The sequence below is a fragment of the Carassius carassius genome, chromosome 7 (assembly GCF_963082965.1).
Source record: "Carassius carassius chromosome 7, fCarCar2.1, whole genome shotgun sequence".
Taxonomy (NCBI): Eukaryota; Metazoa; Chordata; class Actinopteri; order Cypriniformes; family Cyprinidae; genus Carassius; species Carassius carassius.
Genome location: NC_081761.1, coordinates 40,299,128 through 40,362,880, shown reverse-complemented (window position 1 = coordinate 40,362,880; position 63,753 = coordinate 40,299,128). Strand labels below are relative to the sequence as shown.

Sequence of the window (63,753 nt, the reverse complement as noted above, 5' to 3'; positions counted from 1 at the left end):
GTGTGTGTGTGTGTGTGTGTGTGTGTGTGTGATGGTAATTTTAGTGACATTGTTCCACCATTAGATGACGACAAGAGACTGTTTATAAAGACTTTTATATTGAAGGAGACTGAAACAGGGTGTTAAAGAAGTTATTTTTAATTTTAATAACAGCTTGTAAGACATCATTAACAAATGCAGTGAGCTGAGCTGTCATCAGAAATAACTCTTAACAGATGAAAGGATAGTAGGATAAAGATATCACGTTCTTCAGTGGACATTCAGACTAATGTTTTATATATGAGATTGATCTGTAGAATGAATGCTGCATCAGACGCAGGTAATTACACTCTCAGTCCATCTCTCTCTCATAATACTCTGCTCCACATAATAAACAGCTTTTAATGAAGCATCTCAACGTTCCTTTGTTACTAGTTCTGAGGCTTGAGCTCAGCTGTTCTACTGTCAAACTGAGATTTGAATCTGTGGAGGAAGTAGTTCTGCACAACAGAGGGCTTTTAAAGACTCTCCGTTGTTATTTTCTTATGCATTTACAAACTGTTGATCAATGCAATATCACACTCTTAGTTTTAAGATACAACCATATATCATGGCAATAACTGTGATATTGCTCATATTGTGTGTGTATATATATGTGTGTGTGTGTGTGTGTGTGTGTGTGTGTGTGTGTGTGTGTGTGTGTGTGTGTGTGTGTGTGTGTGTGTGTGTACATAAAATTGTATGTACATGTGTGCTGTAGATGAAATAAGATGTAGGGATGGACTAAGACGGGTGTTAGCAAATAAATATAAGTGGTATTGCACATATGTTTTTATTGCACAATGGAGAGAGCATTAACTGTTCATGATGTAAATTGCCTGGGGAAAGAAACTGTTTATTGGTATTTACATTTATCCATTTAGCTGACGCTTTTTATCCAAAGCGACTTACAATTGCTATATATGTCAGAGGTTACACACCTCTGGAGCAACTAGGGGTTAAGTGTCAGGGACACATTGGTGTCTCACAGTGGATTCAAACCCAGGTCTCTCACACCAAAGACGTGTGTCTTATCCACTGCGCCAACACCAACCTCTAAAACACCGCAGGGTAGGGTAGATTTAGCAGGGTAGATTTCTTACAAACTTTAATTAAATGAAGCAGTAGGTAATATAATCAATATAATCAATTACAGGACATATTTTTTTGTAATATAATCAGACTACTTTTAGATTATCTGTAGATTTCTTTTGACAGTTTTTCAAATTAATTGAAATAGGATAATCCTATACCATATCGATATAAATATATGAAGAGTAAGAAAATATATTCCAATATAAGTGCATTAAGCATTATATTACATCAAAGTTTCCCAAACTGGGTTTGTGAAGGAGCTGCCGGGGGTTTAATGAAAAGCTAATAATGACTTTAATCATAAAAATTTTCAATCAAATCAAAATGTCAATGTCAATGTCACCTTTATTTATATAGCGCTTTAAACAAAATACATTGCGTCAAAGCAACTGAACAACATTCATTAGGAAAACAGTGTCAATAATGCAAAAAATGAGAGTTAAAGGCAGTTCATCATTGGATTCAGTTATGTCATCTCTGTTCAGTTAAATAGTGTCTGTGCATTTATTTGCAATCAAGTCAACGATATCGCTGTAGATGAAGTGTCCCCAACTAAGCAAGCCAGAGGCGACAGCGGCAAGGAACCGAAACTCCATCGGTGACAGAATGGAGAAAAAAACCTTGGGAGAAACCAGGCTCAGTTGGGGGGCCAGTTTTCCTCTGACCAGACGAAACCAGTAGTTCAATTCCAGACTGCAGCAAAGTCAGATTGTGCAGAAGAATCATCTGTTTCCTGTGGTCTTGTCCTGGTGCTCCTCTGAGACAAGGTCTTTACAGGGGATCTGTATCTGGGGCTCTAGTTGTCCTGGTCTCCGCTGTCTTTCAGGGATGTAGAGGTCCTTTCTAGGTGCTGATCCAGCATCTGGTCTGGATACGTACTGGATCCGGGTGACTGCAGTGACCCTCTGATCTGGACACAGACTGGATCTGGTGGCCACGGTGACCTCGGAACAAGAGAGAAACAGACAAATATTAGCGTAGATGCCATTCTTCTAATGATGTAGCAAGTACATAGGTTGTTATGGGAAGTGTTTCCGGTTCCGGTTTACCTAATTAATGCAGCCTAAAAATCCTTTAACGGATTTGGATAATAAAAGCATATTAGTATGTTATGTGTATGCCAGGTTAAAGAGATGGGTCTTTAATCTAGATTTAAACTGCAAGAGTGTGTTTGCCTCCCGAACAATGTTAGGTAGGTTATTCCAGAGTTTAGGCGCCAAATAGGAAAAGGATCTGCCGCCTGCAGTTGATTTTGATATTCTAGGTATTATCAAATTGCCTGAGTTTTGATAACGTAGCGGACGTAGAGGATTATAATGTAAAAGGAGCTCATTCAAATACTGAGGTGCTAAACCATTCAGGGCTTTATAAGTAATAAGCAATATTTTAAAATCTATGCGATGCTTGATAGGGAGCCAGTGCAGTGTTGACAGGACCGGGCTAATATGGTCATACTTCCTGGTTCTAGTAAGAACTCTTGCTGCTGCATTTTGGACTAGCTGTAGTTTGTTTACTAAGCGTGCAGAACAACCACCCAATAAAGCATTACAATAATCTAACCTTGAGGTCATAAATGCATGGATTAACATTTCCGCATTTGACATAGAGCATAGGCCCTAATTTAGATATATTTTTGAGATGGAAAAATGCAGTTTTACAAATGCTAGAAACGTGGCTTTCTAAGGAAAGATTGCGATCAAGTAGCACACCTAGGTTCCTAACTGATGATGAAGAATTGACAGAGCAACCATCAAGTCTTAGACAGTGTTCTAGGTTATTACAAGCAGATTTTTTAGGTCCTATAATTAACACCTCTGTTTTTTCAGAATTTAGCAGTAAGAAATTACTCGTCATCCAGTTTTTTATATCGACTATGCAATCCATTAGTTTTTCAAATTGGTGTGTTTCACCGGGCTGCGAAGAAATATAGAGCTGAGTATCATCAGCATAACAGTGAAAGCTAACACCATGTTTCCTGATGATACCTCCCAAGGGTAACATATAAAGCGTGAAGAGTAGCGGCCCTAGTACTGAGCCTTGAGGTACTCCATACTGCACTTGTGATCGATAGGATACATCTTCATTCAATGCTACGAACTGATGGCGGTCATATAAGTACGATTTAAACCATGCTAATGCACTTCCACTGATGCCAACAAAGTATTCAAGTCTATGCAAAAGAATGTTGTGGTCAATTGTGTCAAACGCAGCACTAAGATCCAATAAAACTAATAGAGAGATACACCCACGATCAGATGATAAGAGCAGATCATTTGTAACTCTGAATGTGAATCAAAATGAATCAAAATGAAACACTTACTGAAAAAACAGAATATTTTATTTGTTAACATGCATGCATGTGACCATAACCATCGTCAGTGAACTGTGAACATGCAGTTTGATGCTTTATTATTAAAATATTTATTTATAAATCAGAGGGGAACTTCATATAAAAATATGTTTGGTGAAAGAGGATCAGATAACAAGAAAGTTTGTGCATTTGTGCATTTTAATGTGTTTAATGAAGACAAACGCCTTCGAAAGAGTGTTAATTGAAATCAAAATGAATGTTCATTCTGTAAATCCAGAACCTGACTGAAGACTGATATCTGTCTGAATGTCCACAAAACTGATGTTTTTCTGACTGTATATAAGCGGTAGGCTATTTTAGAAAGGAAAATCAGGGAAATCAGGGAGAATAAATAAATTATGAATATTTTATTTGCTATTGTGTAAATAATATGCAATCACGTAATCCATGAAAAAAAAACCCTGTGGTCTGATTATGAATATATTAAAATGCAATTTATAGTTTTTTTTTATTGCTTAGACACAATTTTAAAAAGAAGGCTCATTTTGTCAAAAAACTAAACAAAATTAACACATCCACACACACAAGTATCATTCCAAACTTTACAATGATTTAACAAAACCCAATTTTGGTACCATATGGCACACACATGGTTTATATAGTCAGATTCTGTTTGAACCACTTAAGGCTGGTTCACAAGGCAGGATAATAAAGCCGATTTTAGCCCCGATTGACACCTTCCAACAATCTTAGGATGCTTACTATAGCAACGCTTTAAGTCAGTCTAGTAGATCATGCCTGAAAGAAACAGCCATAATCACTTGACCATCAAGATTAATATTGCTCTAACAGATGTATCATAAAGATACAAACAGCAATGAAACAAAACTTAAAGTACAAAAGTCAAGGGTCAGGAGCCCAACTAAAGCAAACACTGATCTCCACAATGGTGACGTCAAACGAAACAGTAACATTATCATCTAAATCTCTGTAATTCTCAATAAGATCTTTTGATCTCTGATCTGATAGAAATAAAGTCAGTCTGGTTAGTAATGAGTGAATCTGGTAAAGCTGTTTGTTGATTGTTTAAATCTTCTGTCTGAATTCACTCATTAGTGTTCATTCTCTCTGTCAGGTGGACTATATTAGTAAACTCATGTAGGGAATAGTGAATGAGGGAGTAGGGTGTGATTTGAAACACAGACGCTGAATGTCAACTTTGCATGAATATTACCCAGAATGCCAGAATTCAAAATGCTTATAAATCATACAGAATGAGTTTTTTTGAGAAAGTAAAACTGCACAGGGTTAGGTGTAGGGTTGGTGTAGGGCCAGAGAATATACAGTTTGTACAGTATAAAAGCCATTACACCTATGGGATGAACACACTTTACACAAAAACAAACGTGTGTGTGTGTGTGTGTGTGTGTGTGTGTGTGTGTGTGTGTGTGTGTGTGTGTGTGTGGGTGTGAAATGAGAAGCAGCTGGATTCACTGGCTGCACTGGTTCTGAATTAATGGATGAATGAGGTTCAGGACTGAACGTCAAAGTACATTATTCTTTATAACCACACAAAAGAGATTATGATGTTAATTACTATTGTTGCGGCTGCTTTAGTTCAAGAGTGTAGCTTTAGAGCATGACACTTAAGATAATCATAATCACATCTGAAGCACCATAACAAAGCCATGCATTGTTTATCTTTACTGTCACATGTGCACGATGTGTACAAACGGGTGAAGGAAAAGAAGGAAGAGATTCATGACTTTTTGTGAGATTTATGATTAAAACAAGAGGTGAAAAGCATGACAGATCTTGAGGCTGAGAAGTTTTTCTGATGTTATAAGGACGACTGCAGTAAATCATCTTTCTGTGTTAAGACACATATGATGGTTAAACCCGAGAAGCTCAGGCTCTGGGCGAAATCCTCAGCAGGACGAACCAGTTCCACCTCAGGCACATTGTTGGTGTTGAGTTCGGCTGATTGACGTTCAGGAATTGTCAGAATTCACCAACTAATGCATGCAGATGCATTGACAGATCATATAACGGCCTGATTGTTGTGTTCCTGTTTCTCTGGGTTTCATAACAGAAGCATTTGTCCAGCCCTTAGCGTGAGAATATGACAAGATTCAGTCGTCATAACATCACAATACAGCAGTCAAACTATAGAGAACAATATTAATGCTATGACAAATGAACAATTAAAACTTAGAAAACTCTGCTCCCACTTAAGCTTTTGCTATAAATGCATCAAGCTGATTTCTGCAACAGGAACAGATATCATAAAGGAAGCTTGGCATTCAGTATTCAGTATGTACAGTCCTAATCGTTCAATAATGACGACTGAAACTCAGGATGCAGATATACTTTTAATTATTAGTTAGTTTGAGACTTTTCTCAGGATTCTTTGATAAATAAAATTGAAAGAGAACAGCATTTATTTCAAATAGAAATATTTTCTAACAATATATTTACTATCACTCTTCATCCATTTAACGCATCCTTGTTTAGTATATTTATTTCAAAAAAGAAAGAAAAAAATACTGACCCCAAACCTTTGAACAGTAGTTTGTATTGCTCCAAAAGATTTCTATTTCTATATAAAAAAAGATAACTCCCTGTAGCTAAAACATAACTTAATTTATAACTGCTTAAATAATTTGCAGTTAAATATCTAGCATTAGCACACATGCATGTGCATAGTTTACATTTCAAATAAAGCAACAGCATGCAGCATAACTACTGTAACAGGAGAGAAACATTACAGGAACTGAACTGAAGAAACAGTGCAAAACATCTCAACATTTCCTCTCCTTACACAATTAGATGCAGAGCATGCTGGGAAACCTGCTGTAACTCATTCTGTTTGACTTCTGTGTGGAATAATCAGTTATTGCACTTACATGATGTTTTACTTTGTGCAACAAGCTTTCAGTTATACTGGAGTGACATAAAATACTTTAATCAATTTCACAGTCATGCAGTCCGGATTCTCAATAACATTAGCAAAACATGCGTGTGTGTGTGTGTGTGTGTGTGTGTGTGTGTGTGTGTGTGAGATGGGAACAGGGTGATTTCTGGATCATGATTTCATGTCATTTCACAGGTCATGATGTCAGCTTATCTCTTCTGGAAGGTAAAAATGTTTCTGGTAAAACATCAAGGCACCACCTAAAGATCCTGTAGACGCTCCAGAAATGAAGGGTGTGGATGTGTTTGCATTTGATATACTGGGTAATTCAGTTCTTTAGTTTATGTGATTCAGCTCTCAAACAGCTGTTAGAATCACAGAGACCAGAAGATCGACATTCCTGGAGAAACCCAACCAGAAACACACACACACACACACACACACAAACACAGTGAAGGTTTGTTTTAGATATACGTTCCAGGCCAGTGACACACGTGAGATACTATATAAAGATAACATCTCAAGGATTCCAGTATTATTATTATTATTATTATGATCAACTCAAAAAAGTACTTTCACTCCAATATCAAGGTTAGGATCTTTATTTGTCACATTTATATTACATTCATGTGATGTGATGAAATGTTCCTCGTTACACAGTGCAACTAGAAACAAATATGATCCTACAATTCCTGCCGACCCGAGACTCGAACTCACAACTTTTCGATTGCCAGTCCGACTCTCTAAGCATTAAGCCACGACTTCCCCTACACACATAATAATATATAAGCATAATAGAACTATGAATCATTTTACTAACACTATAGATCAGCTATAAACAAAATGCAAAAAATATCATAATGAAACAAAACACCCTACACTGTTAAAAATGATAAACTGTAAATAAAAGAGGAATTACTGGAGCATGCAGAGTTTCACATTCAGTTATATCTTAGTAACTGTTTGGGAAGAGCTGCAGCACATTGTTCAGTCTAATAATGAAGAGGACTCTGAGGAGACCAGTAATCTGCGCTCTTGTTAGGATTTGTTGGTCATTTCACAAACGTTTGGACTCATATTGGCTGAATGCTGTACATATGGAGACCTATGACTCTAGAAACATGAATAATGAATGCATCGTCTGTCCTGTCGATGTTAGGAGAAAGCTGCTGGTTCATGAGAATAATACTCAAACAGAGCGATTGGAACACACTTTACAATTTATTTTTCTTTAATGGTTTCGTAAGCTATCAAAAGATGAATCAGCTTTATTAGCGCAGCGTTTTAACATGTTATTCTCAAGCAGCTTTACAGAAACCATTACAGAATTACCGTACAGAGACAGCAAGGAAGTAGAATATAAAAGTATGTATAATATAAAACCTCCTTAGGACTTTAAATAGAACTGGAGAAACAAGACTATAAATTACATTGCTATTGTATTATATTACTGTGTATCTAAGAGTAACTGACAGCAGTTATGTGTTCACTAACAACATTTTAATGTCCAGAATGTTCCAGAAAACAAAAACAGAATCACACAGTTGGTTCAGCCCTGTGAAGATGATTGACAGGCACGATCGCTCTGTTTAGACAGATCAGAACCAGTCACATGATTCAACGAACTGTAAGAATCCTCATCTGAACTGTGAAGCTCGTCTGCAAAACTCTGATGAAGATATTCACGTTTCTGAGAATTTTTATCTCAAGGTTCTGGAGAATTGAAATTTGAATTGAATTGAAACCTGTCACATTTATCACATTCCCCACGATAATCTCACATATCAAACTATCAATCAGCAAATCACTTGTCTCTCTAAATCTTGCAAAACTCTTGATAACAGATTACACTGTAATATTCGGATTAAAAACATTGTGTGTGCATGTGTGTGTGTGTGTGTGTGTGTGTGTGTGTATGTCTATGTGTGTGTGTGTGTGTGTGTCTCCGTGTGTGTGCGTGTGTGTGTCTCTTTGTGTGTGTGTGTGTGTGTGTGTGTCTCTTTGTGTGTGTGTGTGTGTGTGTGTCTCCGTGTGTGCTGGGGGCATCAGAATGGTCTGAATTTGGGCGGCAGCTAGTTTATCATATAGTCTGCTCCACCCAGAGCTCTATCACACACACACACACACACACACACACACTTTCTGTCATTCACTTGACTGTCATTCATCTGAGCTGTCAAACAGGTAAGAAAATCGCTCTGCCATAAGATCTCAAAATGTAGATTTTCCTACAGTTCTGGTGGAATTCTATTTTGTATATGTAGTATAGTTTATAACATACAAATATATATATATATATATATAAATTTTTTTTGTATGTGTTCCCTGGGAATCGAACCCACAGCGCTGCTAACGCTCTACCACTGGACCACAGGAACTTTTATTATTATTTACAATTAACTTTACAAATAACTAAATTATTACAGTATTAACAAAGAATTATAATGAAGTTCTAAGTAAAATCTAATGACGTTATATGTCAAATATTTGGGAGTTAAAACAACATACTGTAATGCAGTCATGATTTCAAAGAGTAGGGTGCATTCAGGTTGATTGGACACTTTTCCGAGCAATTTCAATGACAAAAAGTGTCCCAATAAATTGATTTTGTAAACTATCCAATACACTCTTGTAAAAGAGATTTTTAATCTCAAGGAGTTTTTTATCCTGGTTAAATAAAGGTTTGAATGAATGAATGAAAAATACACACAATAATAAAATAGGCTCTGCATAGCTATAGGCTGTTATCCTAAACTGGATACGAAGGAGTCATAAGGTAAGTTGGGTTAAACTCACAGCTCATGAGGCATTTACTGTCAGAGAATGGAGACGTCAATCATCAGCTGCACACTGAAAAAAAAACAATTAGTAAATTTACTTAATTTTTATTTGGCAAGTTTTTGCACAAGCATATTTCAAGTAAATTTAACACATTTGGAAAATAAGTAAATCTACTTAACTAAGATAAGTAAAAATTAAAAAAGAATGAATAAGTACATGTAACTTGACCTGTTAAATTTTATTGAGTAAATTTAAATTAAATAATATTAAATTAATGCATTTAGCAGACACTTTTATCCAAAGCGTCTTACAGTGCACTCAGGCTGACAATTTTCACCTATCCTGTGTCCCCGGGGAATCAAACCCACAACCTTGTGTTTGCTAATGCAATGTTCTGCCACTGAGCTACAGGAACACTTCAAGATCTGGTAAACAATAAGAGAAAATTTCACTTACAAATCTGATATAATTAAGTAAAATCAGTTGTTCTTTTAAATATTTTGGAAAAGTAATTTGGAAAAGTTTTTACACTAATAAAAAACCCGAAACAGAGATTCTAGAAATTTCTAAAGGTATTTTTCTTTTTCAAAACAGTTTTATCAAATGAGGGTAAATAAGTCTCTTACTTCTGTCCCTTTAAACCGGTTTACAGCAAAGACAGCATGAAGGACTGGATGCACGTGATAAATATTCTGCAATTAAGAAAACAGACAAAAGAAATTGCACTGTAAAACCCGACAAGTAACTTAACTCAAACCGTTTGAGTAAACAGATTGCCTTGATTTAACCATGTAAGTTTTAAAACTTTGCATTCAAGTAATTAAGTGATTAACTAAGTGATAATTGTTAATTAGTGATGAACAGCTGCTGTTAACAAACAGAATCACTGAAGAAAAGAGAAACACAAGAACTACTACAACTGACTTCAGACACAGTCTTAGATGAAATCAACTGAAATAAAATACATGAAATCTCTCAAGATCTGATTAAACAACCCCACAAACAGCATCACCAGCTCCACTTATTAATAACCAGACTGACTTTATTTCTGTCAGACGTCTACAGAAGATCTTATTGAGAATGAACTAAGGTTTAGATGTTGATTTATTGTTTCATTTGAAGTAACCATGTTAGAGATCAGTGTTTGCTTTAGTTGTGCTCTTGACCCTTGACTTCTGTCTTAGTGTTTTCTCTGGCTGTTATAAACGTGTGTTTCTAAAACACATTTGTTGTAATTCAGAAGCCCAGAAGAAATATCATCAGATGTTAACCTGTACCTAGGTGTAGGTTGCTATGCATTATATTGGTGATGGTAATTATTGATCGGCTTGGAGTCTAATCTCTGATGAAGTAGGTGTAGTGTAATTTGTAGAAGTGGACCTAGTAAATTGACACTAACAGCGAGTGGTTCTGTGATAATCAGTTAATATAAAAATGACTTTCTAAACATTTTGTACACATACATTTTTCTTCTGCGCCAGTAGTTGGTCAAACACAGACATTAATAATCAGAATATGAACCTCTACAATGGTGACAAAAAAAACATGATGCAATGCATGCTGGGTACTATTGTATTACAAAACTCATCCATGGCTCCCAGCATGCTCTGCAGCATTTTTTTTATGGTCACCATTGTTGAGGTTCATATTCTGATTATTGATGTCTTTGTGTGAATGTTTTACGCCTAGAGAAAACCACACTATTTGATAAATCATTCAGATTAACTGATTATCACAGAACCACTTGCTCTTAAAATCACTTTTACTATAATCAATCAAACTACACAACACCTATTTCATCAGAGATTAGACTTCGTACAGTTCAATAATTGACGATTTCCATCACCGATATAAAGTATAACAACCTACACCTAGATACAGATCAAATTGTTACCACAAATGTGTTTTAGAAACACACGTTTATAACAGCCAGAGAAAACACTAAGACAGAAGTCAAGGGTCAAGAGCCCAACTAAAGCAAACACTGATCTCTAACATGGTTACTTCAAATGAAACAATAAATCAACATCTAAACCTTAGTTCATTCTCAATAAGATCTTCTGTAGACGTCTGACAGAAATAAAGTCAGTCTGGTTATTAATAAGTGGAGCTGGTGATGCTGTTTGTGGGGTTGTTTAATCAGATCTTGAGAGATTTCATGTATTTTATTTCAGTTGATTTCATCTAAGGCTGTGTCTGAAGTCAGTTGTAGTAGTTCTTGTGTTTCTCTTTTCTTCAGTGATTCTGTTTGTTAACAGCAGCTGTTCATCACTAATTCTCAATCAGCACTTAGTTAATCACTTAATTACTTGAATGCAAAGTTTACTCAAACGGTTTGAGTTAAGTTACTTGTCGGGTTTTACAGTGCAATTTCTTTTGTCTGTTTTCTTTATTGCAGAATATGTATCACGTGCATCCAGTCCTTCGTGCTGTCTTTGCTGTAAACCGGTTTAAAGGGACAGAAGTGAGAGACTTATTTTCCCTCATTTGATAAAACTGTTTTGAAAAAAATCATTTTACATTTACAAATTTCTAGAATCTCTGGTTTTTTATTAGTGTAAAAACTTTTCCAAAATAAAAAAGTAAGTAAGTGAAATTTTCTCTTATTGTTCACCAGATCTTGAAGTGTTCCTGTAGCTCAGTGGCAGAGCATTGCATTAGCAAACACAAGGTTGTGGGTTTGATTCCCCGGGGACACAGGATAGGTGAAAATTGTCAGCCTGAGTGCACTGTAAGACGCTTTGGATAAAAGTGTCTGCTAAATGCTTTCATTTAATATTATTTAATTTAAATTTACTCAATAAAATTTAACAGGTCAAGTTACATGTACTTATTAGTTTTTTTTATTATTTTTACTTAACTTAGTTAAGTAGATTTACTTATTTTCCAAATGTGTTAATGCTTGTGCATAAACTTGCCAAATAAAAATTAAGTAAATTTACTTATTGTTTTTTTTCAGTGCACGTGTGAACACTGCAATTTGCCTGAATCTTTCTTTTTTCACCAAATGATAAGCACACTACTACACAGCGATTTTATTTTCTATTTGATTAGTGTATATTAAAAAAGTGTGGGTGGGGGGGTGGGATGGTTTAGATTATATTATGACTGGTTATCATTGTAAAATACAGTAGATTGTATCTAAAGTGCAATAAAAACTTAATTCAGTTAGAAAAGGCTATGTGCTTTCCAGCTTTTTGTGACAGAGCATTTTTAACACCACTTACTAACAGAAATATAGCACAATACAGAAATAAAAATGTAATTTATTTATTTTGTAATTTTTTTTTATTCTTATTTAATTAACATTAATGACTGACTGGCATACTTCTTTACATTATAATTAGTCTTTCCTGAAGAGATTAAGAAAACAGCCTTGGGCAGGGCTGGCCCAGGAACTGCTGGTGCCCGAGGGTGAGATCTTAGATTTCCGACTCCTTCAGAAAAAATTCTGAAAATGCAGATTTTTCTGATTTTTCTAAACTTTACTATAACATAACATAACATAACATAACATCTCTATATTGATTTACCTCTTCTTTATGTCACTTCCTGCCTTGTGCCCCTGATAATTATCTTTTTCACAAGTTTTTTTTTATTAGCAGAGTGCCATTTTCACCCCTGGAATGTTTCATGCCTTAGCCCAGCCCACTTGGTTACGGTGTTTTTTGTTTTTGTTTGTTTTTTACACTGATCTTTTTAGTGCCACCTTTGAGCATTCTATTATCCATTTTCTTAGATCTTTTATTTTTTGTTTGCATATCTCCAACAACTGACATTTTTTGTTTTTGTTATTTTATTTATTTATTTATTTATTTATTTATTGAGCAGGGTGCCACTGTCAAGGGAGTCAAAAGAAAATTACGTCGTCATTAGGGTTGCCAATTAACTTAAGTTGTTTGCATTCACCCAAACTGATTTGGCCAATCAAAACGCAGATGGTAAGGGAATGGCTGCTAGCACGAGCCCACCACGAGTAGCCTGCAGAGGTCCGGTCCTGTTTAGAAATTATATTTTAAGAGACATAAATGGCAAAATTACTTTAACTGTGATGTTTGTTGAATGTGTATTTCAATAATTCACAGATTAACGTGATTATCAGTTTTACTGAACCTTCTTCTTGTCTTTTCCAACAGGTTATATCCTCAACACGTCTCGAGACAGAGAGTGCCATCAATAGGTAAAGAGTAATAACACAATTACCATACATTACATCTCCCCTCTTAAGAAATATATTCCTCAACATAACAATTTAAACAACACAACTTATATTGTTTATGTACATAATGCCTTATGTTAATTCAAACATTCTTCTATTACCACACAAAAATTGCTTTAGTCTATTATTTTTTATTTTTTTATTTCAAACTATAAATTAAATCAGTGTTGTGTTTCATAACCTAACTATAAACAACTCTGCACTTACACATCCACTACGCTTTCATGGAGAATAGAGTTTTGGTGGTCTAATCAGTCGACCACATCGTGACCTTTTGACCTGTTCTTCCTGGTCCACAGGTGGTGTTACAGGTCTTTTTACTGGTGACAGTGCTGGTGATTGCACTGGAGTATCACTATCTGCAGGCTCACTGTATACTGAAGAACACTCCTCCAGATCTAGAGAGTGTGGTTGTGAGAAAGTAATTCCTCTGGTTTCCGCCAGGTGTCGCCGGTTTCTCCTGAAGGTGTTTCCATCAGCTGTTTGAATCACATAGAATCTGGGTTGTTCATGATTCCTCAGCACAATAGCTGGCTGCCAGTTGTTTCTGACTTTTAGTCTCACGTTTTCTCCATCTGCTATAGGTGGTAACTGTTTTGCTTCACAATCAAAGTAACGGTTTTGTTTCAGCTGCCTTCCCCTGATGCTTTTATGCACATTTGTGTAATGTTGTGGTCTCAACAGCTGTGCTGATGTAGGCCGTTTTGTTTTTAGTCTTCGACCCATGAGCAGCTGTGCAGGTGATAGCTTCACACCATCCATAGGAGCAATTCTGTACTCCATTAGAGCAGTATAACGATCTCTTGACATCTCTATAAGGATCTCCCTGCATTCTTTAGCAGATTCTTTACTGTCTGGACTGTTCATTCACTTTGACCATTTGACTGCAGTAATCCAGGACTTGGAACAAATGGAACAAGTCTACTCCAACTTTCGCCCATGCTCTGTCTGGAATGTCATGCCAGATGAGTGGATTTTTGGTGTTACTTCGTCTGAATGTATTACAAATAGCACACTTCAACACAACATCCTTAATTTGCTTTGCCATGTTGGTCCAGAACATGACATCTCTTGCCCTCTCCTTACACTTAACAATACCTAGATGAGATTCATGAACTCTTGCTAGTATGTCTGATCTCAAGCTTTGTGGGACAACAATTCGCCAATTCTTGACGAGTAACCCGTTGGAACAGGTAAGTTCTTCTCTGAAAGTCCAGCACTTTCTTATGTCTGCTGGAACTTGTCTTATGTTAGCAGACCATCCTGACTGAACTACTTCCATGACCATTTACAACTCTTCATCTTCTGCTGTTGCACTTCTTAATGTATTCAGCTTCTCTTTTGAAATTGGCAAACAACTGACACAGAATTAACTTGTAACTCATCTTCCAGGAGGGGCTTGGATTGTTCTTTAAGGAATGCTCGGTGCAGCGTGTCAGCTATATGTACAACTCTTAGAGCTGCAATCTCATCAGCATTCTCTGAAGTCTTGGGGGAGCTTTTTGGAGAGACTTTTTAAACACTGTCTCCTGGGCTTATGATCTGTCTCCACTTGTACTGTCTTACCATAGACATACTGATGGAACTTCTCGCAGCCATAGACAATCGCCAAGAGCTCTTTTTCCATTTGAGCAAATATTTTCTGACACTCAGTAAAAGACCAAATCCAAATCCCACCAGATGTCCATCTTGCAGCAACACTGCTCCCAGACTTTCAGCACTTGCATCCACTGACAACATTATCTCTTTGTTGAAATCAAAATACTTCAACACTGGGGCGTTGCTTGGAACAAACTTAGCCAGATATTGAAGCAGTCCTAGGAACCTCATAAGTGCAGCTTTGTCCGCTGACTCTGGAATGTTCTGTATTGCTCTGACTTTTTCTTTGTCTGGCTTCAACCCCTCTGCAGACAGAATGTGTCCAACATAGCTGACTTCATTCATTATGATCATGCATTTGTTTTTGTTTAACTTTAACTAGATTAATGCTTCTAATTCTATCTAGCAGTTGTCATAATTCTATCTTAGTGTCTTGTCATGTTGTTCCATGTCTTCACCCCACATCAGAATGTCATCCATGTTCACGACTCCATCTAAGCCTTTTAGTGTTTCTACAATGCACACTTGAAACACGTCTGGAGCTGACACTATGCAAAATGGAAGTCTCAAAACCGGTATTTTCCAAAAGGAGGGTTGAAAGTACATAGTTTGGAGCTCTCTTCATCCAGGTGTATTTGCCAAAACACATTATTGGCATCAAGCACTGAAAATACTTTGGCATTCGGCATCTCAGCTACTATTTCTTCAACTGTACACAATGGGTAGTTGTCTTTCTTTATGGCTTCGTTAAGATCTTGTGGATCGATGCAGATCCTGACTCTGGCTTCACTAACGTTACCATATTATTATGTGTATTTTATAATGTGTATTTCAATAATTCACAGAGACCACAGATTAACGTGATTATCAGTTTTACTGAACCTTCTTCTTGTCTTTTCCAACAGGTTATATCCTCAACACATCTCTAGAGAGACAGCGCCATCAACAGGTAAAGAGTAATACCACAATTACCATAAATTACATTAAATGTTACATTACATTAACCATGCATAATTAATTCGTTATGGTGATGCAGTATAATTATGTCATGATGCAGAAAGTGTTTAGAAATTAGTCGAACATGGCATGTTATCAGATCTTAGGATTTTTCGTTTATGTCTATTTTATTTTATTCTAACACTATTTTAATCAGTTCGATGATCAGTCAGTACTAAAATTATGTTAACTTTGATCAATATATGGGCATAGGAGTGCACAATGGTCAGGGCCAGCCCTGATTTTGGGCAATTAAGAAGTCCTACCTGGACACAATTTTTCCCAGTAAAAGAGTACATATGGTCATCCATTGCATTCATGCTATAATGCTACTTGCTGGAAAATGTAGTTGCAGTATCTATACTACCTCTCATCTTCTCCCACATTCACTGATCCACCACACTAACATTAGTAAAGTTAATAGCTCTCTATATTTCTTGGATTCATTAATTTATTTTTCATTTTAAATGTTCAATTTATTAATTTAACTATCCCTTGGTTGACATGGCCTCACATTCTTTTGGCATTGATTGTTCTGGGTAGGTTTTGTAAAGCTTTTGGACTGGAAATTGCCAACTCAAGCCGGGAATTCACTGTGCGATTTTCATCAGATTTTGAGCCGAATTCTGACTTGTGCGACTCTTTTTTGGGTCAGGCAGATTTTCAGCATGGTCGTGCCTTGTCTGTAGTGCAATGTACAATGGGAAACGAGAGGCGATTAACCTCTCCTGACCGGCAATCGGTTGGTCGGATGAATTTCTGACATGTCAGAAATTTTGGTCACCTCTCGTGAGGTATCGCACTATTGAAGCAGGGCTATGAAACCATGGTGACACGGCGTGTAGTGTGGACTGGAGTGATAACTTGTGTGGAGTTATGGCAGCAACATGTCAGCCTTTTTGACGTGTCATCGTCAACTTACCATGACAGGAATGCCAGAGAGAAAAGATGGGAGGATATAGCTGCTGAGCTGCAGCTGCCTGCCTGCCTTTTTTTTTTTCTCGACGTTTCAGCACACAGAATTGCGCATATCACCAAAGCAGTGCGTTTATGCCCTTTATGGTTTATCAGTATCCCCTCCTCCACAGGGGGGAGTAAAATTTATTTCACGTGGAGTAACCCCTTTGGGCTATATTGCACATGGAAGTCTCTGGGATAGCTCAGAGGCTGCATATTTTTCAGAGACTGAAGAACAGGGGAAATACGGCCTTAGTAACTGTACCATGGAGAATACACACATGGGATCCCAAGGGTCATTCATATGAGCACCAGCCTCACACCAGTTTTCAAGAATTTATTGGATGAAGGCCTAGCAGGATGCTCCACCATGTACAGATGTCAAAGTCCTGGAGAGCTCAAAAGGGTTTGCCCAGTTAGGGAACTTTCTGGAGAAAAATAAGCGCCAAGACGTAGCTAGCAGACTCTGAACTAGGGCCTCTCAGTGCCACTACCCATTTGAGGCAAGAACACAGGAGGATAGTGGTTCAACACGAAGGCTATATAGAACCTAGCGAATGTGTTCGGAGTTGCCCAGCCCACACACATCTCTACAGATATCTGTCAGCGAGGCACCACGAGTCATCCCCCAGGATAATGCCACACTTCTGTGATGGCATCCACTAGCCAGCAGGCCACATGCTCTGCTTAGAGACTGCCTTTCCCTTCTGCTGGCCTTCATAACAGACAAAGAGCTTTGAGTGCTGAAATGCATCCATCAGATCGATTGCTGCAAACCAATCTTGGGGTGGACAAATTAGAAAATGTGTTTCTGTGTCAACATCTTGAACAGCAGGTTGTGAAGTGCACAGTTCAAAACTCGCAGGTTTGAGATCGGCCGTAACCGACTGAAAAGGGAAGCACAGTGTCAAAAGTCCTAAATACAAATTATTCTTAAATGATGTTCAGTTTATGTTTGCTCTGAATTTCTTTTGAGCACAATGTGCTAACTTCTGTATAGAATACGTTTATACAGCACTGTTATAAGCTTTAATACTGTAAAAATTAACGTGAAGGCACACCAAATGGGAACATATTTTAAATTAAGATGAATCAAGATGGCGCCGCACATGGCTGCTTCAGTGCTTGGCTCTCCAGTGTTTGTACTGTTTTTGTTCGTTTTTCCTGTTTTTTGTTTAACAAACACGATCAGTTTCACCAGGGATGAACTGCTGAACATTCGGCAGAACACACCACATGATATTTTTCCGGATTTCTATTATACAGACGTTTTACTGAACATTGTTATCGGAGGAGCAGAGGCGCTGATCAAGCGCTTCAAGACGCGCAGACGGGGAAAGCGAGCGGGAGCGCTCGTCAGACTCAGGAAGCGCGGATTTCGAACGCCGTTGCCTAGCATCCATCTCGCAAATCTCCGCTCTCTACCCAACAAAACGGACGAACTCCTTCTGCTCTCGCGGACAAATAAGGATTTCTCTCACTCTGCTGCTCTGTGTTTCACGGAAACCTGGCTGAATGACGCCATACCGGACAGCGCACTCCATCTGCCGGGCTTTCAGCTGTTTAGAGCGGATCGCGACGCAGAATCAACGGGGAAATCGCGCGGCGGCGGGACATGCTTTTACATCAATGAACGGTGGTGTACAGATGTAACTGTATTAAAGAAGATGTGCTGTCCTGATCTAGAAACGCAGTTTATCAACTGCAAGCCGTTCTATTCGCCGCGGGAGTTTCACTCGTTCATTCTGGTTAGTGTTTACATCCCTCCTCAAGCGCAAGTAAGTCTGGCTTTACAGAAACTCGCTGATCAGATCACAGACACAGAACAACAACACCCGGACTCTGTTTTAATCATTCTTGGGGACTTTAATAAAGCCAATCTCTCCCATGAACTGCCAAAATACAGACAGCATGTTACCTGTCCCACCAGAGACAGTAATATACTGGATCACTGTTACACCACAATAAAGGATGCATATCACTCTGTTCCACGAGCAGCTTTGGGACGTTCTGATCACTGTCTGGTTCATCTTATACCGACCTACAAGCAGAAACTTAAATCTGCTAAACCTGTAGTAAAGACTGTGAAGAGATGGACCAGCGAAACAGAGCAGGATTTACAATCTTGTTTTGACATCACAGACTGGAGCGTTTTTGAAGCTGCTACCACCGATCTGGACGAACTCACAGAGACCGTAACATCCTATATTAGTTTCTGTGAGGATATATGCATTCCTACCAGGACTTATTTAACATTCAACAATGATAAGCCATGGTTTACAGTAAAACTCAGACACCTTCGTCAGGCCAAAGAGGATGCCTAAAGAAATGGGGACAGGGTCTTGTACAATCAGGCCAGGAACACACTGAACAAAGAGATTAGAGCGGCTAAAAAGACCTACGCTAAAAAGTTGGAAGACCAGTTTACTTCCAACGACTCTACTTCAGTTTGGAGAGGACTGAGAGCCATCACAAACCACAAGACACCATCCCCTTGCACTGAGGCTAATCAACGACTTGCTAACGACCTGAATGAGTTTTATAGTAGATTTGAAACCCCCAACACCCACTCTGACCATCTCCCTGCACAACCATTAACACCTCCTGCAATCCCCCTCTCCATACCTCCTGCAATTCAAATCTGTGAAGATGATGTGCGCCAGGTCTTCAAGAAAAACAAAAGAAGAAAAGCACCAGGCCCAGATGGCGTTACACCAGCCTGTCTGAAAACCTGTGCTGACCAGCTGGCCCCCATCTTTTCACAGATCTTCAACAGATCTCTGGAGTTGTGTGAAGTGCCTTCCTGCTTCAAACGCTCAACCATAATCCCCATTCCAAAGAAACCCAAGATAACAGGACTTAACGACTACAGACCTGTGGCTCTAACGTCTGTCGTCATGAAGTCGTTTGAAAAACTGGTTCTGGCTTATCTGAAGGACATCACTGGACCCTTACTAGACCCCCTGCAGTTTGCGTACCGAGCAAACAGGTCCGTGGATGATGCAATCAACATGGCATTGCACTTCATCCTGCAACATCTGGACAAAACAGGGACTTATGTGAGGATCCTGTTTGTGGACTTTAGTTCGGCTTTCAACACCATCATCCCAACAACCCTCCAGACCAAACTGACCCAGCTCTCTGTTCCTAGCTCTATCTGTCAGTGGATCACCAGCTTTCTGACAGATAGGCAACAGTTAGTGAGACTGGGGAAATTCATGTCAAACAGCTGCTCCACCAACACTGGTGCCCCTCAGGGATGTGTTCTCTCCCCTCTGCTCTTCTCCCTGTACACCAACGACTGCACCTCTAAAGACCCCTCTGTCAAGCTCCTGAAGTTTGCAGACGACACTACAGTCATCGGCCTCATCCAGGACGGTGACGAGTCTGCTTACAGACAGGAGGTTGAGCAGCTGGCTGTCTGGTGCAGTCTTAACAACCTGGAGCTGAACACGCTCAAAACAGTGGAGATGACTGTGGACTTTAGGAGAAACCCCCCTGCACTTTCCCCACTCACCATCATGAACAGCACTGTGACTGCAGTGGAGTCATTCAGATTCCTGGGAACCACCATCTCTCAGGACCTGAAGTGGGACAATCACATTGGCTCCATTGTGAAAAAAGCCCAACAAAGGTTGTACTTCCTTCGCCAGCTGAGGAAGTTTAACCTGCCACAGGAGCTGCTGAAACAGTTCTACTCAGCCGTCATTGAGTCAGTCCTGTGTACTTCAATTACTGTCTGGTTTGGTTCAGCTACAAAGTCAGATATCAGAAGACTACAGAGAACTGTTCGGACTGCTGAAAGGATTATTGGTGCTCCCCTGCCCACCCTCCAAGAACTGTACACATCCAGAGTGAGGAAAAGGACTCAGAAAATCACTCTGGATCCCTCACATCCAAGTCACCCCATCTTTGAACTTTTGCCATCTGGCCGGCGCCTCAGAGCCGCAAATACAAGAACAGCAAGGCACAAGAATAGTTTCTTCCCCCAGGCAATCTACCTCATGAACAGTTAAATGTTTCCCACTTAAACTTATGCAAAAATGTGCAATATCCTTATATTTATTTGTTACCCCTCCATCCTAGAACATTCCTGCATCTCACTCAATCCTATTCCATTATCATTTATAGCACAATTGTTTATACACTTATTTATTTGCCAATTTGTAAATCTCCAGTAAATTTTTTTTTTTTTTTTTTTTTTTTTTTTTTTTTGTCTGTGTGTTGTTGTCTCTGTTTACTGGAAGCTTATGTCACTAAAACAAATTCCTTGTATGCGCAAGCATACTTGGCAATAAAGCTCTTTCTGATTCTGATTCTGATTCTGAAATTGATTTCACAGTGTATGTTGAATAATACATCTGTTTTCACCCTTGCAGCATAAAATATGAAATAAAAACAAGAAGAGACAAGACATCATGCATCGCAGACTAATACTGCTGTCTGCCCTCTGTATGGGTGAGACACACACACACACACACACACACACATACACACACACACACACACACACACACACACACACACACACATACACACACATTCTTGCATTTGTATTTTACAGGGACTCTCCATAGATGTAATGGTTTTTATACTATACTGTATTTTCTATCCCCTTCACTAACTCTACATCTAAATCTATCCCCTCACAAAAAACTACAGGCATTTTTTAAATGTCAAAAAACACTGTTTAGAATGTTTTTAAGCCTTTTAGTTTATGGGGACACAGGAAATGTAAACCTCATAAACCATGTTTATGATGTTTACTAACCCATGTCATTATACAAATTTGTGTGCTCATAAACCATATATACCAAAACAAATCAACATGCACATTCTTATCAAAGAAACATGATAAATAGACTCATCACATGACAACGCAACTTAACCAATAATGTTATCAACATGGTAATGTCCTTGGAAAGTCTGTTGTTCATGTCGGCTTTGCTTCAGTCCCTCCAGCTGAAGATGGCAGTCTGCTCATCTGGATCCTCTCCTCTATCATAATAATAACTACTTTTCTTACTACATCTGCAAGATCAACAATAACTCTTCTTACCACATCTGTAGTACCAAATACTCTCGATGCAAACACAACTTCCACAAACTACTAGTGAGACAACACCTGCAATGCTAACACATTTATTTACTATATCTTCTAAAACAAAGTTTAAACAACAACCACAACTACTTCTAATAAAACACTTTCAGCACAATCAAGCTTTCATCTTACTTCACCTGAAGTACTGAGCACTGTAGAACCGTCCACAGTCTTCGGTAAAACAGCGATGGGAGTGCAGACTATGGCTAGTTCAAAATCGAATATTTCAATAGTTTTATTTTCTACAGCAACTAGAGATTTTAGAACTGCTCTACCTAAAAGCTTAGAAGCATCAACAACTTCTGCAAGTACACAAACAATAATGTCTACTGCAACTGTAGCACAGCAAATAACTGTTTCTGTAACTCAAGAACCAACACCTACTGTTGCTACAAAATCTGCAGAACTAACAACTACTCAAAGTACAACCACATATATCGCTAAACATTAAAACCCATTTAAAAATAATCGTAATAATAAAATAGTATGTCATAGTAAGCCACCTGAATATATTAATACAGAATTAATGTTTTTAAAATGAAAGTGCTTCCTGTAAGTTCATAAGATGATTACACTGATTATATTCTCTTCTCGCCCTTCCACAGCAACATTTGCATCTCTGGGCGACGCACAGGTGAGTCAGGAGAAACCCCAAGAGGAAGTGATTTCCATATTGTGCTTCATGCTTGTCTTTACAAAATCAAAAGTGTTTACTTACAAATATGTGAAATCCAGATAACTTGATACTTAATTATTTCTTGTTCAAAGAGGCATTTAGTATCATAATGCAAAATACTAATTTGTATATTACCTGCTTTTCTTTCAGTGCAATGCAACACATTCAAATGGTGAGATTATTAAACATTAATGCAACATCTTGTGCATGCATGACAGTACTCAAAGACACAGGGCTAACAGAGTAAACTGCAATGTATGAAGTATGTATGAAAGAGATCTGTTATAGTACAGCACATATATGCAAAAGCATTTGCAATCTGCCCGAGGAGACCAATTATAATAAGGTGGCGCCCCTAGTGGATAGAATTAAACACATTAGGCCTGGTTGTCATACTTTCTTTACTTTTCAGTAGAGTCATCAAATGTTCTGTGCAAACTTTTATTTTCATTTTATTTTTTTTTTTTCTTTTATAGTTTTATTTATTTAATTCATTTTTTTTTTAACTCAGGTCGTCTTTATGATCTATTACACTATTTCTATTCACTGATGAATATTAAGGTCTGTTAGGGGGCGGAGCAACACGTGTAGCCCCGCCCTGCTCTGTTTGCCGCGGCCTTCCGCGTTTATAGTCTTTCCGCTGTACACTAGTCCTGTTTGGGGCGCTAACGCGTAGCTGTTCCGCGAAACCGACAAGACTGACTAGAAGAAGAGGAGGAAGAGGAACGCGCTCAATGGAGGAGAACGGTCTCTGAACGCTCAACCTGCATCTGCTGGTGTCGCTGTTGGACATTGTTGCTTTAGAAAAGAAGCGATTTAGCCTCTATTTGCTTAAAGGCTCTGTTAGATGGGCATACACGAAATCTATGAATGAGATTTTAAAAGAAATAAGAAATATAATAAGAAAAACAAGAAAAAAAAAGATTTTAAACGTATAAAAATAAACAAGGAAGGACAAGAATACCTAAATTACACACACACACACACACATATATATATATATATATATACAGTATATATATATATATATATATATATATATATATATATATATATATATATATATATATATATATATATATATATATATATTGAGTGATTTATAAACAAGCAAGCCACTTGTGTAAGAGTTGCAGCTGTGTAATGGCCTTTGTGGGAAGTCCAGTGAGGAGGCCATTTTTTTCTTACTATCTCCTGAAACATTTGTGAGCCGTCTCAGAAAGCCCTACAGGTACAGGTACCCAGTTTTCTGCCCTGTTGAGGATTTCTGACTGACCGTGTCAAAGGATGCAATGAGATTTCATCGGTATTTAAGTGAATATCTTTATGAGTGCCGTCTCTGTGCTGTGTGATGCAGTCAGAAACCAGAACAAACACTGTTCAAGTTCAAGAATATGATGCAAACTTTCTCAATAATCTTAGTATTGCAAACTAATCTGAGTACCTGCAAACTAATAAATAAATATCTATGTTTTTTCCTAGAAACCGGATCATGCAGTCTCACTACTGAGTGAGTACTTAATTAACATTAGTGCATAGCATCATAATAGTTAGCTTACAGATTTCAACCAAATATATTTTATTCCTACTGTTACAGTAGAGCCAGCAATCAAACTCTGGCCAGCTGTGATCTGAATAATTTGAAAAACTTCAGCTCTCTGGTGAGTGATTCCTCTCTGCTTTCTTTCTACATCTCCCTCTTATAAAACAATTCTCTGTTGTGATATTATTAATAAACTGACACAGCAGGCACCTACACACAGTTACTTAGAATCGGGCAGTAAGAATAAATTGCATGCTTTTTAAGAACAACAATAAATTGTATATGTGAATTAATATACAAATATATGGATTAAAGATTGAAGCATCTGCACATAGCAAACTTGATTATTCTGTGAATTTTACAGTTAAGGTGAAAAGTTCTGACACATGCTGGAACTACATATGTTTAGAGTTTACAACATTAGGATGTAGAATATAGGATACATATGGTGGACATCGGAGAGCTCAGATTTGTAAATAGCTATTGTTCTGAGACTAAAGCTGAAAACAGTTTTGCCGCCCAATATTAATCTAATATTTTATTTTTCAGGATTCACAGATGAATAGAAAGCTCAAAAGATCAGAATTTATTTTAAACATTATGCATGTCTTTACTGTCACCTTTGATTGATTTAATGCATCCTTGTTAAAAGCATTCATTTCTTTTAAAAATGAAATAAATAAATAAAAACACTGACCAATTTTTTAAAGAGCAGTGTACATTTAGCTGATAATTATAATAATCCAGTGAGATTTTTGTATGCCACAGCTATCAATAGAAAGTATGATCCACACATATATTTCACCATCATTAGGTTAGTCTGGGATAATAGGAAGAGAAAAAAAAATCATAATAAAAAATAAATTAAAAAAAAGCCTCAGAAAAAAAAGTCAGAACATGACAACATCTTTAAGAAACTTGAAATCTACCTAATACCTAATACTTACCATAGCTAGGTTAAAATCAGTTCTAAACGCAATGGGTGGTCATACCAAATAATTTGATTTAATTAATACAAGTTAACTGATAAGTGCCTAAAATTATTTTACATCACTGTAGATTTGTAGGTTGATTTCTCCAAACATCATAAAAATGCTGCCAAAGCTCTTATGATTTTAGTCTGTCTCAGTTTCTGTCTGTTTATGTAATCCCAGACTGTCTCGATGGTAAAATCAAATTTCTGTATGGATTATACATTTTCTTTGTCGGACTCATTGTGTAAAAATAAATAATTAAACAAAAACATTGCTCGCATGGCTGCAGTAGCTAAAGAAAGAAAGATTCTTAAATGTCCCCATCTAGTTGGCATTATAATACAAGCTTTTTTGTTCAAATTAATTATTCAGCTGTGGAACCGTTTTTTGTGTTTTCATATTTAGATTTTAAATGCAGTGGATGGCACTGTACACCATCTACAATGTATATCCAACAGCCCAGCAAGTTTGCCTCAAGAAAAACGTCACATGCTCCAAACTGAGCTTGGAAAGATCATTGCATCAACACTAAATGTTATGGTTCACCTTGTAAGAAAAATACATTTAAGACTATTTAACCTTTGCTGGAAAACATCAACTGCCTGCTTTGCTTTTTGCTTATTTTATTTTTATCTAACGATTTTTATCTCTGATTTTCTGAAATATTTGCCTTAATGATTGCAATCATATGAACCATCAAATTTTCATAATTTATTTCTTTCAATATCAGTGAACACTGTGAACTACATGCAATCAGCCTGGACGCTGTTAGTCAATTATCATATCATTGATGTCCATAATGACATTTATTTTTATTTTAGGGACTTTCTTCAATCGAGGATATTGCTGACAGTTTTGGTGCTTTACACACACTGACTGCAGAGAATGCGCAAAACATGGAGTTTGTTCAGTCATGGATCTGTGTCAGGCTTATTCCACTCCTCCCGTTCATTACCACAGAGTTTATATCCAACATGAGCAAGATAAACTTTTCGTGTGTCAGCTACCAAACAATGTATGAGTCAAAATTTTGAATACACTGTTGTTACAGAGAAACAAATTGAAATTATGGATAATCTTTAAACATTTTTTTGTGAATAGAGTCAAAACACTCAGTCAGCAGGTAAACCTGATCAATGAAACATCAAAGACCTCCATCTACACCCAATTCATTAAGCCAGTATTGTCCAGACAAATTTCAGGTGCAGTAAAATGTTTTTAAGTTGAAATGATCCAAACCTGTTACAGATCTCATGATACTTACATATGAAAAGTGGTTATAATAAAACCATTAAATATACAAACGTTCACAATTCAGGGGTGCTTTGATTAATTCCATCAGTTTTCTGTATTCAATACAGATCCTGCATGTCAGTCTAAAATTATGGGCAGTGCTGAATGGCTTAAGAAAAATTTGGGTGAATTTTCGTTCTATGCTACATTGAAGGATCTACAAACTCTGAATGGAAATTTTTCCAGTGTAAGTAAATTTTAAAATTACCCATGTTAATTGTTGTTATTGTATTTATATATGTTTTGTCTGGGGTTTGTTCACCTTAGCTGGCAGCTTTGGAATCCCTGTCACCTGACCAGAAAGCAGAGCTCCTGTTGGATCCGTCCACCGGTGCTCTTGAAAATGTGACCGTGGTGAAGGAGGTGTTGAGCAGCATCCTGAAAGCCCCAGATGAGACGCAGCTAGAGAAATTCTTTGAAACGTTCGTGGAGGTCAGCAAAGAGGTGAGTCTTTTTTAAATTTATCCCCCCTTTTTAATGCAATTTATCTATAATGGCTTAGACTAAGAATGTGCTGCTTGCGAGCAAGCAGGTTGTTCTAGAGGGTCCTATCGTGGTGCTGAATGTGTCTCTTCCCCCACCCTCCCCTCTCAGGAAAACATCACCTACATCACAAACGCAGACGTCCGGGACACAATACTGAACCTGACTTTGACGGCTCTGGCTCCCAAATTCCCTCTCTTCCAAACCAGTGACTATGAGCTGTGGTTCCAAATTAATCTGGTGGTCCTGCTGGCCAGCTTCCGTCCTTCAGTTTTGGTGGTGATCCCCGCCAACCTCACCTGCGACTCTTACGATGCAATGTAAACAATCCGGCTCCCTTGGTTTCTTGTCTTTATTCAGTGAGTAGAAGTAAATGTTGAGCTTTTCCATTTTTGCACGTCTCCACAGATTGAAAGGCCTGGAGAACGCTTTGGTGGTTCTCCCATCTGCAGTTGGAGCGGAGCTGAAGTCAAGCATAGACGAACTTCGACAGTCACCACCAGAAGGTATGGCCTGACCAGCTCTCTTCAAATACGTAAAGATCGCAGTGTTGTTCTTTGGTCAACCAAAAGAGTTCTTACCAAATGCAAGTGAATGTAAGCAATTTGCAAGTGGCCTCCCATTGACAGAAATCTTGTTTGTCTTGGTTTTCTCCTCAGGCTGCACGCCTCCTCGTCCTGTTGGTTTCGTAAGTACTTCATTATCGTACATGGTTTATGGGTACAGTTCAAGCCCATTACAAGCTGTACGTAATGGTTTTCTTATATTTTCTTGCCTTGTCTTCCTTCTCACCAGTGCAAAGAGACAATAGTGGATGGTGAGTCAGATCACAGGATGCTAGTTTGCGATTGATAGAATTTCATCAGTTTGTGATAAAATCATGAGATGGCTAGTAAAATCTAGACCTCATCTTTTGTTTTTTTTTATGTTCGTTTGCTTTGCAGAGGTGAAGCTGTGTGGAGGTGTCAACAGGTGAGTATCGGTTTGGTGCCTGCTGAGAACAGAGATAGGCTTTAAAGTGGTGACAATGGATAACATGGTCTTGTCCCTTGCAGTGGTCGACCCGGGAGCCAGCCTCCTTCCTCGGATCAGCTGTGCGACTTCACCATCTCTTATTATGCCTGCTCTTCGGTAAGTCTTCCATGAACGGTGCACCTGAAAGCCTGTCTTTGCAAAGAGTCCTGGTTCTCTGACTGCACAAATCTGTCCACTCTTTTAAAGGTCGCATCATCCCTGTCCTCTGATGCTCTCGTCACGCTGCTGACTTGCAAAGTGCCGAGCAGCATGAACAGCAGCGCAGAGACGTGGAAGCTTTTTTTCCAGAAAGTGGCGGGAGTTCTGGAGGTTGCTCTGTCAGCGTACTCCAACAATGTGAGTGACACCCCGGCTTGCTGGAACAGGAGATGAAGTGCTGTCTCTGGGCTCTACATTGAGATATGTCCGTTTGCTTTCACAGAACCTCAGTGGCCATCAGCCTGAGTCCAGTATTCTCGATGCCATCGGAGAGGTGAAAGTCAACAAATTCAGCGCCGCACAACTGTCAGATGTCAGCTTCATTACCGACTGGTTCCAGGGAAGGCTGAGACCATTCTTGCCAGCAGTCTCCAGGGACTTCCTGTCCTGCCTTAGCTCCAAGAACTTCAGTTGCGACACCTACCAAGTTGTGTAAGTATCTTCAGTGCTCTGTAAATCCCGAAGTGGTAGTCAGGGGAGTGGAGTTGTGCAATCCGTAACGGCCGACGATCTCTCCTGAATTAGGGTGCAGGCTTTCAGACGTCAAGCGTCCCTCATGGAGGTGGGGCAACAACGGGTCGTCTTCACTGAATTTGTCAATCCCTTCCTCTCGAGAGATGACCTATCAGGTACTTTAAGCCCTGTCAATGTCTTGAGTTGCCACCCGTCATGTTGTAGTTCCTTAGGCATCCTTCAGCGTCTCAGCTTGTCACGGGTGTTTCGCCAGTTAAGTGGTGTTCTAATTCCCCCAATGTTCAATCCAGATCCTTCCTGTCTTGCCAATATTACAAGCAGCGCTGACTGGCTGGAGAAGAACTTTGGCAACTTCTCCGTCTACGCTACCTTGGAGGATCTCCAAAGGCTGAATGAAAATTTCTCCAGCGTGAGTACCCTTTGGTTTGCTCCAGTTGACCTTGTGAATCGTCATTTTTTTATGACTGTATTTTTGATTTGAAGTAAACAGCCTGTGCTATACCATCTGCTGTCCATGTTGTGCTTCAGTTTGCATCGTTGGCGCTGCTGAGCCCCAGCCAAGTAGCTGAACTGACACTGAGCTCCGGAGCGTTGAACAACACCAATCAGATCGTCGCTGTGTTTGACCGCCTGGAGAATGGCAATGCTTTCAAGAACATGGAGGAGTTTCTGACGACTCTAACCGCATCTGCTGAGGCAAGTCAATGAGTCAAAGTGTCTGACAGAGGTCGCGTGGAAGCCACGAAGACTAGCCCAAAGAACGCTACTTTCACGCAGTGCCATTAACACTCCCGGTGTTTTATCCCTGCAGATTCCCGATATCGCCCCCGATGTGAGAGACGCGATGATGAACCGAACCTTCGTGATCATTGAACTGAAGTTCCCGGAATTTGTGGCTCATGACTGGGAAGTGTGGTTCACCGAGAAGCTCATCCCTGTCCTCCCCAGTTTCACCGCAGAAATGCTGCTTAAGGTCACAGCTGACATCAACTGCACCAACTACCATGTGATGTGAGTGCCAGAATGTAGAGAAAGGATGCTTGGCGATCTTCATCGACATGCCCACTTTAACACCCTTCTGTGCCTTTCCGTTGCAGCGTTGAGGGAATGGGAGATGTTTTCTACAAAATGACATTCACCAGGAGGCAGGAGATAACCGGGGTTCTGGTGGAGCACCTGAAGCAATTTGCCGTCCGATTCAACAGTCCAGGTAGACCTTCCAGGATGTGCTTTCCCGGCACCTCTATGTTGCCGGGTGGCGTGCGTTGCTGGTTTTGTTTAAGCTGACAGGTCAGGGTTTTTGTGTGTCGGCTTCATAGCAGTGCACCGACACAGGCTCATCTTCTTCCACCCATATTTTGAAAAACAGATTGCAGAAAGGACATCGGAAACGATGCTGAGTGGCTTGACATCAACTTGGGTCTATTCTCCACGGTGGCCAATTACACAGACCTCAAGGAGCTGAACATCAGTGGGGTAAATAACCTATTTTTATTACGTTTCTCCTTTCACACAGCTTTAAGGGAACCTTTGGCTGGAAGTGATTTTTGGTTGTTTCTCTTTTATTTTATTATATGTCTTGGGGAAGACCGCAAGTCATCAACAGTCATGCGTTATTTGCTTTGTGTCTGTGTTTTGTTCACCTTAGCTGGCAGCTTTGGAATCCCTGTCACCTGACCAGAAAGCAGAGCTTCTGTTGGATCCGTCCACCGGTGCTCTTGAAAATGTGACCGTGGTGAAGGAGGTGTTGAGCAGCATCCTGAAAGCCCCAGATGAGACGCAGCTAGAGAAATTCTTTAAAACGTTCGTGGAGGTCAGCAAGGAGGTGAGTCTTTTTTTCAATTTATCCCCCCTTTTTAATGCAATTTATCTATAATGGCTTAGACTAAGAATGTGCTGCTTGCGAGCAAGCAGGTTGTTCTAGAGGGTCCTATCGTGGTGCTGAATGTGTCTTTTCCCCCACCCTCCCCTCTCAGGAAAACATCACTTACATCACAAACGCAGACGTCCGGGACACAATACTGAACCTGACTTTAACGGCTCTGGCTCCCAAATTCCCTCTCTTCCAAACCAGTGACTATGAGCTGTGGTTCCAAATTAATCTGGTGGTCCTGCTGGCCAGCTTCCGTCCTTCAGTTTTGGTGGTGATCCCCGCCAACCTCACCTGCGACTCTTACGATGCAATGTAAACAATCCGGCTCCCTTGGTTTCTTGTCTTTATTCAGTGAGTAGAAGTAAATGTTGAGCTTTTCCATTTTTGCACGTCTCCACAGATTGAAAGGCCTGGAGAACGCTTTGGTGGTTCTCCCATCTGCAGTTGGAGCGGAGCTGAAGTCAAGCATAGACGAACTTCGACAGTCACCACCAGAAGGTATGGCCTGACCAGCTCTCTTCAAATACGTAAAGATCGCAGTGTTGTTCTTTGGTCAACCAAAAGAGTTCTTACCAAATGCAAGTGAATGTAAGCAATTTGCAAGTGGCCTTCCATTGACAGAAATCTTGTTTGTCTTGGTTTTCTCCTCAGGCTGCACGCCTCCTCGTCCTGTGGGTTTCGTAAGTACTTCATTATCGTACATGGGTTATGGGTACAGTTCAAGCCCATTACAAGCTGTATGTAATGGTTTTCTTATATTTTCTTGCCTTGTCTTCCTTCTCACCAGTGCAAAGAGACAATAGTGGATGGTGAGTCAGATCACAGGATGCTAGTTTGCGATTGATAGATTTTCATCAGTTTGTGATAAAATCATGAGATGGCTAGTAAAATCTAGACCTCATCTTTTGTTTTTTTATGTTTGTTTGCTTTGCAGAGGTGAAGCTGTGTGGAGGTGTCAACAGGTGAGTATCGGTTTGGTGCCTGCTGAGAACAGAGATAGGCTTTAAAGTGGTGACAATGGATAACATGGTCTTGTCCCTTGCAGTGGTCGACCCGGGAGCCAGCCTCCTTCCTCGGATCAGCTGTGCGACTTCACCATCTCTTATTATGCCTGCTCTTCGGTAAGTCTTCCATGAACGGTGCACCTGAAAGCCTGTCTTTGCAAAGAGTCCTGGTTCTCTGACTGCACAAATCTGTCCACTCTTTTAAAGGTCGCATCATCCCTGTCCTCTGATGCTCTCGTCACGCTGCTGACTTGCAAAGTGCCGAGCAGCATGAACAGCAGCGCAGAGACGTGGAAGCTTTTTTTCCAGAAAGTGGCGGGAGTTCTGGAGGTTGCTCTGTCAGCGTACTCCAACAATGTGAGTGACACCCCGGCTTGCTGGAACAGCAGATGAAGTGCTGTCTCTGGGCTCTACATTGAGATATGTCCCTTTGCTTTCACAGAACCTCAGTGGCCATCAGCCTGAGTCCAGTATTCTCGATGCCATCGGAGAGGTGAAAGTCAACAAATTCAGCGCCGCACAACTGACAGATGTCAGCTTCATTACCGACTGGTTCCAGGGAAGGCTGAGACCGTTCTTGCCAGCAGTCTCCATGGACTTCCTGTCCTGCCTTAGCTCCAAGAACTTCAGTTGCGACACCTACCAAGTTGTGTAAGTATCTTCAGTGCTCTGTAAATCCCGAAGTGGTAGTCAGGGGAGTGGAGTTGTGCAATCCGTAACGGCCGACGATCTCTCCCGAATTAGGGTGCAGGCTCTCAGTCGTCAAGCGTCCCTCATGGAGGTGGGGCAACAACGGGTCGTCTTCACTGAATTTGTCAATCCCTTCCTCTCGAGAGATGACCTATCAGGTACTTTAAGCCCTGTCAATGTCTTGAGTTGCCACCCGTCATGTTGTAGTTCCTTAGGCATCCTTCAGCGTCTCGGCTTGTCACGGGTGTTTCGCCAGTTAAGTGGTGTTCTAATTCCCCCAATGTTCAATCCAGATCCTTCCTGTCTTGCCAATACTACAAGCAGCGCTGACTGGCTGGAGAAGAACTTTGGCAACTTCTCCGTCTACGCTACCTTGGAGGATCTCCAAAGGCTGAATGAAAATTTCTCCAGCGTGAGTACCCTTTGGTTCGCTCCAGTTGACCTTGTGAATCGTCATGTTTTTATGACTGTATTTTTGATTTGAAGTAAACGGACTGTGCTATACCATCTGCTGTCCATGTTGTGCTTCAGTTTGCATCGTTGGCGCTGCTGAGCCCCAGCCAAGTAGCTGAACTGACTCTGAGCTCCGGAGCGTTGAACAACACCAATCAGATCGTCGCTGTGTTTGACCGCCTGGAGAATGGCAATGCTTTCAAGAACGTGGAGGAGTTTCTGACGACTCTAACCGCATCTGCTGAGGCAAGTCAATGAGTCAAAGTGTCTGACAGAGGTCGCGTGGAAGCCACGAAGACTAGCCCAAAGAACGCTACTTTCACGCAGTGCCATTAACACTCCCGGTGTTTTATCCCTGCAGATTCCCGATATCGCCCCCGATGTGAGAGACGTGATGATGAACCGAACCTTCGTGATCATTGAACTGAAGTTCCCGGAATTTGTGGCTCATGACTGGGAAGTGTGGTTCACCGAGAAGCTCATCCCTGTCCTCCCCAGTTTCACCGCAGAAATGCTGCTTAAGGTCACAGCTGACATCAACTGCACCAACTACCATGTGATGTGAGTGCCTGAATGTGGAGAAAGGATGCTTGTCGATCTTCATCGACATGCCCACCTTAACACCCTTCTGTGCCTTTCCGTTGCAGCGTTGAGGGAATAGGAGATGTTTTCTACAAAATGACATTCACCAGGAGGCAGGAGATAACCAGGGTTCTGGTGGAGCACCTGAAGCAATTTGCCGTCCGATTCAACAGTCCAGGTAGACCTTCCAGGACGTGCTTTCCCGGCACCTCTATGTTGCCGGGTGGCGTGCGTTGCTGGTTTTATTTAAGCTGACAGGTCAGGGTTTTTGTGTGTCGGCTTCATAGCAGTGCACCGACACAGGCTGATCTCCTTCCACCCCTATTTTGAAAAACAGATTGCAGAAAGGACATCGGAAACGATGCTGAGTGGCTTAACATCAATTTGGGTCTATTCTCCACGGTGGCCAATTACACAGACCTCAAGGAGCTGAACATCAGTGGGGTAAATAACCTATTTTTATTATGTTTCTCCTTTCAACCTTTGGCTGGAAGTGATTTTTGGTTGTTTCTCTTTTATTTGTATTTTTTTTATATGTCTTTGGGAAGACCGCAAGTCACCAACAGTCATGCGTTATTTGCTTTGTGTCTGGGTTTTGTTCACCTTAGCTGGCAGCTTTGGAATCCCTGTCACCTGACCAGAAAGCAGAGCTCCTGTTGGATCCGTCCACCGGTGCTCTTGAAAATGTGACCGTGGTGAAGGAGGTGTTGAGCAGCATCCTGAAAGCCGCAGATGAGACGCAGCTAGAGAAATTCTTTGAAACGTTCGTGGAGGTCAGCAAGGAGGTGAGTCTTTTTTCAATTTATCCCCCCTTTTTAATGCAATTTATCTATAATGGCTTAGACTAAGAATGTGCTGCTTGCGAGCAAGCAGGTTTTTCTAGAGGGTCCTATCGTGGTGCTGAATGTGTCTCTTCCCCCACCCTCCTCTCTCAGGAAAACATCACCTTCATCACAAACGCGGACGTCCGGGACACAATACTGAACCTGACTTTGACGGCTCTGGCTCCCAAATTCCCTCTCTTCCAAACCAGTGACTATGAGCTGTGGTTCCAAATTAATCTGGTGGTCCTGCTGGCCAGCTTCCATCCTTCAGTTTTGGTGGTGATCCCCGCCAACCTCACCTGCGACTCTTACGATGCAATGTAAACAATCCGGCTCCCTTGGTTTCTTGTCTTTATTCAGTGAGTAGAAGTAAATGTTGAGCTTTTCCATTTTTGCACGTCTCCACAGATTGAAAGGCCTGGAGAACGCTTTGGTGGTTCTCCCATCTGCAGTTGGAGCGAAGCTGAAGTCAAGCATAGACGAACTTCGACAGTCACCACCAGAAGGTATGGCCTGACCAACTCTCTTCAAATACGTAAAGATTGCAGTGTTGTTCTTTGGTCAACCAAAAGAGTTCTTACCAAATGCAAGTGAATGTAAGCAATTTGCAAGTGGCCTCCCATTGACAGAAATCTTGTTTGTCTTGGTTATCTCCTCAGGCTGCACGCCTCCTCGTCCTGTGGGTTTCGTAAGTACTTCATTATCGTACATGGGTTATGGGTACAGTTCAAGCCCATTACAAGCTGTACGTAATGGTTTTCTTATATTTTCTTGCCTTGTCTTCCTTCTCACCAGTGCAAAGAGACAATAGTGGATGGTGAGTCAGATCACAGGATGCTAGTTTGCGATTGATAGATTTTCATCAGTTTGTGATAAAATCATGAGATGGCTAGTAAAATCTAGACCTCATCTTTTGTTGTTTATGTTTGTTTGCTTTGCAGAGGTGAAGCTGTGTGGAGGTGTCAACAGGTGAGTATCGGTTTGGTGCCTGCTGAGAACAGAGATAGGCTTTAAAGTGGTGACAATGGATAACATGGTCTTGTCCCTTGCAGTGGTCGACCCGGGAGCCAGCCTCCTTCCTCGGATCAGCTGTGCGACTTCACCATCTCTTATTATGCCTGCTCTTCGGTAAGTCTTCCATGAACGGTGCACCTGAAAGCCTGTCTTTGCAAAGAGTCCTGGTTCTCTGAATGCACAAATCTGTCCACTCTTTTAAAGGTCGCATCATCCCTGTCCTCTGATGCTCTCGTCACGCTGCTGACTTGCAAAGTGCCGAGCAGCATGAACAGCAGCTCAGAGACGTGGAAGCTTTTTTTCCAGAAAGTGGCGGGAATTCTGGAGGTTGCTCTGTCAGCGTACTCCAACAATGTGAGTGACACCCGGGCTTGCTGGAACAGGAGATGAAGTGCTGTCTCTGGGCTCTACATTGAGATATGTCCCTTTGCTTTCACAGAACCTCAGTGGCCATCAGCCTGAGTCCACTATTCTCGATGCCATCGGAGAGGTGAAAGTCAACAAATTCAGCACCGCACAACTGACAGATGTCAGCTTCATTACCGACTGGTTCCAGGGAAGGCTGAGACCATTCTTGCCAGCAGTCTCCAGGGACTTCCTGTCCTGCCTTAGCTCCAAGAACTTCAGTTGCGACACCTACCAAGTTGTGTAAGTATCTTCAGTGCTCTGTAAATCCCGAAGTGGTAGTCAGGGGAGTGGAGTTGTGCAATCCGTAACGACCGACGATCTCTCCCGAATTAGGGTGCAGGCTCTCAGTCGTCAAGCGTCCCTCATGGAGGTGGGGCAACAAGGGATCGTCTTCACTGAATTTGTCAATCCCTTCCTCTCGAGAGATGACCTATCAGGTACTTTAAGCCCTGTCAATGTCTTGAGTTGCCACCCGTCATGTTGTAGTTCCTTAGGCATCCTTCAGCGTCTCGGCTTGTCACGGGTGTTTCGCCAGTTAAGTGGTGTTCTAATTCCCCCAATGTTCAATCCAGATCCTTCCTGTCTTGCCAATACTACAAGCAGCGCTGACTGGCTGGAGAAGAACTTTGGCAACTTCTCCGTCTACGCTACCTTGGAGGATCTACAAAGGCTGAATGAAAATTTCTCCAGCGTGAGTACCCATTGGTTCGCTCCAGTTGACTTTGTGAATCGTCATTTTTTATGACTGTAATTTTGATTTGAAGTAAACGGCATGTGCTATACCATCTGCTGTCCATGTTGTGCTTCAGTTTGCATCGTTGGCGCTGCTGAGCCCCAGCCAAGTAGCTGAACTGACTCTGAGCTCTGGAGCGTTGAACAACACCAATCAGATCGTCGCTGTGTTTGACCGCCTGGAGAATGTCAATGCTTTCAAGAATGTGGAGGAGTTTCTGATGACTCTAACCGCATCTGCTGAGGCAAGTCAATGAGTCAAAGTGTCTGACAGAGGTCGCATGGAAGCCACGAAGACTAGCCCAAAGAACGCTACTTTCACGAAGTGCCATTAACACTTCTGGTGTTTTATCCCTGCAGATTCCCGATATCGCCCCCGATGTGAGAGACGTGATGATGAACCGAACCTTCGTGATTATTGAACTGAAGTTCCCGGAATTTGTGGCTCATGACTGGGAAGTGTGGTTCACCGAGAAGCTCATCCCTGTCCTCCCCAGTTTCACTGCAGAAATGCTGCTTAAGGTCACAGCTGACATCAACTGCACCAACTACCATGTGATGTGAGTACCTGAATGTGGAAAAAGGATGCTTGTCGATCTTCATCGACATGCCCACCTTAACACCCTTCTGTGCCTTTCCGTTGCAGCGTTGAGGGAATGGGAGATGTTTTCTACAAAATGACATTCACCAGGAGGCAGGAGATAACCAGGGTTCTGGTGGAGCACCTGAAGCAATTTGCCGTCCGATTCAACAGTCAAGGTAGACCTTCCAGGACGTGCTTTCCCGGCACCTCTATGTTGCCGGGTGGCGTGCGTTGCTGGTTTTATTTAAGCTGACAGGTCAGGGTTTTTGTGTGTCGGCTTCATAGCAGTGCACGGACACAGGCTGATCTTCTTCCACCCCTATTTTGAAAAACAGATTGCAGAAAGGACATCGGAAACGATGCTGAGTGGCTTAACATCAACTTGGGTCTATTCTCCACGGTGACCAATTACACAGACCTCAAGAAGCTGAACATCAGTGGGGTAAATAACCTATTTTTATTATGTTTCTCCTTTCAACCTTTGGCTGGAAGTGATATTTGGTTGTTTCTCTTTTATTTTTATTTTTTTTATATGTCTTTGGGAAGACCGCAAGTCACCAACAGTCATGCGTTATTTGCTTTGTGTCTGGGTTTTGTTCACCTTAGCTGGCAGCTTTGGAATCCCTGTCACCTGACCAGAAAGCAGAGCTCCTGTTGGATCCGTCCACCGGTGCTCTTGAAAATGTGACCGTGGTGAAGGAGGTGTTGAGCAGCATCCTGAAAGCCGCAGATGAGACGCAGCTAGAGAAATTCTTTGAAACGTTCGTGGAGGTCAGCAAGGAGGTGAGTCTTTTTTCAATTTATCCCCCCTTTTTAATGCAATTTATCTATAATGGCTTAGACTAAGAATGTGCTGCTTGCGAGCAAGCAGGTTGTTCTAGAGGGTCCTATCGTGGTGCTGAATGTGTCTCTTCCCCCACCCTCCCCTCTCAGGAAAACATCACCTACATCACAAACGCGGACGTCCGGGACACAATACTGAACCTGACTTTGACGGCTCTGGCTCCCAAATTCCCTCTCTTCCAAACCAGTGACTATGAGCTGTGGTTCCAAATTAATCTGGTGGTCCTGCTGGCCAGCTTCCATCCTTCAGTTTTGGTGGTGATCCCCGCCAACCTCACCTGCGACTCTTACGATGCAATGTAAACAATCCGGCTCCCTTGGTTTCTTGTCTTTATTCAGTGAGTAGAAGTAAATGTTGAGCTTTTCCATTTTTGCACGTCTCCACAGATTGAAAGGCCTGGAGAACGCTTTGGTGGTTCTCCCATCTGCAGTTGGAGCGGAGCTGAAGTCAAGCATAGACGAACTTCGACAGTCACCACCAGAAGGTATGGCCTGACCAACTCTCTTCAAATACGTAAAGATCGCAGTGTTGTTCTTTGGTCAACCAAAAGAGTTCTTACCAAATGCAAGTGAATGTAAGCAATTTGCAAGTGGCCTCCCATTGACAGAAATCTTGTTTGTCTTGGTTTTCTCCTCAGGCTGCACGCCTCCTCGTCCTGTGGGTTTCGTAAGTACTTCATTATCGTACATGGGTTATGGGTACAGTTCAAGCCCATTACAAGCTGTACGTAATGGTTTTCTTATATTTTCTTGCCTTGTCTTCCTTCTCACCAGTGCAAAGAGACAATAGTGGATGGTGAGTCAGATCACAGGATGCTAGTTTGCGATTGATAGATTTTCATCAGTTTGTGATAAAATCATGAGATGGCTAGTAAAATCTAGACCTCATCTTTTGTTTTTTATGTTTGTTTGCTTTGCAGAGGTGAAGCTGTGTGGAGGTGTCAACAGGTGAGTATCGGTTTGGTGCCTGCTGAGAACAGAGATAGGCTTTAAAGTGGTGACAATGGATAACATGGTCTTGTCCCTTGCAGTGGTCGACCCGGGAGCCAGCCTCCTTCCTCGGATCAGCTGTGCGACTTCACCATCTCTTATTATGCCTGCTCTTCGGTAAGTCTTCCATGAACGGTGCACCTGAAAGCCTGTCTTTGCAAAGAGTCCTGGTTCTCTGACTGCAAAAATCTGTCCACTCTTTTAAAGGTCGCATTATCCCTGTCCTCTGATGCTCTCGTCACGCTGCTGACTTGCAAAGTGCCGAGCAGCATGAACAGCAGCTCAGAGACGTGGAAGCTTTTTTTCCAGAAAGTGGCGGGAGTTCTGGAGGTTGCTCTGTCAGCGTACTCCAACAATGTGAGTGACACCCGGGCTTGCTGGAACAGGAGATGAAGTGCTGTCTCTGGGCTCTACATTGAGATATGTCCCTTTGCTTTCACAGAACCTCAGTGGCCATCAGCCTGAGTCCAGTATTCTCGATGCCATCGGAGAGGTGAAAGTCAACAAATTCAGCACCGCACAACTGACAGATGTCAGCTTCATTACCGACTGGTTCCAGGGAAGGCTGAGACCATTCTTGCCAGCAGTCTCCAGGGACTTCCTGTCCTGCCTTAGCTCCAAGAACTTCAGTTGCGACACCTACCAAGTTGTGTAAGTATCTTCAGTGCTCTGTAAATCCTGAAGTGGTAGTCAGGGGAGTGGAGTTGTGCAATCCGTAACGACCGACGATCTCTCCCGAATTAGGGTGCAGGCTCTCAGTCGTCAAGCGTCCCTCATGGAGGTGGGGCAACAAGGGATCGTCTTCACTGAATTTGTCAATCCCTTTCTCTCGAGAGATGACCTATCAGGTACTTTAAGCCCTGTCAATGTCTTGAGTTGCCACCCGTCATGTTGTAGTTCCTTAGGCATCCTTCAGCGTCTCGGCTTGTCACGGGTGTTTCGCCAGTTAAGTGGTGTTCTAATTCCCCCAATGTTCAATCCAGATCCTTCCTGTCTTGCCAATACTACAAGCAGCGCTGACTGGCTGGAGAAGAACTTTGGCAACTTCTCCGTCTACGCTACCTTGGAGGATCTCCAAAGACTGAATGAAAATTTCTCCAGCGTGAGTACCCATTGGTTCGCTCCAGTTGACCTTGTGAATTGTCATTTTTTTTTGACTGTATTTTTGATTTGAAGTAAACGGCATGTGCTATACCATCTGCTGTCCATGTTGTGCTTCAGTTTGCATCGTTGGCGCTGCTGAGCCCCAGCCAAGTAGCTGAACTGACTCTGAGCTCCGGAGCGTTGAACAACACCTATCAGATCGTCGCTGTGTTTGACCGCCTGGAGAATGGCAATGCTTTCAAGAACGTGGAGGAGTTTCTGATGACTCTAACCGCATCTGCTGAGGCAAGTCAATGAGTCAAAGTGTCTGACAGAGGTCGCGTGGAAGCCACGAAGACTAGCCCAAAGAACGCTACTCTCACGAAGTGCCATTAACACTCCTGGTGTTTTATCCCTGCAGATTCCCAATATCGCCCTCGATGTGAGAGACGTGATGATGAACCGAACCTTCGTGATTATTGAACTGAAGTTCCCGGTATTTGTGGCTCATGACTGGGAAGTGTGGTTCACAGAGAAGCTCATCCCTGTCCTCCCCAGTTTCACTGCAGAAATGCTGCTTAAGGTCACAGCTGACATCAACTGCACCAACTACCATGTGATGTGAGTACCTGAATGTGGAGAAAGGATGCTTGTCGATCTTCATCGACATGCCCACCTTAACACCCTTCTGTGCCTTTCCGTTGCAGCGTTGAGGGAATGGGAGATGTTTTCTACAAAATGACATTCACCAGGAGGCAGGAGATAACCAGGGTTCTGGTGGAGCACCTGAAGCAATTTGCCGTCCGATTCAACAGTCAAGGTAGACCTTCCAGGACGTGCTTTCCCGGCACCTCTATGTTGCCAGGTGGCGTGCGTTGCTGGTTTTATTTAAGCTGACAGGTCAGGGTTTTTGTGTGTCGGCTTCATAGCAGTGCACGGACACAGGCTGATCTTCTTCCACCCCTATTTTGAAAAACAGATTGCAGAAAGGACATCGGAAACGATGCTGAGTGGCTTAACATCAACTTGGGTCTATTCTCCACGGTGACCAATTACACAGACCTCAAGAAGCTGAACATCAGTGGGGTAAATAACCTATTTTTATTATGTTTCTCCTTTCAACCTTTGGCTGGAAGGGATATTTGGTTGTTTCTCTTTTATTTTTATTTTTTTTACATGTCTTTGGGAAGACCGCAAGTCACCAACAGTCATGCGTTATTTGCTTTGTGTCTGGGTTTTGTTCACCTTAGCTGGCAGCTTTGGAATCCCTGTCACCTGACCAGAAAGCAGAGCTCCTGTTGGATCCGTCCACCGGTGCTCTTGATAATGTGACCGTGGTGAAGGAGGTGTTGAGCAGCATCCTGAAAGCCGCAGATGAGACGCAGCTAGAGAAATTCTTTGAAACGTTCGTGGAGGTCAGCAAGGAGGTGAGTCTTTTTTCAATTTATCCCCCCTTTTTAATGCAATTTATCTATAATGGCTTAGACTAAGAATGTGCTGCTTGCGAGCAAGCAGGTTGTTCTAGAGGGTCCTATCGTGGTGCTGAATGTGTCTCTTCCCCCACCCTCCCCTCTCAGGAAAACATCACCTACATCACAAACGCGGACGTCCGGGACACAATACTGAACCTGACTTTGACGGCTCTGGCTCCCAAATTCCCTCTCTTCCAAACCAGTGACTATGAGCTGTGGTTCCAAATTAATCTGGTGGTCCTGCTGGCCAGCTTCCATCCTTCAGTTTTGGTGGTGATCCCCGCCAACCTCACCTGCGACTCTTACGATGCAATGTAAACAATCCGGCTCCCTTGGTTTCTTGTCTTTATTCAGTGAGTAGAAGTAAATGTTGAGCTTTTCCATTTTTGCACGTCTCCACAGATTGAAAGGCCTGGAGAACGCTTTGGTGGTTCTCCCATCTGCAGTTGGAGCGGAGCTGAAGTCAAGCATAGACGAACTTCGACAGTCACCACCAGAAGGTATGGCCTGACCAACTCTCTTCAAATACGTAAAGATCGCAGTGTTGTTCTTTGGTCAACCAAAAGAGTTCTTACCAAATGCAAGTGAATGTAAGCAATTTGCAAGTGGCCTCCCATTGACAGAAATCTTGTTTGTCTTGGTTTTCTCCTCAGGCTGCACGCCTCCTCGTCCTGTGGGTTTCGTAAGTACTTCATTATCGTACATGGGTTATGGGTACAGTTCAAGCCCATTACAAGCTGTACGTAATGGTTTTCTTATATTTTCTTGCCTTGTCTTCCTTCTCACCAGTGCAAAGAGACAATAGTGGATGGTGAGTCAGATCACAGGATGCTAGTTTGCGATTGATAGATTTTCATCAGTTTGTGATAAAATCATGAGATGGCTAGTAAAATCTAGACCTCATCTTTTGTTTTTTATGTTTGTTTGCTTTGCAGAGGTGAAGCTGTGTGGAGGTGTCAACAGGTGAGTATCGGTTTGGTGCCTGCTGAGAACAGAGATAGGCTTTAAAGTGGTGACAATGGATAACATGGTCTTGTCCCTTGCAGTGGTCGACCCGGGAGCCAGCCTCCTTCCTCGGATCAGCTGTGCGACTTCACCATCTCTTATTATGCCTGCTCTTCGGTAAGTCTTCCATGAACGGTGCACCTGAAAGCCTGTCTTTGCAAAGAGTCCTGGTTCTCTGACTGCACAAATCTGTCCACTCTTTTAAAGGTCGCATTATCCCTGTCCTCTGATGCTCTCGTCACGCTGCTGACTTGCAAAGTGCCGAGCAGCATGAACAGCAGCTCAGAGACGTGGAAGCTTTTTTTCCAGAAAGTGGCGGGAGTTCTGGAGGTTGCTCTGTCAGCGTACTCCAACAATGTGAGTGACACCCGGGCTTGCTGGAACAGGAGATGAAGTGCTGTCTCTGGGCTCTACATTGAGATATGTCCCTTTGCTTTCACAGAACCTCAGTGGCCATCAGCCTGAGTCCAGTATTCTCGATGCCATCGGAGAGGTGAAAGTCAACAAATTCAGCACCGCACAACTGACAGATGTCAGCTTCATTACCGACTGGTTCCAGGGAAGGCTGAGACCATTCTTGCCAGCAGTCTCCAGGGACTTCCTGTCCTGCCTTAGCTCCAAGAACTTCAGTTGCGACACCTACCAAGTTGTGTAAGTATCTTCAGTGCTCTGTAAATCCTGAAGTGGTAGTCAGGGGAGTGGAGTTGTGCAATCCGTAACGACCGACGATCTCTCCCGAATTAGGGTGCAGGCTCTCAGTCGTCAAGCGTCCCTCATGGAGGTGGGGCAACAAGGGATCGTCTTCACTGAATTTGTCAATCCCTTTCTCTCGAGAGATGACCTATCAGGTACTTTAAGCCCTGTCAATGTCTTGAGTTGCCACCCGTCATGTTGTAGTTCCTTAGGCATCCTTCAGCGTCTCGGCTTGTCACGGGTGTTTCGCCAGTTAAGTGGTGTTCTAATTCCCCCAATGTTCAATCCAGATCCTTCCTGTCTTGCCAATACTACAAGCAGCGCTGACTGGCTGGAGAAGAACTTTGGCAACTTCTCCGTCTACGCTACCTTGGAGGATCTCCAAAGACTGAATGAAAATTTCTCCAGCGTGAGTACCCATTGGTTCGCTCCAGTTGACCTTGTGAATTGTCATTTTTTTATGACTGTATTTTTGATTTGAAGTAAACGGCATGTGCTATACCATCTGCTGTCCATGTTGTGCTTCAGTTTGCATCGTTGGCGCTGCTGAGCCCCAGCCAAGTAGCTGAACTGACTCTGAGCTCCGGAGCGTTGAACAACACCTATCAGATCGTCGCTGTGTTTGACCGCCTGGAGAATGGCAATGCTTTCAAGAACGTGGAGGAGTTTCTGATGACTCTAACCGCATCTGCTGAGGCAAGTCAATGAGTCAAAGTGTCTGACAGAGGTCGCGTGGAAGCCATGAAGACTAGCCCAAAGAACGCTACTTTCACGAAGTGCCATTAACACTCCTGGTGTTTTATCCCTGCAGATTCCCAATATCGCCCTCGATGTGAGAGACGTGATGATGAACCGAACCTTCGTGATTATTGAACTGAAGTTCCCGGAATTTGTGGCTCATGACTGGGAAGTGTGGTTCACAGAGAAGCTCATCCCTGTCCTCCCCAGTTTCACTGCAGAAATGCTGCTTAAGGTCACAGCTGACATCAACTGCACCAACTACCATGTGATGTGAGTACCTGAATGTGGAGAAAGGATGCTTGTCGATCTTCATCGACATGCCCACCTTAACACCCTTCTGTGCCTTTCCGTTGCAGCGTTGAGGGAATGGGAGATGTCTTCTACAAAATGACATTCACCAGGAGGCAGGAGATAACCAGGGTTCTGGTGGAACACCTGAAGCAATTTGCCGTCCGATTCAACAGTCAAGGTAGACCTTCCAGGACGTGCTTTCCCGGCACCTCTATGTTGCCGGGTGGCGTGCGTTGCTGGTTTTATTTAAGCTGACAGGTCAGGGTTTTTGTGTTTCGGCTTCATAGCAGTGCACGGACACAGGCTGATCTTCTTCCACCCCTATTTTGAAAAACAGATTGCAGAAAGGACATCGGAAATGATGCTGAGTGGCTTGACATCAACTTGGGTCTATTCTCCACGGTGGCCAATTACACAGACCTCAAGGAGCTTAACATCAGTGGGGTAAATAACCTATTTTTATTATGTTTCTACTTTCAACCTTTGGCTGGAAGTGAATTTTGGTTGTTTCTCTTTTATTTTTATTTTTTTATATGTCTTTAGGAAGACCGCAAGTCACCAACAGTCATGCGTTATTTGCTTTGTGTCTGGGTTTTGTTCACCTTAGCTGGCAGCTTTGGAATCCCTGTCACCTGACCAGAAAGCAGAGCTCCTGTTGGATCCGTCCACCGGTGCTCTTGAAAATGTGACCGTGGTGAAGGAGGTGTTGAGCAGCATCCTGAAAGCCGCAGATGAGACGCAGCTAGAGAAATTCTTTGAAACGTTCGTGGAGGTCAGCAAGGAGGTGAGTCTTTTTTCAATTTATCCCCCCTTTTTAATGCAATTTATTTATAATGGCTTAGACTAAGAATGTGCTGCTTGCGAGCAAGCAGGTTGTTCTAGAGGGTCCTATCGTGGTGCTGAATCTGTCTCTTCCCCCACCCTCCCCTCTCAGGAAAACATCACCTACATCACAAACGCGGACGTCCGGGACACAATACTGAACCTGACTTTGACGGCTCTGGCTCCCAAATTCCCTCTCTTCCAAACCAGTGACTATGAGCTGTGGTTCCAAATTAATCTGGTGGTCCTGCTGGCCAGCTTCCGTCCTTCAGTTTTGGTGGTGATCCCCGCCAACCTCACCTGCGACTCTTACGATGCAATGTAAACAATCTGCCTCCCTTGGTTTCTTGTCTTTATTCAGTGAGTAGAAGTAAATGTTGAGCTTTTCCATTTTTGAACGTCTCCACAGATTGAAAGGCCTGGAGAACGCTTTGGTGGTTCTCCCATCTGCAGTTGGAGCGGAGCTGAAGTCAAGCATAGACGAACTTCGACAGTCACCACCAGAAGGTATGGCCTGACCAGCTCTCTTCAAATACGTAAAGATCGCAGTGTTGTTCTTTGGTCAACCAAAAGAGTTCTTACCAAATGCAAGTGAATGTAAGCAATTTGCAAGTGGCCTCCCATTGACAGAAATCTTGTTTGTCTTGGTTTTCTCCTCAGGCTGCACGCCTCCTCGTCCTGTGGGTTTCGTAAGTACTTCATTATTGTACATGGGTTATGGGTACAGTTCAAGCCCATTACAAGCTGTACGTAATGGTTTTCTTATATTTTCTTGCCTTGTCTTCCTTCTCACCAGTGCAAAGAGACAATAGTGGATGGTGAGTCAGATCACAGGATGCTAGTTTGCGATTGATAGATTTTCATCAGTTTGTGATAAAATCATGAGATGGCTAGTAAAATCTAGACCTCATCTTTTGTTTTTTATGTTTGTTTGCTTTGCAGAGGTGAAGCTGTGTGGAGGTGTCAACAGGTGAGTATCGGTTTGGTGCCTGCTGAGAACAGAGATAGGCTTTAAAGTAGTGACAATGGATAACATGGTCTTGTCCCTTGCAGTGGTCGACCCGGGAGCCAGCCTCCTTCCTCGGATCAGCTGTGCGACTTCACCATCTCTTATTATGCCTGCTCTTCGGTAAGTCTTCCATGAACGGTGCACCTGAAAGCCTGTCTTTGCAAAGAGTCCTGGTTCTCTGACTGCACAAATCTGTCCACTCTTTTAAAGGTCGCATCATCCCTGTCCTCTGATGCTCTCGTCACGCTGCTGACTTGCAAAGTGCCGAGCAGCATGAACAGCAGCTCAGAGACGTGGAAGCTTTTTTTCCAGAAAGTGGCGGGAGTTCTGGAGGTTGCTCTGTCAGCGTACTCCAACAATGTGAGTGACACCCCGGCTTGCTGGAACAGGAGATGAAGTGCTGTCTCTGGGCTCTACATTGAGATATGTCCCTTTGCTTTCACAGAACCTCAGTGGCCATCAGCCTGAGTCCAGTATTCTCGATGCCATCGGAGAGGTGAAAGTCAACAAATTCAGCACCGCACAACTGACAGATGTCAGCTTCATTACCGACTGGTTCCAGGGAAGGCTGAGACCATTCTTGCCAGCAGTCTCCAGGGACTTCCTGTCCTGCCTTAGCTCCAAGAACTTCAGTTGCGACACCTACCAAGTTGTGTAAGTATCTTCAGTGCTCTGTAAATCCCGAAGTGGTAGTCAGGGGAGTGGAGTTGTGTAATCCGTAATGGCCGACGATCTCTCCCGAATTAGGGTGCAGGCTCTCAGTCGTCAAGCGTCCCTCATTGAGATGGGGCAACAAGGGATGGTCTTCACTGAATTTGTCAATCCCTTCCTCTCGAGAGATGACCTATCAGGTACTTTAAGCCCTGTCAATGTCTTGAGTTGCCACCCGTCATGTTGTAGTTCCTTAGGCATCCTTCAGCGTCTCGGCTTGTCACGGGTGTTTCGCCAGTTAAGTGGTGTTCTAATTCCCTCAATGTTCAATCCAGATCCTTCCTGTCTTGCCAATACTACAAGCAGCGCTGACTGGCTGGAGAAGAACTTTGGCAACTTCTCCGTCTACGCTACCTTGGAGGATCTCCAAAGGCTGAATGAAAATTTCTCCAGCGTGAGTACCCTTTGGTTCGCTCCAGTTGACCTTGTGAATCGTCATTTTTTTATGACTGTATTTTTGATTTGAAGTAAACGGCCTGTGCTATACCATCTGCTGTCCATGTTGTGCTTCAGTTTGCATCGTTGGCGCTGCTGAGCCCCAGCCAAGTAGCTGAACTGACACTGAGCTCCGGAGCGTTGAACAACACCAATCAGATCGTCGCTGTGTTTGACCGCCTGGAGAATGGCAATGCTTTCAAGAACGTGGAGGAGTTTCTGACGACTCTAACCGCATCTGCTGTGGCAAGTCAATGAATCAAAGTGTCCGACAGAGGACGCGTGGAAGCCATGAAGACTAGCCCAATGAACGCTACTTTCACGCAGTGCCATTAACACTCCCGGTGTTTTATCCCTACAGATTCCCGATATCGCCCCCGATGTGAGAGACGTGATGATGAACCGAACCTTCATGATCATTGAACTGAAGTTCCCGGAATTTGTGGCTCATGACTGGGAAGTGTGGTTCACCGAGAAGCTCATCCCTGTCCTCCCCAGTTTCACCGCAGAAATGCTGCTTAAGGTCACAGCTGACATCAACTGCACCAACTACCATGTGATGTGAGTGCCTGAATGTGGAGAAAGGATGCTTATCGATCTTCATCGACATGCCCACCTTGACACCCTTCTGTGCCTTTCCATTGCAGCGTTGAGGGAATGGGAGATGTTTTCTACAAAATGACATTCACCAGGAGGCAGGAGATAACCAGGGTTCTGGTGGAGCACCTGAAGCAATTTGCCGTCCGATTCAACAGTCCAGGTAGACCTTCCAGGACGTGCTTTCCCGGCACCTCTATGTTGCCGGGTGGCGTGCGTTGCTGGTTTTGTTTAAGCTGACAGGTCAGGGTTTTTGTGTGTCGGCTTCATAGCAGTTCACCGACACAGGCTGATCTTCTTCCACCCCTATTTTGAAAAACAGATTGCAGAAAGGACATTGGAAACGATGCTGAGTGGCTTGACATCAACTTGGGTCTATTCTCCACGGTGGCCAATTACACAGACCTCAAGGAGCTTAACATCAGTGGGGTAAATAACCTATTTTTATTATGTTTCTACTTTCAACCTTTGGCTGGAAGTGAATTTTGGTTGTTTCTCTTTTATTTTTATTTTTTTTATATGTGTTTAGGAAGACCGCAAGTCACCAACAGTCATGCGTTATTTGCTTTGTGTCTGGGTTTTGTTCACCTTAGCTGGCAGCTTTGGAATCCCTGTCACCTGACCAGAAAGCAGAGCTCCTGTTGGATCCATCCACCGGTGCTCTTGAAAATGTGACCGTGGTGAAGGAGGTGTTGAGCAGCATCCTGAAAGCCGCAGATGAGACGCAGCTAGAGAAATTCTTTGAAACGTTCGTGGAGGTCAGCAAGGAGGTGAGTCTTTTTTCAATTTATCCCCCCTTTTTAATGCAATTTATCTATAATGGCTTAGACTAAGAATGTGCTGCTTGCGAGCAAGCAGGTTGTTCTAGAGGGTCCTATCGTGGTGCTGAATGTGTCTCTTCCCCCACCCTCCCCTCTCAGGAAAACATCACCTACATCACAAACGCAAACGTCCGGGACACAATACTGAACCTGACTTTGACGGCTCTGGCTCCCAAATTTCCTCTCTTCCAAACCAGTGACTATGAGCTGTGGTTCCAAATTAATCTGGTGGTCCTGCTGGCCAGCTTCCATCCTTCAGTTTTGGTGGTGATCCCCGCCAACCTCACCTGCGACTCTTACGATGCAATGTAAACAATCCGGCTCCCTTGGTTTCTTGTCTTTATTCAGTGAGTAGAAGTAAATGTTGAGCTTTTCCATTTTTGCACGTCTCCACAGATTGAAAGGCCTGGAGAACGCTTTGGTGGTTCTCCCATCTGCAGTTGGAGCGGAGCTGAAGTCAAGCATAGACGAACTTCGACAGTCACCACCAGAAGGTATGGCCTGACCAACTCTCTTCAAATACGTAAAGATCGCAGTGTTGTTCTTTGGTCAACCAAAAGAGTTCTTACCAAATGCAAGTGAATGTAAGCAATTTGCAAGTGGCCTCCCATTGACAGAAATCTTGTTTGTCTTGGTTTTCTCCTCAGGCTGCACGCCTCCTCGTCCTGTGGGTTTCGTAAGTACTTCATTATTGTACATGGGTTATGGGTACAGTTCAAGCCCATTACAAGCTGTACGTAATGGTTTTCTTATATTTTCTTGCCTTGTCTTCCTTCTCACCAGTGCAAAGAGACAATAGTGGATGGTGAGTCAGATCGCAGGATGCTAGTTTGCGATTGATAGATTTTCATCAGTTTGTGATAAAATCATGAGATGGCTAGTAAAATCTAGACCTCATCTTTTGTTTTTTATGTTTGTTTGCTTTGCAGAGGTGAAGCTGTGTGGAGGTGTCAACAGGTGAGTATCGGTTTGGTGCTTGCTGAGAACAGAGATAGGCTTTAAAGTGGTGACAATGGATAACATGGTCTTGTCCCTTGCAGTGGTCGACCCGGGAGCCAGCCTCCTTCCTCGGATCAGCTGTGCGACTTCACCATCTCTTATTATGCCTGCTCTTCGGTAAGTCATCCATGAACGGTGCACCTGAAAGCCTGTCTTTGCAAAGAGTCCTGGTTCTTTGACTGCACAAATCTGTCCACTCTTTTAAAGGTCGCATCATCCCTGTCCTCTGATGCTCTCGTCACGCTGCTGACTTGCAAAGTGCCGAGCAGCATGAACAGCAGCTCAGAGACGTGGAAGCTTTTTTTCCAGAAAGTGGCGGGAGTTCTGGAGGTTGCTCTGTCAGCGTACTCCAACAATGTGAGTGACACCCCGGCTTGCTGGAACAGGAGATGAAGTGCTGTCTCTGGGCTCTACATTGAGGTATGTCCCTTTGCTTTCACAGAACCTCAGTGGCCATCAGCCTGAGTCCAGTATTCTCGATGCCATCGGAGAGGTGAAAGTCAACAAATTCAGCACCGCACAACTGACAGATGTCAGCTTCATTACCGACTGGTTCCAGGGAAGGCTGAGACCATTCTTGCCAGCAGTCTCCAGGGACTTCCTGTCCTGCCTTAGCTCCAAGAACTTCAGTTGCGACACCTACCAAGTTGTGTAAGTATCTTCAGTGCTCTGTAAATCCCGAAGTGGTAGTCAGGGGAGTGGAGTTGTGCAATCCGTAACGGCCGACGATCTCTCCCGAATTAGGCTGCAGGCTCTCAGTCGTCAAGCGTCCCTCATGGAGGTGGGGCAACAAGGGATCGTCTTCACTGAATTTGTCAATCCCTTCCTCTCGAGAGATGACCTATCAGGTACTTTAAACCCTGTCAATGTCTTGAGTTGCCACCCGTCATGTTGTAGTTCTTTAGGCATCCTTCAGCGTCTCGGCTTGTCACGGGTGTTTCGCCAGTTAAGTGGTGTTCTAATTCCCCCAATGTTCAATCCAGATCCTTCCTGTCTTGCCAATACTACAAGCAGCGCTGACTGGCTGGAGAAGAACTTTGGCAACTTCTCCGTCTACGCTACCTTGGAGGATCTCCAAAGGCTGAATGAAAATTTCTCCAGCGTGAGTACCCTTTGGTTCGCTCCAGTTGACCTTGTGAATCGTCATTTTTTTATGACTGAATTTTTGATTTGAAGTAAACGGCCTGTGCTATACCATCTGCTGTGCATGTTGTGCTTCAGTTTACATCGTTGGCGCTGCTGAGCCCCAGCCAAGTAGCTGAACTGACACTGAGCTCCGGAGCGTTGAACAACACCAATCAGATCGTCGCTGTGTTTGACCGCCTGGAGAATGGCAATGCTTTCAAGAACGTGGAGGAGTTTCTGACGACTCTAACCGCATCTGCTGTGGCAAGTCAATGAATCAAAGTGTCTGACAGAGGACGCGTGGAAGCCATGAAGACTAGCCCAAAGAACGCTACTTTCACGCAGTGCCATTAACACTCCCGGTGTTTTATCCCTACAGATTCCCGATATCGCCCCCGATGTGAGAGACGTGATGATGAACCGAACCTTCGTGATCATTGAACTGAAGTTCCCTGAATTTGTGGCTCATGACTGGGAAGTGTGGTTCACCGAGAAGCTCATCCCTGTCCTCCCCAGTTTCACCGCAGAAATGCTGCTTAAGGTCACAGCTGACATCAACTGCACCAACTACCATGTGATGTGAGTGCCTGAATGTGGAGAAAGGATGCTTGTTGATCTTCATCGACATGCCCACCTTAACACCCTTCTGTGCCTTTCCGTTGCAGCGTTGAGGGAATGGGAGATGTTTTCTACAAAATGACATTCACCAGGAGGCAGGAGATAACCAGGGTTCTGGTGGAGCACCTGAAGCAATTTGCCGTCCGATTCAACAGTCCAGGTAGACCTTCGATGACGTGCTTTCCCGGCACCTTTATGTTGCCGGGTGGCGTGCGTTGCTGGTTTTGTTTAAGCTGACAGGTCAGGGTTTTTGTGTGTCGGCTTCATAGCAGTGCACCGACACAGGCTGATCTTCTTCCACCCCTATTTTGAAAAACAGATTGCAGAAAGGACATCGGAAATGATGCTGAGTGGCTTGACATCAACTTGGGTCTATTCTCCACGGTGGCCAATTACACAGACCTCAAGGAGCTTAACATCAGTGGGGTAAATAACCTATTTTTATTATGTTTCTCCTTTCAACCTTTGGCTGGAAGTAAATTTTGGTTGTTTCTCTTTTATTTTTATTTTTTTTATATGTCTTTAGGAAGACCGCAAGTCACCAACAGTCATGCGTTATTTGCTTTGTGTCTGGGTTTTGTCCACCTTAGCTGGCAGCTTTGGAATCCCTTTCACCTGACCAGAAAGCAGAGCTCCTGTTGGATCCGTCCACCGGTGCTCTTGAAAATGTGACCGTGGTGAAGGAGGTGTTGAGCAGCATCCTGAAAGCCCCAGATGAGACGCAGCTAGAGAAATTCTTTGAAACATTCGTGGAGGTCAGCAAGGAGGTGAGTCTTTTTTCAATTTATCCCCCCTTTTTAATGCAATTTATCTATAATGGCTTAGACTAAGAATGTGCTGCTTGCGAGCAAGCAGGTTGTTCTAGAGGGTCCTATCGTGGTGCTGAATCTGTCTCTTCCCCCACCCTCCCCTCTCAGGAAAACATCACCTACATCACAAACGCGGACGTCCGGGACACAATACTGAACCTGACTTTGACGGCTCTTGCTCCCAAATTCCCTCTCTTCCAAACCAGTGACTATGAGCTGTGGTTCCAAATTAATCTGGTGGTCCTGCTGGCCAGCTTCCGTCCTTCAGTTTTGGTGGTGATCCCCGCCAACCTCACCTGCGACTCTTACGATGCAATGTAAACAATCCGCCTCCCTTGGTTTCTTGTCTTTATTCAGTGAGTAGAAGTAAATGTTGAGCTTTTCCATTTTTGCACGTCTCCACAGATTGAAAGGCCTGGAGAACGCTTTGGTGGTTCTCCCATCTGCAGTTGGAGCGGAGCTGAAGTCAAGCATAGACGAACTTCGACAGTCACCACCAGAAGGTATGGCCTGACCAGCTCTCTTCAAATACGTAAAGATCGCAGTGTTGTTCTTTGGTCAACCAAAAGAGTTCTTACCAAATGCAAGTGAATGTAAGCAATTTGCAAGTGGCCTCCCATTGACAGAAATCTTGTTTGTCTTGGTTTTCTCCTCAGGCTGCACGCCTCCTCGTCCTGTGGATTTCGTAAGTACTTCATTATCGTACATGGGTTATGGGTACAGTTCAAGCCCATTACAAGCTGTACGTAATGGTTTTCTTATATTTTCTTGCCTTGTCTTCCTTCTCACCAGTGCAAAGAGACAATAGTGGATGGTGAGTCAGATCGCAGGATGCTAGTTTGCGATTGATAGATTTTCATCAGTTTGTGATAAAATCATGAGATGGCTAGTAAAATCTAGACCTCATCTTTTGTTTTTTATGTTTGTTTGCTTTGCAGAGGTGAAGCTGTGTGGAGGTGTCAACAGGTGAGTATCGGTTTGGTGCTTGCTGAGAACAGAGATAGGCTTTAAAGTGGTGACAATGGATAACATGGTCTTGTCCCTTGCAGTGGTCGACCCGGGAGCCAGCCTCCTTCCTCGGATCAGCTGTGCGACTTCACCATCTCTTATTATGCCTGCTCTTCGGTAAGTCATCCATGAACGGTGCACCTGAAAGCCTGTCTTTGCAAAGAGTCCTGGTTCTTTGACTGCACAAATCTGTCCACTCTTTTAAAGGTCGCATCATCCCTGTCCTCTGATGCTCTCGTCACGCTGCTGACTTGCAAAGTGCCGAGCAGCATGAACAGCAGCTCAGAGACGTGGAAGCTTTTTTTCCAGAAAGTGGCGGGAGTTCTGGAGGTTGCTCTGTCAGCGTACTCCAACAATGTGAGTGACACCCCGGCTTGCTGGAACAGGAGATGAAGTGCTGTCTCTGGGCTCTACATTGAGATATGTCCCTTTGCTTTCACAGAACCTCAGTGGCCATCAGCCTGAGTCCAGTATTCTCGATGCCATCGGAGAGGTGAAAGTCAACAAATTCAGCACCGCACAACTGACAGATGTCAGCTTCATTACCGACTGGTTCCAGGGAAGGCTGAGACCATTCTTGCCAGCAGTCTCCAGGGACTTCCTGTCCTGCCTTAGCTCCAAGAACTTCAGTTGCGACACCTACCAAGTTGTGTAAGTATCTTCAGTGCTCTGTAAATCCTGAAGTGGTAGTCAGGGGAGTGGAGTTGTGCAATCCGTAACGGCCGACGATCTCTCCCGAATTAGGGTGCAGGCTCTCAGTCGTCAAGCGTCCCTCATGGAGGTGGGGCAACAAGGGATCGTCTTCACTGAATTTGTCAATCCCTTCCTCTCGAGAGATGACCTATCAGGTACTTTAAACCCTGTCAATGTCTTGAGTTGCCACCCGTCATGTTGTAGTTCTTTAGGCATCCTTCAGCGTCTCGGCTTGTCACGGGTGTTTCGCCAGTTAAGTGGTGTTCTAATTCCCCCAATGTTCAATCCAGATCCTTCCTGTCTTGCCAATACTACAAGCAGCGCTGACTGGCTGGAGAAGAACTTTGGCAACTTCTCCGTCTACGCTACCTTGGAGGATCTCCAAAGGCTGAATGAAAATTTCTCCAGCGTGAGTACCCTTTGGTTCGCTCCAGTTGACCTTGTGAATCGTAATTTTTTTATGACTGAATTTTTGATTTGAAGTAAACGGCCTGTGCTATACCATCTGCTGTCCATGTTGTGCTTCAGTTTGCATCGTTGGCGCTGCTGAGCCCCAGCCAAGTAGCTGAACTGACACTGAGCTCCGGAGCGTTGAACAACACCAATCAGATCGTCGCTGTGTTTGACCGCCTGGAGAATGGCAATGCTTTCAAGAACGTGGAGGAGTTTCTGACGACTCTAACCGCATCTGCTGAGGCAAGTCAATGAGTCAAAGTGTCTGACAGAGGTCGCGTGGAAGCCATGAAGACTAGCCCAAAGAACGCTACTTTCACGCAGTGCCATTAACACTCCCGGTGTTTTATCCCTGCAGATTCCCGATATCGCCCCCGATGTGAGAGACGTGATGATGAACCGAACCTTCGTGATAATTGAACTGAAGTTCCCGGAATTTGTGGCTCATGACTGGGAAGTGTGGTTCACCGAGAAGCTCATCCCTGTCCTCCCCAGTTTCACCGCAGAAATGCTGCTTAAGGTCACAGCTGACATCAACTGCACCAACTACCATGTGATGTGAGTGCCTAAATGTGGAGAAAGGATGCTTTTCGATCTTCATCGACATGCCCACCTTAACACCCTTCTGTGCCTTTCCGTTGCAGCGTTGAGGGAATGGGAGATGTTTTCTACAAAATGACATTCACCAGGAGGCAGGAGATAACCAGGGTTCTGGTGGAGCACCTGAAGCAATTTGCCGTCCGATTCAACAGTCCAGGTAGACCTTCCAGGACGTGCTTTCCCGGCACCTCTATGTTGCCGGGTGGCGTGCGTTGCTGGTTTTGTTTAAGCTGACAGGTCAGGGTTTTTGTGTGTCGGCTTCATAGCAGTGCACCGACACAGGCTGATCTTCTTCCACCCCTATTTTGAAAAACAGATTGCAGAAAGGACATTGGAAACGATGCTGAGTGGCTTGACATCAACTTGGGTCTATTCTCCACTGTGGCCAATTACACAGACCTCAAGGAGCTGAACATCAGTGGGGTAAATAACCTATTTTTATTATGTTTCTCCTTTCAACCTTTGGCTGGAAGTGATTTTTGGTTGTTTCTCTTTTATTTTTATTTTTTTTATATGTCTTTAGGAAGACTGCAAGTCACCAACAGTCATGCGTTATTTGCTTTGTGTCTGGGTTTTGTTCACCTTAGCTGGCAGCTTTGGAATCCCTGTCACCTGACCAGAAAGCAGAGCTCCTGTTGGATCCGTCCACCGGTGCTCTTGAAAATGTGACCGTGGTGAAGGAGGTGTTGAGCAGCATCCTGAAAGCCCCAGATGAGACGCAGCTAGAGAAATTCTTTGAAACGTTCGTGGAGGTCAGCAAGGAGGTGAGTCTTTTTTCAATTTATCCCCCCTTTTTAATGCAATTTATCTATAATGGCTTAGACTAAGAATGTGCTGCTTGCGAGCAAGCAGGTTGTTCTAGAGGGTCCTATCGTGGTGCTGAATGTGTCTCTTCCCCCACCCTCCCCTCTCAGGAAAACATCACCTACATCACAAACGCGGACGTCCGGGACACAATACTGAACCTGACTTTGACGGCTCTGGCTCCCAAATTCCCTCTCTTCCAAACCAGTGACTATGAGCTGTGGTTCCAAACTAATCTGGTGGTCCTGCTGGCCAGCTTCCGTCCTTCCGTTTTGGTGGTGATCCCCGCCAACCTCACCTGCGACTCTTACGATGCAATGTAAACAATCCGGCTCCCTTGGTTTCTTGTCTTTATTCAGTGAGTAGAAGTAAATGTTGAGCTTTTCCATTTTTGCACGTCTCCACAGATTGAAAGGCCTGGAGAACGCTTTGGTGGTTCTCCCATCTGCAGTTGGAGCGGAGCTGAAGTCAAGCATAGACGAACTTCGACAGTCACCACCAGAAGGTATGGCCTGACCAGCTCTCTTCAAATACGTAAAGATCGCAGTGTTGTTCTTTGGTCAACCAAAAGAGTTCTTACCAAATGCAAGTGAATGTAAGCAATTTGCAAGTGGCCTCCCATTGACAGAAATCTTGTTTGTCTTGGTTTTCTCCTCAGGCTGCACGCCTCCTCGTCCTGTGGGTTTCGTAAGTACTTCGTTATCGTACATGGGTTATGGGTACAGTTCAAGCCCATTACAAGCTGTACGTAATGGTTTTCTTATATTTTCTTGCCTTGTCTTCCTTCTCACCAGTGCAAAGAGACAATAGTGGATGGTGAGTCAGATCACAGGATGCTAGTTTGCGATTGATAGATTTTCATCAGTTTGTGATAAAATCATGAGATGGCTAGTAAAATCTAGACCTCATCTTTTGTTTTTTATGTTTGTTTGCTTTGCAGAGGTGAAGCTGTGTGGAGGTGTCAACAGGTGAGTATCGGTTTGGTGCCTGCTGAGAACAGAGATAGGCTTTAAAGTGGTGACAATGGATAACATGGTCTTGTCCCTTGCAGTGGTCGACCCGGGAGCCAGCCTCCTTCCTCGGATCAGCTGTGCGGCTTCACCATCTCTTATTATGCCTGCTCTTCGGTAAGTCTTCCATGAACGGTGCACCTGAAAGCCTGTCTTTGCAAAGAGTCCTGGTTCTCTGACTGCACAAATCTGTCCACTCTTTTAAAGGTCGCATCATCCCTGTCCTCTGATGCTCTCGTCACGCTGCTGACTTGCAAAGTGCCGAGCAGCATGAACAGCAGCGCAGAGACGTGGAAGCTTTTTTTCCAGAAAGTGGCGGGAGTTCTGGAGGTTGCTCTGTCAGTGTACTCCAACAATGTGAGTGACACCCCGGCTTGCTGGAACAGGAGATGAAGTGCTGTCTCTGGGCTCTACATTGAGATATGTCCCTTTGCTTTCACAGAACCTCAGTGGCCATCAGCCTGAGTCCAGTATTCTCGATGCCATCGGAGAGGTGAATGTCAACAAATTCAGCGCCGCACAACTGACAGATGTCAGCTTCATTACTGACTGGTTCCAGGGAAGGCTGAGACCATTCTTGCCAGCAGTCTCCAGGGACTTCCTGTCCTGCCTTAGCTCCAAGAACTTCAGTTGCGACACCTATCAAATTGTGTAAGTATCTTCAGTGCTCTGTAAATCCCGAAGTGGTAGTCAGGGGAGTGGAGTTGTGCAATCCGTAACGGCCGACGATCTCTCCCGAATTAGGGTGCAGGCTCTCAGTCGTCAAGCGTCCCTCATGGAGGTGGGGCAACAACGGGTCGTCTTCACTGAATTTGTCAATCCCTTCCTCTCGAGAGATGACCTATCAGGTACTTTAAGCCCTGTCAATGTCTTGAGTTGCCACCCATCATGTTGTAGTTCCTTAGGCATCCTTCAGCGTCTCGGCTTGTCACGGGTGTTTCGCCAGTTAAGTGGTGTTCTAATTCCCTCAATGTTCAATCCAGATCCTTCCTGTCTTGCCAATACTACAAGCAGCGCTGACTGGCTGGAGAAGAACTTTGGCAACTTCTCCGTCTACGCTACCTTGGAGGATCTCCAAAGGCTGAATGAAAATTTCTCAAGCGTGAGTACCCTTTGGTTCGCTCCAGTTGACCTTGTGAATCGTCATTTTTTTATGACTGTATTTATGATTTGAAGTAAACGGCCTGTGCTATACCATCTGCTGTCCATGTTGTGCTTCAGTTTGCATCGTTGGCGCTGCTGAGCCCCAGCCAAGTAGCTGAACTGACACTGAGCTCCGGAGCGTTGAACAACACCAATCAGATCGTCGCTGTGTTTGACCGCCTGGAGAATGGCAATGCTTTCAAGAACATGGAGGAGTTTCTGACGACTCTAACCGCATCTGCTGAGGCAAGTCAATGAGTCAAAGTGTTCGACAGAGGTCGCGTGGAAGCCATGAAGACTAGCCCAAAGAACGCTACTTTCACGCAGTGCCATTAACACTCCCGGTGTTTTATCCCTGCAGATTCCCGATATCGCCCCTGATGTGAGAGACGTGATGATGAACCGAACCTTCGTGATCATTGAACTGAAGTTCCCGCAATTTGTGGCTCATGACTGGGAAGTGTGGTTCACCGAGATGCTCATCCCTGTCCTCCCCAGTTTCACAGCAGAAATGCTGCTTAAGGTCACAGCTGACATCAACTGCACCAACTACCATGTGATGTGAGTGCCTGAATGTGGAGAAAGGATGCTTGTCGATCTTCATCGACATGCCCACCTTAACACCCTTCTGTGCCTTTCCGTTGCAGCGTTGAGGGAATGGGAGATGTTTTCTACAAAATGACATTCACCAGGAGGCAGGAGATAACCAGGGTTCTGGTGGAGCACCTGAAGCAATTTGCCGTCCGATTCAACAGTCCAGGTAGACCTTCCAGGACGTGCTTTCCCGGCACCTCTATGTTGCCGGGTGGCGTGCGTTGCTGGTTTTGTTTAAGCTGACAGGTCAGGGTTTTTGTGTGTCGGCTTCATAGCAGTGCACCGACACAGGCTGATCTTCTTCCACCCCTATTTTGAAAAACAGATTGCAGAAAGGACATTGGAAACGATGCTGAGTGGCTTGACATCAACTTGGGTCTATTCTCCACGGTGGCCAATTACACAGACCTCAAGGAGCTGAACATCAGTGGGGTAAATAACCTATTTTTATTATGTTTCTCCTTTCAACCTTTGGCTGGAAGTGATTTTTGGTTGTTTCTCTTTTATTTTTTTATTTTTTTATATGTCTTTAGGAAGACCGCAAGTCACCAACAGTCATGCGTTATTTGCTTTGTGTCTGGGTTTTGTTCATCTTAGCTGGCAGCTTTGGAATCCCTGTCACCTGACCAGAAAGCAGAGCTCCTGTTGGATCCGTCCACCGGTGCTCTTGAAAATGTGACCGTGGTGAAGGAGGTGTTGAGCAGCATCCTGAAAGCCCCAGATGAGACGCAGCTAGAGAAATTCTTTGAAACGTTCGTGGAGGTCAGCAAAGAGGTGAGTCTTTTTTCAATTTATCCCCCCTTTTTAATGCAATTTATCTATAATGGCTTAGACTAAGAATGTGCTGCTTGCGAGCAAGCAGGTTGTTCTAGAGGGTCCTATCGTGGTGCTGAATGTGTCTCTTCCCCCACCCTCCCCTCTCAGGAAAACATCACCTACATCACAAACGCGGACGTCCGGGACACAATACTGAACCTGACTTTGACGGCTCTGGCTCCCAAATTCCCTCTCTTCCAAACCAGTGACTATGAGCTGTGGTTCCAAATTAATCTGGTGGTCCTGCTGGCCAGCTTCCGTCCTTCAGTTTTGATGGTGATCCCCGCCAACCTCACCTGCGACTCTTACGATGCAATGTAAACAATCCGGCTCCCTTGGTTTCTTGTCTTTATTCAGTGAGTAGAAGTAAATGTTGAGCTTTTCCATTTTTGCACGTCTCCACAGATTGAAAGGCCTGGAGAACGCTTTGGTGGTTCTCCCATCTGCAGTTGGAGCGGAGCTGAAGTCAAGCATAGACGAACTTCGACAGTCACCACCAGAAGGTATGGCCTGACCAGCTCTCTTCAAATACGTAAAGATCGCAGTGTTGTTCTTTGGTCAACCAAAAGAGTTCTTACCAAATGCAAGTGAATGTAAGCAATTTGCAAGTGGCCTCCCATTGACAGAAATCTTGTTTGTCTTGGTTTTCCCCTCAGGCTGCACGCCTCCTCGTCCTGTGGGTTTCGTAAGTACTTCATTATCGTACATGGTTTATGGGTACAGTTCAAGCCCATTACAAGCTGTACGTAATGGTTTTCTTATATTTTCTTGCCTTGTCTTCCTTCTCACCAGTGTAAAGAGACAATAGTGGATGGTGAGTCAGATCACAGGATGCTAGTTTGCGATTGATAGATTTTCATCAGTTTGTGATAAAATCATGAGATGGCTAGTAAAATCTAGACCTCATCTTTTGTTTTTTATGTTTGTTTGCTTTGCAGAGGTGAAGCTGTGTGGAGGTGTCAACAGGTGAGTATCGGTTTGGTGCCTGCTGAGAACAGAGATAGGCTTTAAAGTGGTGACAATGGATAACATGGTCTTGTCCCTTGCAGTGGTCGACCCGGGAGCCAGCCTCCTTCCTCGGATCAGCTGTGCGACTTCACCATCTCTTATTATGCCTGCTCTTCGGTAAGTCTTCCATGAACGGTGCACCTGAAAGCCTGTCTTTGCAAAGAGTCCTGGTTCTCTGACTGCACAAATCTGTCCACTCTTTTAAAGGTCGCATCATCCCTGTCCTCTGATGCTCTCGTCACGCTGCTGACTTGCAAAGTGCCGAGCAGCATGAACAGCAGCGCAGAGACGTGGAAGCTTTTTTTCCAGAAAGTGGAGGGAGTTCTGGAGGTTGCTCTGTCAGCGTACTCCAACAATGTGAGTGACACCCCGGCTTGCTGGAACAGGAGATGAAGTGCTGTCTCTGGGCTCTACATTGAGATATGTCCCTTTGCTTTCACAGAACCTCAGTGGCCATCAGCCTGAGTCCAGTATTCTCGATGCCATCAGAGAGGTGAAAGTCAACAAATTCAGCGCCGCACAACTGACAGATGTCAGCTTCATTACTGACTGGTTCCATGGAAGGCTGAGACCATTCTTGCCAGCAGTCTCCAGGGACTTCCTGTCCTGCCTTAGCTCCAAGAACTTCAGTTGCGACACCTACCAAGTTGTGTAAGTATCTTCAGTGCTCTGTAAATCCCGAAGTGGTAGTCAGGGGAGTGGAGTTGTGCAATCCGTAACGGCCGACGATCTCTCCCGAATTAGGGTGCAGGCTCTCAGTCGTCAAGCGTCCCTCATGGAGGTGGGGCAACAACGGGTCGTCTTCACTGAATTTGTCAATCCCTTCCTCTCGAGAGATGACCTATCAGGTACTTTAAGCCCTGTCAATGTCTTGAGTTGCCACCCGTCATGTTGTAGTTCCTTAGGCATCCTTCAGCGTCTCGGCTTGTCACGGGTGTTTCGCCAGTTAAGTGGTGTTCTAATTCCCTCAATGTTCAATCCAGATCCTTCCTGTCTTGCCAATACTACAAGCAGCGCTGACTGGCTGGAGAAGAACTTTGGCAACTTCTCCGTCTACGCTACCTTGGAGGATCTCCAAAGGCTGAATGAAAATTTCTCAAGCGTGAGTACCCTTTGGTTCGCTCCAGTTGACCTTGTGAATCGTCATTTTTTTATGACTGTATTTATGATTTGAAGTAAACGGCCTGTGCTATACCATCTGCTGTCCATGTTGTGCTTCAGTTTGCATCGTTGGCGCTGCTGAGCCCCAGCCAAGTAGCTGAACTGACACTGAGCTCCGGAGCGTTGAACAACACCAATCAGATCGTCGCTGTGTTTGACCGCCTGGAGAATGGCAATGCTTTCAAGAACGTGGAGGAGTTTCTGACGACTCTAACCGCATCTGCTGAGGCAAGTCAATGAGTCAAAGTGTCTGACAGAGGTCGCGTGGAAGCCATGAAGACTAGCCCAAAGAACGCTACTTTCACGCAGTGCCATTAACACTCCCGGTGTTTTATCCCTGCAGATTCCCGATATCGCCCCTGATGTGAGAGACGTGATGATGAACCGAACCTTCGTGATCATTGAACTGAAGTTCCCGCAATTTGTGGCTCATGACTGGGAAGTGTGGGTCACCGAGAAGCTCATCCCTGTCCTCCCCAGTTTCACAGCAGAAATGCTGCTTAAGGTCACAGCTGACATCAACTGCACCAACTACCATGTGATGTGAGTGCCTGAATGTGGAGAAAGGATGCTTGTCGATCTTCATCGACATGCCCACCTTAACACCCTTCTGTGCCTTTCCGTTGCAGCGTTGAGGGAATGGGAGATGTTTTCTACAAAATGACATTCACCAGGAGGCAGGAGATAACCAGGGTTCTGGTGGAGCACCTGAAGCAATTTGCCGTCCGATTCAACAGTCCAGGTAGACCTTCCAGGACGTGCTTTCCCGGCACCTCTATGTTGCCGGGTGGCGTGCGTTGCTGGTTTTGTTTAAGCTGACAGGTCAGGGTTTTTGTGTGTCGGCTTCATAGCAGTGCACCGACACAGGCTGATCTTCTTCCACCCCTATTTTGAAAAACAGATTGCAGAAAGGACATTGGAAACGATGCTGAGTGGCTTGACATCAACTTGGGTCTATTCTCCACGGTGGCCAATTACACAGACCTCAAGGAGCTGAACATCAGTGGGGTAAATAACCTATTTTTATTATGTTTCTCCTTTCAACCTTTGGCTGGAAGTGATTTTTGGTTGTTTCTCTTTTATTTTATTTTTTTTTTATATGTCTTTAGGAAGACCGCAAGTCACCAACAGTCATGCGTTATTTGCTTTGTGTCTGGGTTTTGTTCATCTTAGCTGGCAGCTTTGGAATCCCTGTCACCTGACCAGAAAGCAGAGCTCCTGTTGGATCCGTCCACCGGTGCTCTTGAAAATGTGACCGTGGTGAAGGAGGTGTTGAGCAGCATCCTGAAAGCCCCAGATGAGACGCAGCTAGAGAAATTCTTTGAAACGTTCGTGGAGGTCAGCAAAGAGGTGAGTCTTTTTTCAATTTATCCCCCCTTTTTAATGCAATTTATCTATAATGGCTTAGACTAAGAATGTGCTGCTTGCGAGCAAGCAGGTTGTTCTAGAGGGTCCTATCGTGGTGCTGAATGTGTCTCTTCCCCCACCCTCCCCTCTCAGGAAAACATCACCTACATCACAAACGCGGACGTCCGGGACACAATACTGAACCTGACTTTGACGGCTCTGGCTCCCAAATTCCCTCTCTTCCAAACCAGTGACTATGAGCTGTGGTTCCAAATTAATCTGGTGGTCCTGCTGGCCAGCTTCCGTCCTTCAGTTTTGGTGGTGATCCCCGCCAACCTCACCTGCGACTCTTACGATGCAATGTAAACAATCCGGCTCCCTTGGTTTCTTGTCTTTATTCAGTGAGTAGAAGTAAATGTTGAGCTTTTCCATTTTTGCACGTCTCCACAGATTGAAAGGCCTGGAGAACGCTTTGGTGGTTCTCCCATCTGCAGTTGGAGCGGAGCTGAAGTCAAGCATAGACGAACTTCGACAGTCACCACCAGAAGGTATGGCCTGACCAGCTCTCTTCAAATACGTAAAGATCGCAGTGTTGTTCTTTGGTCAACCAAAAGAGTTCTTACCAAATGCAAGTGAATGTAAGCAATTTGCAAGTGGCCTCCCATTGACAGAAATCTTGTTTGTCTTGGTTTTCCCCTCAGGCTGCACGCCTCCTCGTCCTGTCGGTTTCGTAAGTACTTCATTATCGTACATGGTTTATGGGTACAGTTCAAGCCCATTACAAGCTGTACGTAATGGTTTTCTTATATTTTCTTGCCTTGTCTTCCTTCTCACCAGTGCAAAGAGACAATAGTGGATGGTGAGTCAGATCGCAGGATGCTAGTTTGCGATTGATAGATTTTCATCAGTTTGTGATAAAATCATGAGATGGCTAGTAAAATCTAGACCTCATCTTTTGTTTTTTTATGTTTGTTTGCTTTGCAGAGGTGAAGCTGTGTGGAGGTGTCAACAGGTGAGTATCGGTTTGGTGCCTGCTGAGAACAGAGATAGGCTTTAAAGTGGTAACAATGGATAACATGGTCTTGTCCCTTGCAGTGGTCGACCCGGGAGCCAGCCTCCTTCCTCGGATCAGCTGTGCGACTTCACCATCTCTTATTATGCCTGCTCTTCGGTAAGTCTTCCATGAACGGTGCACCTGAAAGCCTGTCTTTGCAAAGAGTCC

The 63,753-nt window shown here is 43.5% G+C and overlaps 2 long non-coding RNA genes across 2 annotated transcripts; both read left to right on the top strand.

The window, feature by feature from the left end:
- Positions 1 to 13,247: 13,247 nt before the first annotated feature.
- Positions 13,248 to 21,348, top strand: LOC132143234 (uncharacterized). Its single transcript, XR_009434233.1, has 3 exons — positions 13,248 to 13,299; positions 15,843 to 15,886; positions 21,270 to 21,348. It is a non-coding gene; the product is annotated as an uncharacterized LOC132143234 (long non-coding RNA).
- Positions 21,349 to 24,184: 2,836 nt separating this feature from the next.
- LOC132143233 (uncharacterized) lies at positions 24,185 to 26,664 on the top strand. The gene is made up of 5 exons (XR_009434232.1): positions 24,185 to 24,328; positions 25,590 to 25,733; positions 26,006 to 26,199; positions 26,286 to 26,386; positions 26,546 to 26,664. It is a non-coding gene; the product is annotated as an uncharacterized LOC132143233 (long non-coding RNA).
- Positions 26,665 to 63,753: the final 37,089 nt, after the last annotated feature.